Consider the following 72,089-nt stretch of genomic DNA (forward strand, 5'->3'; position numbering starts at 1 on the left):
TTCTAGTTCACTCTTGTTTGACTTGAGGGTTGAATTGTCATTTCAAGCCCTTTTTTTTTTTAGCCAAGAGCTTGATTTGGTGCACCAATACATAATGCAAAGCACTTTATCATGAGTGGCTCATCTAGCCTTTTTAAAGTCGTATGCTATTAGATTTGATGGTAAAAGCTTCTCTTCCTCTCGCTTCCTCCGATTCCACAACAATTAGCCACTCCACCGTGATATAAAATATTTTTCTAAAAATAAATACAAAAATAACATGATAAAATGTTCAAACTAACCCTCAAACTCTTCTTCTTTTGTAGTCAAAATTATGGGTCTATAATTCTTGTGTATTAAATGAAAATGGGTTGTACATTGAATGTATTTTGATTGTACATCAATTCAACATGCATTTCACATGGTTTTAATATAATGTGGAGGTCATGTGTGTATGGATTGTGGTCACTTGAGGTCATCTTGTCACTCCTAATTTCCAAGGATCATATCTTGTTGTCGCGATTGTAAGTCTTGAGTGAAAAGACCTTATACATTAAGTATATTTTGCTTGTAATTCAATTAGACATACATTTAATAGCACTCTTGTCCATTTGTCAAATGGTCTTCAAAGCAATTTTGTCTCATGCATCACCATCATAGCCTAGTTTGAAGGTTTGGCCCATGGTTAGTTTAACTTGTTTATCCATACAAGTTGATCCTGTTGGTTCCAAATTCTAAGAATAGTAACCACCTAGAAAGTGATTAGAGTTGTTTAATAATTGAGAAGAGATGGGATGAACCCTACATCCCTAAATGTACAACAAAGAGGATGGGCGGTTATTATGCCACATACATAAATGGATACGGAGGGAAAAAGACACCAAGATCATTGGAGACAATTTTTTACGTTGTCTATAGGAATGTGCACAGGTAGAAGGAAGGTTAAACGCAAATGTCAAAGAAGTCAGATTTGATTCGATCAAGTAGATGAAGTTCTTCTCCCCTTGTTGACCCATTGTAGCATTTACAAAGTCGTTTAAACCACAAAATAAGAGTAGTAAGAGCAAAGGTTACACTCTATTATGCAACAAAATGAGCGTTTGAATAAGGAAAATGATATCTTGTAGTTTCAACCAATATGCATTTTAGCTCATCTACTTCTTCTTTACTCATCTATCAAGGTATTTCATCTGATTAAGAGGATTCTGTTGGGATATTTATAGGTGAATGGAAATTAAGACATGTCGTTTCAATTAGACACAACTCTTCCTAATTGACACAACTTGTGTCTAAGGATATGTCAAGTATTTAAGACACATCTTTTCTAAGAGTCACCAGAAAACCTATAAATAGGGCCCCCCACATGACATTTCTCATTCATTCCATCATCAATTCTCTCCACTTCTTCTCCTTTTTTTCTAAGTGTTTGGTATTCAAGAGAGTTCAAGTCATCAAGTGATTCGTTATTTCTTGTGATTTGGAGTATTACTATCACTAGAAAGTGATCGTTGTATCCTGGGAAACGATTGTCAACAAACTGTAAACACCAATACAGGGCAAATTCATCTTAAGGACATATAGTCAAACTCTAACCTCAATCAATTGTTTGTAAGATTTAATATTTACTTACCTTCTCATTTATTTATTATACATAATTATTTGACCATACATTTGTGATAATTCAATAATAACAAATTCACCTCTTTCAGCCAAGGAGGAGAAGTTTGTGCATAATGGAACACTTAAATCCCATAGGGGAAAAATGACTTATGAATCTACAATTGGATAAATTAGAGCTATATTGGATGCCTTGAAAAGAAACTTTGCCACAATTGATCAATCGAATAATGTGTTGGGTATGTGTTTCGAATTCTCATTTAAAATATACTTCTTTTTACAAAACGAATACTATATAGAATGTTTCCAAACTTTATATGTGATTGTAATTAAAATATTTGTTGTAGAATAAAGATAGTTGGTGACATATCTATATAAATATTTTAAGTCATGAGAAAGAGTAGGAGACATCTTGTGGGACAAGAGAGCACACTAAGATGTAAATATGAGGAAGAAATAGCACCTTGTGGGGCAAAAGGATTCATGATTGAAGGTAATACAAAACATAAAAAAAAAAAATTTAAAAATAAAAAAACTAATAAAAATAGATATGATTGATCGAACCACATTAAAACCTCATGTAATTTGCTTTACTTTTATGTTCTTTTCTTAATATGTTTACATTAACACTTTCAATTTAATGCATAAAGCTTATGAGTAACCTCTTTTTTGAATATTCAATCCATAACAAATTTTTGACAACCTTATTTAAAATTTCATATATATATATATATATATATATATATATATATATATATATATATATATATATATATTATATATGTGCCTATAAAAGGCGAATTATCTTTTATGGTTTTTTTTCTTTTTCTTTTTCTATATTTGAGCCTTTTAGTAAAATAGACTATAAAAAGAAAAAAAAATGGGCTTTAAATTCTTCTCTCTAACTTCCACCTACATCTATACACACAAATAATGTGATCGGCACATTAATTGGAATGAGCAGGTGCTACAATTTCTATCATTACTCTAATGGAAAAGCAGAGCAATATATTAATTTATACTCAACAACCTTATTGTAAATCAATTTCAAGTGGCCATATTTAATATAAACCAATTTCCAAGTGGATGGACATTGTAAATTCTGACAATCTCTCTATTGAATATAGCCTCAATCCCTACTCAATTGGCAGTTGGGACACACGGGAGGAAGGAGAGTTGGCTCCACCCATTTATTGATCCCTTTAATCTCCTTCATACACATTATTATTGTTTAAAACCAAACCCTCACTCCATCTACTTCCCCCGACACTTCATTTTTTTTTAAAAACTATTATTATAAATGGTTTTCAATTATTTTCAAGAATATATTTTTTTTAAATATCAAATATAAAAAATAATTTTATTGGCTTATTCTGAATGAAGATGACAATATGGAAGTTTATAAAATGTTTTTTATAATTTGAATTATTTCTTAAAATACTGTACAAAAAAAATCATAAATTTATTATAACAGTAATTTATTTTTCAAAAAAAAAATTTTTCAATTGTTCTAAAAAAACCTAAGACCTATTTGACAATCATTTTTTAGAAGGTTTTTTATTTTTCAAAAAAAAAATTACTTTTACTAACCAAAAAATATTTTTTATTTATATTTTTATATAAATATATATAATGATGAAAAATAAAGTATAATATAAAAATTATTTTAAATATATTAGAAATAGATTAAAAATATTTTAAGTTTTCAAATATATTTTTATTTTACAAAACATCACATGTTAGTCAAAAACCATTTTTATAACCATTCTCGAAAATAGTTAGCAAACGGTTCCTTGACTTTTTACGAATCAAAGACAAGAGAATTGACTTTTCTACAAATTATAGACTTCATATAGACCAATTTCTTCTGGGTTTCTGCCAAGGGACTGTGGGTTCATAAAGGTGGTTGTACCACAACAGCCTGATTCTGATGTGGCCGCAACTGATTGGTTCAAAAATTTGGTACACCATCATATGAATTTCGGTGTTGATGATGATTGATGACCCTTTAATTCTTTCCCTACGTTGCTCCCAACTGCCTCCCTTCTTTCGGTTCAAAATTATAGCCTTCTATAATCACTTTGAGCACTTTTCCTTCTTTTTTTTTTTAAAAAAAAAATAAAAGTAAATATTTATGTTTTCAAAATTCCTATTTTAGAGAAAATAATATTTAAAAAAATGCCACGTGTAACATGATTTGAAAATTGAAATAATGACATGTCTCATGTTTTGTCTTTTTGACATGTAATGGTGTTACAAAAATAACAATAATTAATTAAAAAAATAGTTATATAAAGCAATATTATTTTATTTTCTTTGGTTAAGAGAAGTTGAAAGTGATTAAAAATGCTTCCCACCAAAATGAAGTGTTTAACCAATTTTTGAAAATATTTTTTAAAAATAATTTTTAGTTGTTTTTAAGTTTTTTAACTTTAATTTTTTAAATTATAATTAAATTAGGTAGTTTGATATGCTTTTTCTAAAAAATTGATAATAATTCCTATACAAAATGAACAACTCTTTTGAGACCTATCTTAAAAAGATAATGACTTTTAAAAAAGATAAAAATATTTGAAATATATAATTTTTTACTTTACTTGTTATTTAGTTTTTAATTATAATGATATTCATAATTTAAAAATTATTTTTAATTTTTATAAATTTTAAATACATAAAATTAATAAATTAAAATGAGTTGGGTCATAAATAAGTTATTTTCACATGATTAAATAAATAAGTTAAACAAGTTACACAACTTGAGTAGTCCAACCCGAACATGACCGATTTATTAAACATATTATATCAGTTAGAAAAAATATAATTATGTCTAACTTTAATTTGCTAAAATTTTACTGGTTTAATCCATTGAAATTCTTAGGTCAATGAGGATTCGTAGAACTTCGAATTGGAGATTAGCAAAATTACTATAAGTGCATTGTACAATCGAACTAATCCTTCATCAACACCTTTTATGAATACACTCTAACACTAGTTGACATACTTTACTAGTTTTTATCATTACCCTTACTTGATTCACTGTCTCTATATTGGATATTCACGTCTCTTTATATCCACCATTAATGATAGAAATAACCCTTTGGGTGGTCTTGTTAAGTGATTCTTCTAGTTTGATTGTCATAGTTGGTTCTCCCTCATAAGTTTTAGGTAGGAATCGGCTCAAATCTCCCCTACTTAAGTACATTTCAATAACATGCTTCAAACTCTAACATCTTTTATCAGGTGCCCATGTTGTTATGAAATGCAACAATAATTTGATTTAAAACATTGAAAAAGGTAATAGAGCAGTAAAGTAGTAAATAAAACCATGGGGCAAATGTATTTACGTGGTAAAACCCTCCTTATTATGAGGAAATTTTCAACCAGTAAGACTAAACAAAATTTCACTAAAAATAAAAAATAATTACAACATCTCTCTCAATTAGGAGAAATGTGAAGAGAGAAAAAATAAAAATAAAAAACTTATAAAAGAATGAAAGTTTTGAGATGGATAGAGTAAGGAGTGGAGACCTCCTTATATAGCTTAAGGAAGCTTCCTTCCTTTATCTACTAACTAATGTGAGATGACTTCTGTTAGGAATTTGAGGTTAATCCAACTTATGGTAATCACCTTAGAGGGGGGGTGAATAGGGTGATGATCTCTTTTTCACAAATTTAAACTATGCAAAAATAAGAGACAAATATATGCAAATATATAATAAACACAATTGCATATAATTTAAAAGAGTTAGGGAAGAGAGAGTGCAAACACGAGAGTTTATAGTGGTTCAGTACTTCCTTGCCTACGTCCACTCTCCTCAACCTCCTAACCGAGTGAGGGTTCCACTATCTTGAAGCTTGAACCAAGCTTCCAATCTCTTTACAATTGGATTATAGTTCCAATTCACCCTCTTGGACTTTTGGCTCCAAGCACCCTTTACACTTCTTCAAGAGATATCCCACTTTTGAACAACCTCTCAAGTGATACCTCACACTTGAGAAACTTCCTTTCAAAGGTTTACAAATAAAATGATCTCTCAAAAATCCTAACACAAGAACTTTAAGCTCAAATGATACAAGAGAAACTAGGATTGGATGGTGCACTAAAGATATGCAAGTTTTGGAATAATGGTGCACTAAAAAATAATCTTCCAAGGCTCAAATATAATCAAGAATGATTTGGGAAGGTTTAGCTTATGAAACAATGAAGTTTGGAGCCTTTTTATAGAAGAAAAAAGTCATACTAGCCGTTGGGGGTTCGATTGGTCGAGCTAGGGGTCGACCGATTGACTAGCCGTTAGGAAAAATGACCGTTGGGCTTCAACCGAACCTCGACCGGACCTCAACCGATTGAGGTTCAACCTTGACCAGGAAGAGGAAGCCACTAGGAGAGAGAGAAACTTTTTGGCTCCCTCAACCGGTCCTCGACCGAACGAACACAACCGGTCGACCGGTTGAACCGGTTGAGCCATTCTTTTGGCTCAACACTCAACCTTTTTCAACTTAAAACCTTTTAACACAAGTTTGAAAATCATTTAATACAAGGTTTTAGTTGAAAACATGAAATCATCCAATTTTTAAGATATTTAAAACAATATTACTCTTGGATGATTTTGGTGTATAAATAAATAATGAAATGCATGAAAGTCCTAGTGCACCAACAACCTTAAAAAGAGATCCTAAGAAGCTTTGGTCTTGAAAAACTCTTCTCTTTGAGGTGGTCTTCTTCTTCATGATTTCTCCTTGGCTTGATTTGTCTTTGGATTGCCACTTTGGAAGTTGTCTTGCTTAATCACACTTGAAATATGATCATTAGTTCCAAACCTTGTTTTGTTATCATCAAAATCAATATTAACCAAACCTTAGTTTCACAACTTCAAATATAATACATGCACTTTATAATAAGTACAATATCTAATTGGTCTCTTTTGGAATCATTGCCAATTGGTTGTGAGAATTAGCAATAAGTTAGGCAATTTGCACAAATTGCAAAAGAACTTAATTATAAAGAGTGTTCAAGTGAGTGAAGTTTGCGCCGAAACTCCTCTCCTTAGTTTGCGATCTATACCTACTACTCATTTCTCTGTCAATCTACATTTGCTTGTTTTGCTTAAGAGATATCATCATTCTCGGAGCACTTCATTTGTTTTTTTCTATCACTACAAGAACTTTAGGCATTTTTTTAACCATTTCTTTCTTTAGGCTCACATATTTGTTTGCTCTCTTAAAAGATTCTTCAATGCTACTAGGTTTCTTTTTGGTGGAGAGGCTTGTACAAGTTTGAGTGTAATGGAAACCCCCTTTTAAAGGCTATTTGAGCGTTTGAATCATCATAGTATTCTACGTGTATAAGAGCACAACTAAATCATTGCACATACTCTCTAAAAGTATCTCCCTCCATCCAATCATTAAAAAGAGAATTTTTGTCATATTGTTGTCTTAAAGAACACATGTACTATGAGATAAACATGGTACAAAGGTTGAAAAAAATTCTATATAAACCGATTGTGCAAGTTATGGAACTTGACAAAGGTTGGCCTTTGTAGGCTAGAGGGAAAAGCTTTGGTTAGGAGTGTGCCACTCTCCTACATCAAAGTCATGAGTTGTCATAAATGTATAAGGTGATCAACAAGGTCATAGATCATATCATCGGTCTAAAATATATGGGAAGGCAAATCCTAAAGAATATCAACATGAAGTACCCGTGATGCAAAGAAAGTCCCCACTAACCCTTGAACTATACGTTGACCATCAACTAAGTGGATTTTCCCTTATCCACTCGTGTCTTTACTTTGTTGAGGTGAGATTATAAGATTCTTATTTGGTTGAACATTCAATTTCATTTTGAATAGACTTGTCTTCCTCATTAGCAAGGAAGAAAATATTGGCGATATGACATTGAGATATTTCTCCATGGCGAAATTTCGGGAGAAATCCCCAAAAAACGGCGATATCTCGCGATATATTGGAGATAAATAACCGATTTTCCCGATATATCATATGATCAACGCGCTACAGTGCTTGGAAAAGGCCCTTCCTTTTGCTGTTGAGGGGATTCAAACCCCAAACCAAAAGGTTTGAGGTTCAACCCACTTACCATCCAAGCAAACTTACCCTTGTTATATAACATACACTAAACATATATATAGTTAAACTCATTATATAAAGAAAATATTAAAAGAATATTCTAAAAAACAAATTAATTATAATTATTTTATAATTAAATACAAAATTTTCTTTTAATTGATTACCAAAAATATAAAAATTATATAATTTTCTTCATAGTGTTTTTAATATCATTAATAATTAATTAAATATTAAAAAATTGTACATATATCATAATTTATTTTATATTGTTTAATACAATTGAATTAAATGAATCATAATTTTAATATTAATATATATATTAAAATTAGACATATTATAATCAAATATCATAATATTAGATGTAATTTAATAATGAATGTATACTTATAAAATTCATATTTTTATCGATGCATACGATATTATTATCAAATATGATAAATCATATTATAGATATATCAAATTATTTAATAAAATAACTTTAAAATATCATTATACTTCTAATTATATTTTTATGAAGTTTTTCTTATATTTTTATATATTTTGATCAATTTTAGGCTTATCAATATTTTTTTCCAAAATATCCACCGATATATCTAATATATCCGTAATATCGAAGTACTGATATATCCGTAATTACCAATATTTTCATCATTACTCATTAGAGGGCGTAAAATTCACATGTCAAAATCAGAGGTCGATTTTTAAAATGGTCCTAATGTGTCGAGTTACGAAGTATGCATGGTTTCATCAGTTGCACTCTATGTTCTTCATTGTCACAATCTAGGTCCTCATTTTGTTATGCTAAAGTCCGAAACTAGGTTTCAAGTTGGTTTTATTGTGGATGGAGGAACTGTTAAAGCTACGATTTTAAGGATTTCTTCCTTTTGTATTCATTGTTACGATAAATTATAAACTTAATATTCTTTTGGGTTTTCCACACAAAGCAAAGTATAGGAGTTTAAATGCACCTATCTCTTAACACTCCATATTTATATTCATCCAAGTGGTTATAAATATCCTTGATTTTTTTAAACAAATAGTAATCATAATCTTAAAGAATTTTACATGTGCCCTAATCCCACTCAATGATCGTTAATCTTTATTAGAACTACTATTGTTCCATTTTCTTCGAAGTTGTCGAATAGTAAGTTTTCATAAATTCACATTAATCATGGAGTGATAATTTTTTTTTAAAAAAAAAAACAACAAATAATAAAAAGTAAATAATAATGAAATTTCCTAAATGCCCCTGCCCACACAATTAAAAAAATTTATTTTATTAATACCACAAAATAAAATAAGGAGATAATGTAAATTGTCACACTCGGATGAGTCCAAAGAGTTTTGTCACGAGTCGGTGATCATCACTCAGTCTCCTTTTTTTCAATCTCCCTTTTAAAAATTTTTGTTCTTTTTTCTTCTATAGATTAAAATTTGAACCAAATTTTCACTTTTAGTTCTTGACATATGTATATTACTTGACATACATTGCTGGCCATACGTATATATTACTTGACATAAAAACCTTTGACTTGCTACTACAAACTGCCAATCATGAGTCTCCACGTCATGGAGAAAGGGGGTGTTTTAGTCAATGACCAGAGCCACAGAGAAAATATTAAAAACGTCAAAAAACGTGCACTCATCAAAACCTACCTTATCAGGCACGCCTTATGTAATCATACCTCTCGAGCGTGTGAGGCCCTGGCACGTGCTTCATGCTTAATGACATTGCCTCCTCCTCCCCTACCACACGCACTTATCGCGCGTGAAAGCACGGCACCTTCATGGGTCATGCCTCATGAGAGGGGGAGATTGGGAGTGGGCAGTTGGGAACTTGGCACTTGGCAGGTATTGGTCGAATTGAAGACTGCCGCTTTTCGTTACATGACTTTAATGCAGTTCTGTTTTGTACGGTTCCTTCATTTCCTAATAAACGCTTACCTGTTGTACTTTCTAGTCTAATTCCTTTTTTCTAAAAAAATATTACTATTTAATATATATATATATATATATATATATATATATATATATATATATACTTAAATAAAAAAATCAATTACAAAATTAAATTTTAATTTGAAAAAAATATTTTAAAAATAATATCATTTAATATAATATAATATTTTATATATACAAAATGTTTGTATATACTTGATAATAGCATGTAATATTTTCCTATTTATAAATTTTAAATATTTTAATCATAAATATTATTAATAAATAAATAAAAATTATTCTTTAATGATTCATTTCTATAAATTTCTCTTTTATTTTAAAAATAAAAAATAATAATAATAACTTTTATATAAGATATAAGAACTCGATAAATTTTGATACCTCAAATTTTAATTTTTTAAAAGTAATTTTTAAATACATATGACATCGGTCTATAAAGACTATGTTTGGCTTTTGAAAATTTTGAAGGAAAATATTGGGGAAATAAAATGAAAAAGAAAAATAGGAGAAGAAAATATCAAGGAAAATAAAAAATTGATTCAAGGTTAATAAATTAATTTTATATATTACTTCAAACTCATATTACATATTTTAACTCATTGATATAAAAATAAAATAATTTGAAAATGCATAAGTTTTTAATTTATTTAAATTATATTCGATTTCTGTTGTATTTTTCACAATACAATCAAACATGATAAAATAATTTTTCTTAGCATTTTTTTTTGCTTAATACTTTTTGGAAACCAAACATAACCCAAATTTTAACTGCAAACATTAATATACAATATGTATTTTACTTTAAAATAAATGTTGAAATATAATTTGCTTTTTATTCATTCAACGATTATAATACCAGCACAATATAATATATCTTAGATACGACATTATAAGTATCATATTCCATGAAAAATGATACTTTACAATATGTACATCCTATTTAATTGTTTATAGTTAATCCGACACAACAAACTCAACCTTGACACTTAAATACTTATATGTGCAAAAACAAAAATAAAAATCAATCAAATGCTTCCAATATTTTCTTAAAAAATCAAAAGTTAGGCTAAAAGGGGCATCGTATTTTTGTTGGAAGATAATATTCACCTCACTTTTTGGTATCACACTTTTTCCAATTATAAATATGGTGTGTGATAGAACAAAAAATGTTATCTTATTTAAGGTAGCATTTGAATCACCAAATGCTATCTCCTTATTGGTATCTCCCAAAAGGTAGTGGTAGAAAATTTAACATAAATAGGGTTTTCTATGAATTAAAATTTTCTTTTTTTTTGGTATTTTTAGTAATTAATATAAAATACAATAATAAAGAGAAAATAAAACCAATTTCTATTTTAGTGCATGTCAATTATTGTCTCATACACTATTAAAAATAATTGGGGTTTTGAATGAAATCATAATCAATTGATGCTATAAATAATCAAGCATATAAGATATGAACTTCATGGTCTACTCATTGGGAGGGATATGATAATCAACATATACATCATACACCTTTCAACATTCACATTCTATATACCAAATTTAATCACCATTATCTCTTACTCAACTTTTAACCAACTTGTATGATTGAGTGATGAAGTCTTCTATGTCTGGTTTGTATTAAATTTGAGGGAAAATATCGGGAAAAGAAAATGAAAAAGAAAAGTCGAAAAAAAAGTTAATAAATTTAAAGTTTTTACTTGAAGTTTCAATTATTTCATTAATCAGTATCTAGGCTGATTTTAAGAGTCATCGTGATCGTTTCAGTGGTTGATGACTAAACAAGTTATAAGAATCGTCATTTGATGATTTATTTCAAATTAAAGAATAACATTGTTGTATTCTAATAATTCATCTCTCAATATAATACTCTTTTAGTGCTTATACAATTCGTAATCCTCGTTAAAGAACCAATTGGTATATAATGAGGATTGGTCAAACCTTAAATATCACATGAGACATTTGGATGATCGATACTCAGATTTAAGAGTGATATCAATGTACTTTAATTTTAATAAATTGTTGTATATATTATTTCAAACTCTTTTTTTCTTATTTTATATAAAAAAATTAAATAATATACAAATACATAAAAATTTTGACTATTTTTTTTCTTCATATTTTTTGTGTATATTTATATTAAATATTTTCTTAAAATCAAACATAGCATATGCTCAAATTTTGTAAGTTGGAAGGCACCTCAAAACGTTAAAGTTATGTTGTTGATCTTCCTCCCCAGGCTTTTGAGTAATGAAAATGAATTTATTTTTAGAAAAAAAAAATGCTAAATTCTACTAATGAAAACGACTTCATTTTTTAAAATAAAATAAATTATTTCTACTTCTGGGCTCGATGACTGGCGAAGCTTGTTGTCCACATTTGAGGTTGCCATTTTCTTTGTTTGGCTGCATGGTCAAACTCATCAGCCAACATTTAGAACCTTATTTGACTTTTTAGCACTCCTACATTTCCCTTTTTTTTTTTTTTTTTTTTCTTTTTTTTTCTTTTGTGGTCAAATTCTATTTACCCTCACAGGAATCGGCAAGTGTCATCATGCTAATGCATCGAAATTCAGTTTAAATTAATGTTAATTTTTTTGGGGTCAAACTTCTTAATTTCTTTCTCCTAAGAAAAAAGACTAGCGGTATTAACGTTTCTAAATATTATAAATATAGATAAACAACTTAAAAAATTCATCGTAATGTTGAAAAAGAGAGATTTCGAGCTATTTTAAAAAATATTTTTAATATTTAAAAATTAAAAAATTTTAAATATTAAAAAATTTTAAAAAGTGTTTAATAAAACTTAATAATTATTATTTATTAACTTAAGTTAACTTTAATTTAAGTTAAATTATATTTAAGTTATTAATTTAAAATTTATTATTTAATTTTTATTTTAAGTATTAAAATTGTTTAATAAAATTAACTTAAAACTTATTTTAAATAATTAAATTGATATATTTATTTTCATAAATTATAATTAAAAAAAACAAAATTAGGTATCAATAGAAAATATGGAGGTAAAGTAAATAAGAATAAAAAATAAAATAAAATGAAAATATGGATTTAAGAATAAATTAATTATTTTGATTTATTACTTAAGTTATTTTATGAAACATACTTAATGACTTAAGTCATTTTAAATTAATTTATCAAATATTCACTAAAAATACTACTTACAATCATTATTAAATATACTCTTAAAAGCGTTTTCTAATGTTTTGAAATTACTTTTTTTTTCATCTAAAAATTAAATGTTTTTAGAATTTTAAAAATCACTTAAAATAGTACTTAAATAATAACTAAATAGTTGATTATTTTAAAATAATTTTCAAAATTTCGTATTAAATTTATTTTTAAAAACAATAAAAATAATAATATTAATAATATAATAAAATGTATTCAAACATCATCTTAAATGTTGTGTCTACCAAGGTAGACAAAAACTTACCTTATTAGGATAAGTAAATAGACTTTGTTCATGGAGTTTAAAATAAAAGAATCTTATTTAATTAAATATTTATTCATTTATTTGTTAAATTCCTTAATAATAAAATTTTATCGAAGATTGTGCATCATATCCCGCTGGCCCAAAAGGAATATTTCGGGTGGGTTTTTATTTTTTGGTTTTGGTAGATTAATATCTATGCTGAAAATTGAATGAATAATAATATGTTATATATTTTAATTTAATCTTATTATTTAATATTTGATTGAATATTATTTATTTATATTTTGATTCATTTTATATACGTTAATGTCATTTATTTGTATTTTGATGCTGTATGATTATATTTTTATCTAATAAATTAAATTTTGTTGTCTTCTTTCAAAGAAGGGATTTATAAGTTCAATTGATAAAACTTATAATTTAAATTTTTTAGGTAAGAAAAAGATGATGGAAAAATAAAAATTATGTTTAAGAAATATTTGAAATAGGGCAAAAGTGAAAAAAAATAAAAATTGAAAACTTCACCTTAGGTATTTGGGATGGTTAATATGGGAAAACCAAAATAATAAGAATAAATAAATAAATAAAAAGGGAGAGAAAGAATAAAGATAGATATGACAAAAATTGAAGAGGCAAAAGGGTGGATTAACATAGAAGAAGATAAGAGCCCCACAGCGGTGCGACCCGAAACCCGAAAACAAGGAAGGTCTCAGTGCCACGTGGTGATGGTGGGCCAAAGACCCACACCCACACCCAACCCACCCCACCCCACCCCACCCCTTACGCAGAAGCCACGAACTACTGAAACATTTCCACTCCATCTTCACCACTCATATATATACTTCTCTTTATGCCAACACCCCTTCCCATTTTGGTCTTTGTTTTTCTCCCCCATCCCCAACTCCTCTCGCTCTCCTTCTTCACCCCCGCCGCCACCACCGCTATCTTTCTCTCTTTCTACCTCTCCCTCTCAGCTTTCCTGTAGATGATGATGATGATGATGAAGGACGAGTGGATTCGAGCCGCGATGAGCGACGACATGGTAGTGGCAGAGCTGCTACTGCGTCTCAAGCAGTCCCACGCCTCACCGCCGCTCCTCACCCCCTTCAAGTGGGGCCTCCGCCTCCCGCGCTCCAGGTCCTCCTCTCGATGCGACGTCGTTTCTGTCAGAAAGGACCGTGAGCCAACCAGACGCAGCCCCACCACGCCCCTCTCCTGGAGCGGTGGCGCTTCCCCCAGCGCCGCTGCTGACGCCGACGCCTTCGAGGACTGCAGCCGCTCCTCCTCCATTCGCTTCGCCGCCGCCAGATCCAAGGTTCGTTTTGTCTTCTTCTTCTTCTTCTTTTCTTCTCTCCGGCGACGGTGTCAGATTTCTGACGACCTGATCTATCGCGTGTCAGTCTTTTTGTCCTTTGACCGAAATAACCCTAGCTCTTTAACTTAATTGCGTTTTGAGAATTCTTGGAGTTGAAGTTTTGAGGGCGTTGTTGTCCGTCGACGAGACATTCTTGCCTTCAAAAGGGCTTTTTTCCACTCCATGACCATTTTACCCCTTCAAGCTCATCCTATTTGCGATAATTTTCCGCTTTCATCCCCTTTTCCCATTTGACCAAAATACCCTCTGTCAGCAAGATGGCGTCGTTTCCGGCGGATCTCCGTCTCCGGCCCAGTCCACCGTATTGAATGGTTTTCTTACCAAAATGCCCCTCCGTAGTGGAGGAAATTACAGTCACGTGAGGTCAGACTTGTTCACGTTTTCTTCTCGCCTCTTTTCCGGTTACCTGTCATTCTTGTTGGCGTGTCACCAGGAAGAGCTTTTCATCAAATTGACCAAAACACCCTTCCGAGGTCCTCTTAAGTACCACTGGAGCCAAGAACTTTTGAAAGGACAATTTTGGCAGGTGGGAAAAAAATGCTCACTGGTCGTTCACACTTACCAAGGGTGAGAACCCCGGAAGCTTCCCATGGACGGTCTCTTTTTCCCCGGTTGGACGAAAATGCCATTCTTTTAGATTTAAAAACTGTCCCCTTATGCGTGGGTGTTTTCGTCATGTAAAAAAGTAGGGTGTGGTTGGGTGGGCCCAGGTAGAGGTCTGCGTTTTGTTCGGTGGAGTATTGTTAGTGGCGGGTGGGAGCAACTATCTGCTATGACGCGGGTCTACGAGGGCATCGTAACTTACTTGGATGTTCCAATTATTATACACCGTCAATTCCGTGAGTGTGGATCGGATGGTCAAGGATCTCCGTGTCGCGTGACTTTAATTTTTCTTTTTCCCTTTTGGGGCATGGATACATATTCAGGCTGGGCTGGGGTCACGTGACTTTCTGTAGACGTGAGTGCTAGTGGATATTTTATTTCGGTTTCCCTTTTATTTGAATTTTTTAAGTTTGGATTAAAAGAAAAAAAAAAGGGGAAAAAAGTGTAAATGACGTAAGAGTTGGTATTAGCGTGGCAATGTGAGTGTGTCCAGGAAAGGGTTTAAATTTTGGGTTGAGGTGGGAGGCGCTAATCACGCGCGACAGTGGCGACAATCATAGGCATCATAGCTCCATGTTGGGGGCGTGGCGTGATCTCAGCCCTTATTCTAATCACTCTTATGATTGGCAATCGGACGGCCGCGGACTGATGGGTGACGTGGGATGGAATGGATGGCCCCCCAGTTTGCTGTTTTTTTTATGGGTCCCAGCAGAGCCGGATGGGTTTGGTGGTGGCAGTCCTGTGTTTATCCACTGCGCCTGTGTCCACGCCTCTCGTCCCCTACTCTATCACTCTTTGCCACGTCACTCAGTTTTTTTTTTCTTTTTTGGGTTTTATAGAGTAAGGATTTGGAGGGGAGTGTGAAGTACGTGAGAAGTTATGAAGAAGGGCGGGGTGTTGGAAGTTATTTTTAAGATAGGTTTAGATTAAGACATTGGTGGTTGAGATTGATGGATGATGGGTGTTTATAAAAAAAAAAAAAAAAAAAGAGAGAAAGAAATCGATGGATGATGGATATTTGAAGATGGGTTGAAAATTCAAAAAGGCAGACAGGTGCCCTGGCCCGCTTTGGTCAAGGGATTTGAATTCACATGTAAAATTGTGAACTAATTTTTTTTTTTTTTCTCATTTGACCATAGATGTCTGTCAGTTGATCTTGAGATATCTAACCTTTGCGATGATGGCTTTTGGGGGGATTTTGAAAAAAATGTAGTATTTTTTTAAAAAAATTATTTCTTGAGAAGTGTTTGAAGTTGTTTTTAACAGCTTTGAATTTTATTTTTGATTTTATTTTTATATGAAGACGACTTCAATATGATGATGTAACCTTCTGAAATCGGTCTTTTTTGGCTCATGTATGCCTGCTTAATTCTTTTTCTGGGAAAATGCATGTTTAGCCCTTAGCCATTTTCACGGAAACTTTTTATGATGAATGTGGGATCATTTGATATTTGCAGGTTACGGCTTTGAGTGAGACCACCAACACCAACACCAAGAGGTCAAGAAGAAAGAAGGTGAACTTTTTAGCATTTTGTTATCGAAGTCCTGAGCCCAATTGCTGATTTGAGTGATTTCGCTTACTAAAATAAATGGGGTTTCAATCTTTTTTAATGATGATAATTTGTTCACCGTTTTCAGACATTTGCTGAACTTAAGGAAGAGGAAATTTTGCTCTTGAAGGAAAGGACATATTTGAAGAAGGTCTGACCCACCTTCAACCTTCTTACTACTAATATTCATGTGTGCGTGCATATACATAGATTTGTGGTTCATGCTACCTTTTTTTTATTAATCATGTTTTCATCTAACAGGAGCTGGCAACACTTCGTGTAACCTTTAAGGAACAGAGAGCCACAAATGAAAGCTTGAAGAGAATGAAGGTGATCTACTTGTTCTTTTCTTCATTATTCGATACATTTGTTCCTATTCCCTTGTTTGATCTGCACCCTACCTTTAAGTATTGAGTGTTGTTGAACACAGTTAGCCAAGCGCAACTGAGGAATTGAGGCCTTCTAGATTTTATACCACAATATGTGGAATTATATTAGTAGAAATAAAGATTTTATACCGACACTTACCAAGCAAAATTTTCCATTGGTTTATAGGAAGACATGGGGAATAAAATCTGCACTTGTTCATGATCCTGTTGTTTTCTTGTATAAAGCTTATCATTCTCCTAAAGAAAAAGAGGGAAGAGATCGCTCTAAAAGAGAATTTTCATGGTGTGATTAATGATTAATTTTGTTACTTATCATACGGATTGTGGAAATCTTCATTCTGAGCGAGCAGGGAGTCCAAATAGTATATTTTAGTTACAAGGGAAAAGATGATGATTATTTCTTTCCTGCAAAGGTGGTGGTACTTATATCTGCATAGCAGTATAATTTTTAGATATTTAGTTTTGGCATTTGTGTGAAGGAATGTTTGCTCAGTGCAATAAAGATTTTGTCTTCTTTGTGCGGTTGCCGGTTATTAACTAGGATAGGAAGAAGGGCTTGGGTAATCGAATAAATTCAATAATGGCAAAAGGGTAAAAATTGTGCCGTCTTTGTCATGTTTGTTTGATCTAATAGTTGATTGACTTTGGTTTTTCAGTTCCTTAGCTTGTTTTCTTGTTAACATAATAAACTTATTATAATTATTTATCATTCTACTGATGAATGGAAAAAGAAATCTGGAGTGGATCACAACACGGAAAATGATAAAATCCTATTTCACTGGTGCAGATTGATTTCCATTTGAACTTGGTGAAGGGTACTGGTGCAGCTGCCACCGATGAAGCAAAGGAAGCAATTCCCAGGGAAGAACCCCACAAGATGGAAGGTCCTAGTGAAGACCATGCCCCTTCAATTGTTCCAGTGCAGGCCTTATCTAACGATCTCCTGCAATCTGAATCTTGCCAAGTAGAGATGAATGATACACCCAGAGACAATGTTTTCATGCTACCTGACCTAAACATGATGGCAATGGAGGACGATATTGGCTCTGAGACCCTGTATGGAATGATCTGATAATTTGACCATTTCCTTGTAAAGCAAGTGGCTATGAGATAATCAATGGGCTTTGTTCAATTTGACAATGATCCCTGTTGCTAGACTGCATATGGCCAAGGAGCTGTTCTCAAATGTAAGTAGGAAAAAAAGTTCTTCTTCAAGCTGAGGTGCAGTCAACTGTATCCAGACTCAGCCCTCGCAAATTGCCCTGAATAGGCAAATAAGGTGAGTGGTTAAGAAGGATTTGAGAACAGCATAATAGAGAGATATTCTAGTGATCAGATATATAGAGATTCTTGTAGTTCTTCTGCAGGACTCTCTCTTCATTATCTCCGAAATTCATTTGGGGTAAATAACTCGGTTACTTCTTGTTTCGGAAATGTTGAGGCATAATTGTGTCATTATATTCTTTTGTAGGTAGACAGCTGATGGATTCACTCTCTTTTAAGAGTTGCTTCAAGCTAATTTCACAATTTTGTTCCCCATTATTGGTTCCACTTTCCCATTTCTAATTTTGGCTACTTTTTGTACACGGCTTAGACCCATTTTTTACTTGCTATCATCTTTTTAGGGCAATTTGTTTGGGCCCATGTTTTAGTGCCTGAGAAATTTCAAACCATACACCAGTCAGGCTGGTAGATTGGAAAGATTCAAAGCAGGACTTGACTTGGGCGAAGCCGGAGATTGTTGACTTGGGATGTAGGGCAAAAAGCAATATGAATTGAACACGCGTGTATGTAGCGGGGAGAAGAGAGCCTTGAACCCAAACTCTGACTGGATTTCAATGGGCCTAGAACCCAGAAAACATCAAAACAAACACAAATACTAGCCGGAGAAATTGAAAAATAATGCTTCTCTTATGAATGGAATGGCTTTAAGTTTGTGATCATTTGTATGCCAGATGTCATATTGAAATGTGAATTACTAACCAGGTCTTTTACGCTACCGACGAAATGATTGCAGTGGAATCTTCGCCTTGAAGTGCCTCGCATCGTGCCCTACATCCATGGACACCCTGTTCTTCATTTTTCAAAAGATATACAGTTGATTTTTTTTGGGAAAATGACAGGTTTACTTGGCAATAAATATTTACTGAATTATAATAATTTTGTAAATTATAAAAAATAAAAAAATTGTTCATCCTAACAAATAAATATTTACCCTAACAAGCCTTCAACTAGAATTTTCCATCAAAAGTATTATATAAATATGGACATGAGTTTTACGGTGAAAATTTTGTTTTTTAGTCGTAATTTATTTTTATTTTATTTAAAAATAAAATAAAATAAGAAATATAATTCCCATCTAGAAAAGGTAGGTCCGCAAAAAATAAAGTTCGGATCCGGGTTAGATTTAAGTATGGGAAAGATAGATCACATATAAGTTGCCATCAGGTTGGGAATGGATTGGTGATTAGAAATTAGACAAGACAGTTGATGGGTGGGTTTATGCTCCAGAGTCCAGGCCATGAAAGTCTGAAATGGGGTGCCATGCAAGGCAAAGGAGATGGGTCCGGCAAAGGAAGTGGATGTCAAGTGATATCTAAATTGAGAAACAAGGCAAAGTACATGGACATGGTCTATTTTTGTAATTTACCATTAAACATGTATGCGATGTATTTGCCTCTGGAAATATTCTCAACCACCATCATGACTTTCCAGTCAAGCTGGCCTTTTTGGGGGGGGGGAAAAAAAAAAAAAAGAGAAAGGGAAAAAAACACTGTCAGAGCACGTTTTTAAGCTTATGTTGAAACACCATGTAATTATTATATATATATATATATATATATTTTTTTTTTTCAAAAATCAAGTCGAAAATAAGATTTTTTTAAAAGAAAAAAAAAACCACATCTAAATATTACAATTCAAAATTTGCGTCTAGAAAAAGTGGCTCAGATACAAATAGTTTTTCCAGTTAAATTTGTTTTCATATTCGCTAATTATTATTATTATTATAATCTTGAAAACATCTTCTAAAAAAAATTCTTTTTAATCTTTATTATATATGTTTTATTGTTTTCTAAATTTTTAATTAAAAATTAAGAATGATTGTAGAATAAATAAATAATTTTTTTTATCTATTGTTGTTTATTTAACATTGATAGGGTATATTTGAAACTGTTTTGAGTTTTTAATTTAAAAATTAATTTGGAAAACAAATTGCTTTTAAAATGAGTTAAAGGTATTTTTAGGGTTTTTTTAGAGTATTCTAGGAAGAAAAAGTTTTAAGAACAATGTAAAACTATGTTTAAAAACAGCTCTCAAATGTTATTTTTATTTTTTTGGGAAGTTATTAAAAAAACATTATAAAATAAACCTTTAGAATGTGTGATTTAAAAATAATTTTTTATTTTTAAAAATAAAAAATTATTTTTTAAATTTGTTTAATATTCTTTTATTTTGTTCTCCGAAACAACTTTTAAAAACAAAGTGAATTAGAAAATAATTTTTAGAGAATAAGTAAAAATTATTTTCACCCATTTTTAAAAAATGGAAAACATGGGCGTTTGACCATGTCTTTTAAAAATTGTTTTAAAGTTAAAGAATAAAAAATAATTTTTAAAAACAAATTTCATAAAACACGATCAAATTAGGATTTAGGTTTTCAAACAGACTTTTATTTTACAAAAATTAAAGAATAATTTAAAAAAATGTTTTCAAAAAACTAATATTTAGAATTGTTTTCGAAAACAATTACCAAACAGCTAACTAGTTTTTGTAAATTAATTTTATAATTTTTTATTACTTGAGTTACTTATATAAGGTTGGAGATGATTTACTAAGATTATTAATTTAATGATAAAATAAAATGCTAATTTACTTTCTTACAAGTTACAACAAATGCATAAATAAAAATAATATTCAAAACATTATCCTACACAATTTTTAGCATTTTCAATCATATCTTTTATTCAAGTTTTTAAAATAATAACATTTAATATTTACTTTTTTTTGTTATTTTAAATTAATAATCAATTAATTGCACACAACTAAATCTGTAAGAAAATTACAATTTTTCGATGCTTTTCTTTTTCAAAAAATGATTTAAATTTAATTTCTTTAAAAATAATAAAATAACACGTGGCACTCGCATGGCAATGACAAGGCTTTTTTCAACATAATTTTCAAAACATGCCCATACAGTGCATCTCTCGTGTTTTTTCTTGTCCAAAACGGTCATTTTGACAATGGCATGCTTTCGGATTTAGCAAAATATATCACGGTATGAACCTAATTCCAGAGAATATGAATAGAAAGAAAATCAATGTTGAAGCTGCAGGAAAAGGGTCTGCTCTTGTCCCCACTTGGAACATAGGGTGCTTCGTCGATCCAGTGTGAAAAGAGAGCTTGGGTGTGGATCTTTATGCATAATTTCACGCGGTAAAGAAAGCCGAAAGCAGATTCGGGCTTTTTCGATGTGTTTAACACTCCCAACTTTTTCCCATTTGGGCGCGAGAATCAGACATATCTCTGTGATAAATGTTGACTCGCGTTTTAGGCAGTTTGGGCCGTGGCGCTGCTTTCAAAAATACAGTGCATATGAAGGTGGTTTGTGAGCAAAAATACAGAGGATGCACAAAAGACTTTTTCCCTTCATACATGAGAAACAACTTTCTCATCTTTTTCATAGATATCACCCAAAAGTTTCTGACCAATTTTCCATGTTTCTCATAAGAAATACATCTGAAAATTGGTCTAAAAAATCTCCTCATTTTCAAAAAAATCCATTTTTAATCCAAAATTAGTCAAATATGCTTTTGAATTTGAAAATGATTTTCAAACAAACCCTTGACATTTATGGTTATGAATGGAAAACCTTTTACATGGTAAAAGTCTAGACTCTACAAATGACAAACTTCAATCATGGGCAATTGGGAGAGGCTGGCTGCTCTTATTGAAGGATCAGTATTTGCGAACTCCAGATCTCATTATGAGAGAATCAATACTCATAACATGTCCAACAGCTAAGCAAAAGGTATTCATGCTCGAGAACTATATGTTCATCCACTGTAAAATTTCCATGGGGATTTCCCACAAACGGCTCAGGCATGAGATGCCTATTGTTTCAATTTTTCTTCGACAAGCTCAATACAACGATACAAGACTAATTCAACAGGATTGAGGGCACATACCATGTCAACCACAAGTTGGTCATAATCATTCTTGTTTTCAGCCTCAATGCCTGTTACCAAAGTTCGAAGAGGTAGAAGCCATTCGTTGTATGCCTTGTGTAAATTGTTCTTGGATAACACCCCTGTGCAATTGGTTTTCCCTATTTCATTTATCACCATAATCAGAACACAGGCAGCACCCAACAAACCTAACTTTAATTTTTGTAGTTCATTTTAGGGTAAAAAAATCCAAAGTTTCAGTATTCACATCAGTAAGATAGCATTTTTTTTCATCTATTACTAGTTAAAAAGAAGTAAATACTCTTCATTTTCTCTCTAAATGACCCGACCTTTGACTACTAAAATTAACACATGCATACATTCTTCACAAACTAATTTGATCATTAAGTAAAAAATTAACTCTAGAATAGTGTTTTTTAAACTGCAAACCAAATATTTTAAAACTTAAAACGCAGTCTGGTATAGCCTCTTGGGATGGTTTGGTTTGACCAATTGAACTGGTCTTGTCCACCCACCATTTTATGAGATTCAGAGCTGGATCAGGTTTTAAAACATTGGTAGCTACTTGTCACATGCTAAGGTATTTCCTAAGCAATCGTGTATTACTTAGACAACTCAAGATGCTTAAGTTACTAAGTCAACCTTCAAGCTAGAGATGAACAAGGAAGCAACACTCATAGAGTTTGAAAGAATAAAAACTTATATTAGATAAGAATGCTCAACAAGGCCTAAAAATGGAAAGCGACACTAAGAGAGTTTGGAATAATGAAAGCTTATACCAGACAAGAATGCTTTACAAGGCTTAGAAGCTCAAATGTTAGGTAGCTTGGCCAAATGAGGTCATCATCTACTTATAGGCACCATAGGAACTCTCTAGAACCCTTGATGGTTCTTTACAATTATATAAGCTTCTATATACGAGTTTGTACAAGTTGACAAGAACTCTCTATAATACAGCAACACAATTCCAATAAAGATGTGTAAATGCCTTTTAAGTCTCTTTAAAAACTTATTGTCCTTATATAAGCTTAAGCGGTATAATTTGGGCATCGAATAACATACAAATGCACAAACAGGATAATTCTCCTATGAGACCCAATCCACCCACTCAAATTGACGATAAATAGAAAGATTAAAGCTTGAGATAATAAAACTACACCAATAAACACTAGTGTTAGCCCAAGGGTTCTCCTAATCGCATTTTGATGATAATAAATCATGATTAAGTTGCTAATTTGTTTGAATTATAAAGAATTTTAGATGTTAGTTTGGAAATTCATCAAAGAACCCAATGGATGCAAGATCAAGACAATTGGAAGACCTTTAATCATAGGAAACATATGTAATATGAATGCATGAGTGCACTTAGGATTTTCATATCTTTTCATGTATCTTTAAAAACTCAATTTATGCATTAAAGTTACATTTACATCAAAACCAAGTTTTATCTAATGAGAACCTTAGGCAAATCATTTCAAAATTGGCATATTAGTTTACCTAAAGACCTTGTCTAAGAGTTAGAAGAGAAAAAAACATAAAAATATAGGTTTTTGGGCCAAAAATGGTTAACCGATCGAGACACCAGCTTATCGACTCAACTGGCTAGGGTACTGGTCGATCGATTATACCTTCCTAGTCGAGGTCCGGTCGAGAGATGCAAAAAATCTTCTCTCTTCCAATAACCTTGCATTCCCGATTAAGGGCTATGCCTTCCCAGTCAAGGTTTGGTCGAAGTTCGATCGAGAACTAACAGTCACCTACCACACATTTATTGCCCAACGACTAGTCAACCGGTCGACCCCCAGCTCGACCGGTCGAGGCTACTTTTTGGCATTTTTAGCTCCTGAGGTTAGAAACCTATAAATTGAGAGCTCCACTTTATTTATGAGTAAGATAACACCGGCATTTATTTGTCTACCTACTTGTTCTTGCCTTAAAGCTCTCATTCGTTCCTTGGTGCATTAAATCTCCATTTACACATTCCTTAGTGCACCTTTGTGATTCATCCTAACATTTGAGTTGTATTTGAACCCTAGTTGAGCTAGGTTGAGAGATTTAAGCTTATTATTTGAGTGTTAAAAGCTTCAAGTGAGCAAAGACTTGAAGGGATTGTGTAAGAGCCCATTGGAGTTGGAATCCAAGTGTAAAAGTGTTGGAAGTTTGATTGAAGCTTCAAGTATAGTGGAACCCTCACTCGGTTAGGAGTTTGAGAGTGGACGTAGGCAAGGGTTGCCGAACCACTATAAAATCTGAGCTTGCTTCTTCTCATCTTATCTTTTTATTTTTGTGCTTCCTTTGCTTGAATTTATTATGTTTGAAAAAAAAAAAATTTAAAACCCAATTCACCACCCCCTCTCCCCACCCCCCTTCCTTAGGTGTTTTCTCTATTAAGATTAACCTTTATTTTCTCAACTAGATTTATAGAACAAACAGGAATAAAAGATAGGAAGATTGAAAACTTAACCAATAAGTAATAGTGAACCAACCCCTATAATTATCTTCTATAAATCCTACTTAAAAAGCATTGCAGCCTTATCAAATGCCATTAAGAACTCAGCAAGCCTATAAAATTCTATTTGCCTTTTTCTTTCATTTCTTTTTGTCATGCAATACAAAGGTTATCCATTAGTTCAAATTCACTTGACTTTTTGATAATAGGATGAAATGAAATCAAGTGACAATAAGCTTACAAAGTTAGATCTCAAATATTCTAAAGCTATGCAACATGGAGGCAGCTATAGAGGACCCATGGCCCAATACAGACACGAGCCCAAGATGTACATAGCCAAATAGCAGGCATTATGATCTTACATTTTTCCTAAAACTCACAGGCAATATGACCTAATATAGATTGTGGTTTAAGGCTAGGAGACCCTCAATCCCCTTATCTTTTTGCTCTAGTTATGAAGGCTTTGAGCTGCATAATCTTTAAGGCAGTCAAGAAAGTTTTTGAGTGGCTTTACGATTGAAGGTAAAGAGGAAGCAAGGATGGAAGTCTCTTACCTATTGTTCGTAGATGATACCTTGTTTTTTCTAAGGCCAATGTCGAGTAGCAGAAATATTGAAAATGGGTCCCACTATTTTCTGAGCCTGTGTTAGTGTGAAAATTAACTTCCAAAAGAGCAAGATAATTCCGATTGGTGAAGTAGAAGATTTTGACATTTTGGCCTCTTTGTTTGGTTGTAAGGTTTAGAGCCACTCATCCATCTATCTTGGGTTGCCTTTGGGAGCATCTCATATGTCTTATGCAGTGTGGGATTCAATTGAGGAGACATTCAAAAGAAGATGAGCCCCTTGGAAGAAATAATACTCATCGAAAGGAGGAGAAGTGACCCCCTGATAAAGAGTACTCTCACAAGCCTTCCCATATATTTCATGTCCCTTTTTCTGATGCCTAGGAAAGTGAGCAGCAAGTTAGATAAATCATAAAGATTTCTTATGGGGGAGTCATTCTAAGGAGAGAAAATTGCACCTAGTGAATTGGAGAACAATTTGTAAAGATAAGGGGAATAGAGGATTGGGATTTAGAAAGTTGGATGTTCTTAATAAAGCCTTGTTAGGCTAATGATTGTGGAAATATGCCTCCTTCAATATAATAACATGAGGAAGCCAATCCACAGAAAATATGGAGAGGAGGGAGGAAGGAGGAAGGGGCAAGGTAATTAGAACAGGATGGGAGGAATTCAGCCTCAGAAGCCCAATTTTGGTTGGGAATAACCTCAAAATCACATTCTAGGGGTGAGTGTCCTGAAAGAGGTGTTCCCTAAGTTGTTCAAGATTGCGTCCAATAGGAATGCAATAGTAGCCAACTTGTGGATGGCAAGGGAGGAAGAAGGCACCTTATCCCTTCTTTTCAAAAGACATGTTCAAGATTGGGAGGTGGGAGTTGTGATACAATTTACGGAGCTCATCCACAAAGTGAGAGTGCAAGAAGCAAGAGAGAATGGTTTACTTTGGGGTGCAGAGAAGAAGGGGACTTTTCTGGTGAAATCTTTCTATAACTTCTTTTATGATGAGAATTAGGCATCATTCCCTACCAAAGAAATTTGGGGCACTTGTGCCCTTATGAGAACAAGTTTTTTTGCTTGGGAGGCTAAGTGGGGAAAGATCCTAACCATTGATGTCCTCATGAGAAGAAAATGGTCAATGACCAATAGATGCTAGCTAAGCACATCCTCATCCATTGTGACTCAACCAGAAAGTTGTGGGACATGTATTTAGCAATTTTTGAGTTGAAGTGGGTGTTTCCAGATCCTATGGATGTATAGCTGAGTGAATCAGTTTACTTTGGAGTGAGGAGAAGGGGACTTTTCAGTCTACAACTCCTTACATGATGAGAATTAGGTCCTGTCCCCTACCAAAGAAATTTGGGGCACTTGTGCCCCTATGAAAACAAGTTCTTTTCCTTGGGATGCTAAGTGGGGAAAGATCTTAACCATTGATGTCCTCAACCAGATGAAGATGGTGAATTACCAACAGATGCTAGCAAACCACATCCTCATCCATTGTGACTCAACCAGAAAGTTGTGGGACATGTTTTTAGCCATTTTTGAGTTGAAGTGGGTGTTTCCAGATTCTGTGAAAGAGATCTTTTTGGGTTGGAAGGTAAAGGGTATGGACAAAAGAAGGAGGAGGATGTGGAGTATGGCTTCTCTTTGCTTGTTCTGGTGTGCAGCGTGAAAGAAACCAAAGGATCTTCAATGGGAAGAGCTCTCTGACCAAAAGCTGAAAGAAATCTTTTCTATGTCTCTCAAGGAATTTTCTAGATCCTTGTTGGGGAAGGAATATGTTTCTTTGTTAGATTTCATTGATAACTCAAACTGTCGATAGTGGTTTTTGGTTGATTTTTCTTTAGCCTTTTTTCTATTTGGTTGTTTTTGAATGGCTCCATTCAATACATCTTTTTGGTTGCCTATCAAAAAGAAATATATGACCTTACATAGATTAGGATAGCACTTCCCAAGCTCATAAAAAATTTGATTGAAAACCCAAAATGGTGTTTTGCCAAAACTATTTTGACCAAAGGAGAGCTTTTCCCTAGGTTAAAGATTAGGACATTAGCTTATATGAACAAAATGTTCTGGAACCAAATTCAATGGTCCTATATCATTCACTTTCATCATAATAAACAGTTTTAGTACATGTGCTTTTCTCATAAACACAAAGGCTATACTACTTATCCGAACGTGGATGCAAGAAAAAGCTGCTAAAAAAAAGCACTAGAACACAAGCAGCAAAGCACATTAAGGGCAATAGTAACAAAAGCATTTTCTTTCTCAACTTCCAGAAATCAGTAAAGATGTTTTTACCTGTTGACTCTGTTATCAATACAAATCTGTAAAGGTTAAGAGCAGATAGAACCTGAAGAATATGAATGAAAAATGTTACCGAAATAAAAGATTTGATCAAGACACACACAGAAACTATAATTATTCATTATCACATGTTATTTTTAAAGCCAAAGATAAAAGAGAGAAAATACCAATACTGTGAGGTTGCATATAAAGTACAAATATTGTGGACATGGTCATGAATGCATGTTCTGAAATGGAGACAAGGCATCAGACACAACAACTCCCCAAAATCTAGACACAGGAACATGGCTAATCAACTATACATGTGCTCATGAATTGACTATATAAAACACATTCTTTTATTTATTTATTTTTAATTTCTTATGCATGTGGAAGAGCCTTAGAGAACAAATAAGTGAAGAAAGTAATTGGAGTAAATTAAATATGTCAAACATATTCTTTTATTTTGTTTTAATTTTTTATGTATGCAGAAGAACCTCAAACCATAAAATAGTCAAGAAGTATTTGTTTTTAAAATTTAGCTTCTATGACAAGAAGGAATATGTGCAAATGAATCCAGCAAGCATTAGCACTAGCGTTCACCAATGGCTGATAGGGAAAAGTGTCCAATAGATCAGTCTCAAACAGAGGCACTGAGTTCATTACAATCTTAGGTATTTCAAAACTTAATACCAATAAATAAATAAATAAAGATAAAAATAACAAAATACAAGCACAAACATGCAAAAATGAAGTAAATCCAGCAAGAAAGTTCAATGAATTATAAGAAATTACAAAGCAGATGAAAGAAATACCGCATCGCTATCCTCAGGAAGGGCTGGGGGTCCTCCCTTAGGAGGTCTCAAAATCAATTCCACCAATTCGAGAACATCTGCACTCCAAAACAATGATCTTTGGCAGGATTTTTCAGCTTGCAAGAATTCATCATGTCCTACAGAAATTCTTTGGCAATTTTCCATACGCATTTCCTCTCTAACACAATCTACAAGAATTGCAGTCTACAAAATTGCAACAACTACTTCAGATGATTGAATTGACTTTAAAATTAGACAAATAACAATATGGATAAATGACATAAACTGTCTTGAAACAGTTTACCATGGAAGAAGAATTGCTATTTGCAATCAACGCTTTTAAAATGTCAAACCGTGGAGAGGTTGGAATATCGGCAAGTACCTGGCATCATGAGGTAAACAGACATATACATCAATAACATAGGTAGGAAACTTATACATATATACATACATATGTGCACACAAACAAACTGTAAGTAATGTATCTCCCAGATGGCACAAAAAGTGAGAGGACGCAACTCAATTGCACAGAATACAAAAGCCCCTCAAACAAAGGAAGAAAAACCAAAATGCAAGATGGAAAACAAGAGAAGAACTCCACCTACAACTCAACTAATCAATAAACTTAAAAAGAATAAAAAGGCATTCCCTTGACCTCAAACTCAGCCTTTTTTGCTCTAACTCGAGCTCAAATATCTCCCTATCCATTTGGTTAACCTTGTTCAATAAAGAACCATCACAAAACCCCATAAAAAAGGCAGCCGTCTTAAACACCGCATCTACTGTCCTCATCATGCCTTGCATCATAATTAACCACCCATCTTCATTTCCACTAAACCACAACTAGTACCACCATCATCAATTATTTCATCACTATAATCATTGTTCCACCAAAAAATTCACTAGCACTAACATCAAGATCACTTCCAACCATCTCTACCAACAAACCACTAACAACCATAAGAACCATCAACTCCTTAAAACATGCATAAACACATCACCCACTCTCTCTTCCCCTCCCCTCTCCCCCTCTCCCTCCCTTCCATGCTCCCCCTAATTCTTGTCCGTTTCAACCCAAGACTGATGGCTTCATCATTTTCATTCAAACCCCATTCTCCCAAGAACTGTTCAAGCAAAATGCTAACCCACTCTAAAAGCCACTGCCACAACCCAAGTCAGAACAATACACTAAGCATCCAAAGATGGCAATGGTCATTGTCATCACATTGTAGTTCAAAACCACAAATAAAGTAAATCTCCAAAATCCCTTGTCAGATCACATCCTCCCTAAAAAAACAATAAGGCCTTGGAATAAGGTATCTTTCCGACAAGAATTCCTTTCTTCTCTCCATTGCGATTAATAAGAGTACTAGTGCTACTTTTATTGCTTCAGTCCCAAAGAGAAATCAAATTTCCACAATTGCTGATTTTAGGCCCATAAGTTTGACTAATAGTCTCTATCAGGTCACTGCCAAATTGCTGTCTTACCACCTTCATAAGGTTTCGCATGAGACTATCTATTGGTCTCAAGGCACTTTTGTAGAAGGCAGACAAATCCTAGACACCATTCCAATAGCAAACAAAGTGGTAGATGAAAGAAGACCCGCAAAAATCGTCTTCCAAATAGATTTTAGAAAGGTTTATGACCATGTGAAATGGGACTTTTTGGATCCTGCTCTGGAGAGGAAAGGTTTCAATCCAAAGTAGAGGTCATGGATTCATGGATGTCTATCTTCTATAAGTTTTGTCTTTCTAGTGAATGGGGTGCCAAAGGTTGGGTTAAAGCATCTAGAGGCTTAAGACAGGGAACCCTTTCTCCTTTTTTCTCTTCACTATTGCTATAGATATTTTGAGTAAGATATTTATAAGAGTTGAAGATAGAGGCTTTTTGGTAGGGAAGTATAAGAAAAGGGTGTCCCTTCTTCAATTTGCATATGATATTTTTTTTTCTCAAGTGCTAACCATGAGGAGTTACAAAACCTTAAGTAGATCATTATGGCTTTTGGTCGCATATCAGGCTTAAAGATTAATCTAGGAAAAAACTCATTGCCAAGTATTAATGTGAGTAAGGACTCTATTCAAGACTTAGCTACCAAGGATACTAGGCTGCCAAGAATCCTCTCAAGCTTCAATTTCTATATCTGTTCTGAGTCATAAGGGCAAGGAATATGCTTATCTTCTCTACTGTAAATTAGTCTTCAACTAGTCCTTCTTGGAATTTCAATTTTGTCAAAACCTTCTGATTTAGAGGTAGAGGAATTAACTAGCCTCCCCTCTTCCGTGGGTCATGCATACATATCTTCTTCCTTTATAAATGAAAGGGTTTGGTCATTGACATCCTTAAGACTTTGCAATGTCAACTATTTTTACAAAGTTCTCTCAGTTGCTCCTCCATCTTCTATCTTGACCTCTTTTGCTCCTACTAGTTCAATTTAGAACTCAAAAGCTCCACCAAAGGTTAAGGCCTTTGCTTAGTTTGTGGATAATAAGAGTGTTAATACCAACGACATGCTTCAATTGAGGAGGCTTTACAAAGCTCTCAGTCCCGATAATTGCATTATGTGTACAAAGAGTGGTGAACCAATCAATCATCCTTTCTTCATTTTACCATTGCAATAATTCTTTAGCAAAAAATGCTTTGTTTAGTTTATCCAATCTTGAACTGGTCCCTCCTAGAGGCATAGTAGAAATGACGGGAATCTCCTTTAAGGACTTTGGAAGCCTTCCAAAAGGGAAGATTCTTTGACAAGTGGTTGTTTTATCCTAACATGGTTTTATCTTGTTGATAAGGAATGCAAGGATTTTTTAGGACAGGCAAAAATCTATGGATGTCATTAGGATTTGATTTACTTTTACTCTTCCCTTTGGTTTCAGTCACCAAGCCTTGTGTAGATATCCCTTTGTTTCTTTTAATGATGGACTAGAAAAGTGTTTGTTTCTCAAACAAGTCGATGAAGAAACCGTTGATTGGTTGTTCTCCCCATCTAATAGTGATGCAGCACACAATCATTAGTTTCTATTTTTAGTTTCTTACATTATTAGTTTATATTTTAAGTTCATCATTAGTTTCCTACATCATTAGTTTCTATTCTAGGTTAGTTTCTATTTCCTACATTATTAGTTTCTATTTTAGGTTCATCATTAGTTTCCTATTTTAAGTTTCCTATTTCAGTTATTTCATTTATTTTTGCATTACAAACATTATTTAAAGGCTTATTGTAATTGTTAGAGAGGAGTTCAATATATTTTTCAGAATTATTCCCTAATTTTTAGATCCTGTTGTGATCTTTGTGTTTGTTCTTGAGTGTTTTTTTGTTTTGTTTCCAAACAAACCTTTCGTTGCACCAAATAGGTTCAGTTAAGTAAAACTTTGATGGATATTGTTTAGGTAATCTTGTTCAAATGGGTATCGGAGGCGTGATTGGAGATCACTCCAATATTGTGTTGAGAGTCTTCTCTAAGCAAAGTAGAGTGGGGTTGGCTATTGAGGCAGAGATATTGGCACTATTGGAGGGTTTGTTGTAGTCTATAGCTTTAGGCCTTTCCATCCTAACTATAGATGGTGATTCAGCTGCTATTATATCTTGAGTGATTAATAAAGAAAGAGGTTTATGGAAGTTTGACAATTGGATGAGCAAGATCATAGATGTGTCAATGAGCTAGGTTACTCCCTCGCCTGGGTTCCCCGTTGAGACAAGCAAGTCTAAGATCAATTAGCCAAACAAAAAGCTAAGCATTTGGCCTCCTCTATTGGAGACTTTCTCCTCCCTTGAGTGTGTTATGTTTCTATCCTTTGTACCTTGGTTTTTATTTGTAAGGTTGGGTTATTTCCTATGGGCTTGATACTTGGTTGCCTTAAAACCCTGTTTTGTACATCCTTGAAGGGTTGCTCATCCTTCTTGTATTTATCTTTTAGATAAATGAAATTGTTTGTTTTTGTTCAATAAACAATTTTGAGCATTCCTTCATGACCAGTAAAATGTCAATTGCAAAAACCATTGTTAATTCTAACTTCTTTTTGTAGGAATTGATTTCCTTCCCACTGAGGCTTTTGTGTTTACAAATTTCATGGTACTGCTGAAGATGCTAGACAAAAAGAGAATCATATCACCATTTACTAAGAATCATACCCCTTGAATTTTGAAAGAAATAGGAAAGTGTGCTATTACTAAGAATAGAAAAGCTTGTCATGGAAATACACTATTTTATCTATCTTATCCACCTTTGTCTAAACCCCATGACCGCCAATAAGAAATCCCGATTGACATGGTCATAAGCCTTCTCAACATCCATTTTGAGGAAAATCCCAAACAAGTTGCTCTTTAATCTTGAGTCAATGGCTTCACGAGCAATAAGAACTGCATCTAGAATTTGTCTGCTCTATATGAAAGCATGTTGAAAATATGAAACCACCTTTCTTACCACTTTCTTGAACCTATTGGCTAGCCCCCACCTAACAAGACTAATGGGTCTAAAGTCTCTTAAATTTTCTACCCCACCCTTTTTAGGGATCAACACCAAGAAAGGGGTGTTTAAGCATCTAGAACTTGTCTGCTTTGTATGAAAGCATGTTGAAAATCTGAAACCACCTTTCTTACCACTTTCTTGAACCTATTGGCTAGAACTTTGGCTAGCCCCCCCCCCCTTACAAGACTAATGGGTCTAAAGTCTCTTAAATTTTCTACCCCACCCTTTTTAGGGATCAACACCAAGAAAGGGTGTTTAAGCATCTTTGGAAAGTCCCATGAAAGAAAAACTCCCTAAAAAAACCCAAGATCTCAGGCTTGACAAAGTCCCAACAAAACTACCAAAAAGCCATGGTAAAACCATTTGGTCTTAGAGCCTTGTCCTTGCTAAGACTAAAGAAAGCATAAAAAACTTCCCTTTTTGAAAAAGGCTCCTCTAAGCTCGTAGAACTGTCACTCCCTAGCACTTCAAAACACAAGCCCCTGATGCTCAATCTTCAATCTCTTGTTTTAGAAAGAAGATCTCGAAAAGCTTAGCACACCCCGTCCTTAATCTTGTCAACCGCCATTGAAGTAGCACCATTAACTCTCACTTTAGTTAACAAATTTCTTCCACTACGAGCATTGGCCATTTTGTGGAAAAACTTAGTGTTCCTATCACCCTCCTTTAACCAAGTTTCCCTTGATTTTTTTCTCTAGGAGGTTTCTTCCATTAAAGCCCACTTTTTATAATCCTCCAAGGCCATCCTTCTAGCCTCTGCCTCCTTAACCAAGAGAGGCGAAACTCTCTCAAGCATCCCAAAAGCTAATTAAAGAAAAAGCCTCTGCCTTGTGAATAGAAATATTACCAAAAACATCTTTATTCCACACCTTAAGATCCTTTTTAAGGGCCTTTAGTTTCATTGCAAGGCAATGGTTGCTATGGCCAATGACAACACAACCTGTCCACTAAGATCTAATGAGATCTTTAAAGCCATCAGCCTTAATCCACATATTCTCAAACCTGAAGGGTGCTTTGCTTCTTTTTATCCCACCACCCTTAAGAACAACGGGACAATGGTTTGAGAGAGGCTTGGGAAGTACAAACTGAGAAAAACCAGAAAAGTGATCCTCCCACTTTTCCGAAACCGAAAAATGGTCAAGCCTCAAGGAAGACTGAGAATTCAGCCCACCATACCACGTAAACAGATCTCCATAAAGAGGAAACTTCCTCAAACAACACTCCTTGATAAAATACGAAAAATGTCGCATTTCAACAGAAAGTCTTAGAAGTTCCATCTCTCCGCAGGAAATCTGGCAAAATTAAAGTCCCCACCTAAACACCATGGGTCTTCCCATAGGCCTCTGATTGCTCCCAACTCTTCCCATAAATCCTCTTTCTCCCCACTCAAGCAAGCCCATACACCCTAGTAAACATCCAGACAAAGCCATCCTCACAATTTCTGAATTGGCAAGTGATGGAGAAACCTTCGCACTACATATCCAACAACTCAAAAACCCTATTGTCCCAAAAAAACAAAATACCACCAAATGCGGCTTGGGCTTCCACCGCTCCCCATTCCAAAACCCTACCAACCCCCAAACTTCTAACCGTTTGTACTGACATCTCTCGCACCTTTGTTTCTAAAAGACAAACCAGATCAGGCCTATACAACCTTAGCACAGACTTGTTCAATTTTCTTTTCTCATTATCATTGGTCCCTCTCACATTTCAAGAAAGAGTTTTTAACTTCATCAGTCCACCAGAATGAAGCCCAATTATTTTTTCCATCCCTCCTAGCCACTCTAGAAGAGCCTCATAAATAACTGAGCAGTTCAGTCCTTGTAACTCCCTCTCAAACCAAGAGGTGGAAGGTTTTTTTCTTCTTTCTCCCTTGGATTGGGGTCCTACCACCAATTTTTGCTTCCATTTTCCTCAACAGGGACCAAATTTCCTCTTTGAAACCCTCGACCACATACCTAAAAACCTATTGAAGTCTGCTAAGGTGTTAAACACTTTTTCAGATGGCAAAACATCTCTGTCCCAAGGACTGGAAGCCCCCCCTGCTCTGGATGTGTACCAACAAGAGCAACTGTAAGTCTATAACCAATAATAACCTCCCCTCCCCAAGGTCTCCCACAGAAGCATATTTATGCAGGGCAAGGTCAAACAAAACCAAAAGAAGAGTCCTTCAAAGACCACTCCCCATAACACACATAAACTGAATTTTGTATAATGACCATCTCCTACTATGATGCACATATTTGACTTGAATGCTTCCCATCCTCTCCCGATTGCTTTCCACAACCTAACCTTATGTCCTTCCTTCCATTCTTAGAGGCCCAACCTAAAAACCTGGACAACCCCCTCCCTTCTTCCTCCCTCCCCTTAATTTACTTTGAATAACTATCCTCCACAAGTTATCTCACTCTATTGCAAATCTTCAGAGCCATTACTCTAATAAAGCCTTACTAAACATAGAAAGGCTTCTAATCTCCAAACCTCCCCTTTAACTTTAGATTACCTTACCAAGTGTTTTTTTCTCTCCAGATTACCCCACACCCAAAAAAGTTAAAAACAATAATAATAATTAAAAAAAAAAAATACAGACAAAATGAAATCTTACTGTATTTTCTCTAACCTGATCCTTGTTAGTTGTTACCAAGGTACCAAGAACATAGACACAACATAAATGGTAAAACAGACTAGGAGCTTTTAATCAAAGAAAGCCTACCGTCTTGGATAAAAATTGTCTGTCCCACAGTCAAGCTTTCTCCTAAACCTTTCTTTAGTTTGTCCCAAATCACCATCCATCTAAAAGGAATAGCCAGGGGTAAGCCCAAGTATATGGAAGGCAATTTTTCCAATCAACAATTACAGTTCCACTAGGATTCCAAATCAGAACCACAACCACTAGCAATCAAACTGTTAAACTTAACAAAACCTACCATAGTAGAAGGCTTAAATTGGTCCCCAGATCTCCCAAGTCAATAAATGGTGGCCTGGTCAAAATTAATCAATAACTAGTGAATGAAAACTACTATAGTTCATGGTTTCTCTCATATTTTGAAAGTGACTCCATGATTATTAATAATAAGATTAGACAGAAACATTCAGGTCCTTGGAGGTCAGCTAACTCGATGCTGTTGATCAACATTTGCTCCTTAAGGAGTATAGTCCTTGAGGTTCAGATGACACCCAGATTGGCCAACCAGAAGTTAGATTTTTTATACAAGAGGGCAGCATCTAGATTACAGCTGTTCAGAGATCATCTGTACTCCGCATGTGAGTGGTTTGCTGTGAGACTATTTTTTATTTTCTGTTGCACCTTTTCCCTTTCTTTTGGAAGGTTTCCTCATCCTCCATTGTATTTCTTTGTCTTTTGGTTCTCTAATAATACACTGTATTTTTGTTAAAAGAAAGGTGATATTCACCAATCTTATGCCTCCAATACCAATTGTGATCTAGTCATATAGTTAAAAACAATTTTTGGTTGGCTCGTAGAAAAATGCCAGAGATATGAAGGCTCTCAATTCTGGAAATACAAAAACTATAGCAAGATTTGGCAATGCATGTATGGAGCAGAAACATGATAACATATTAAACTGCCCTATGACATTGTGCACCAACTAGATCGATCAAGAAATATCCCTTCTTATTATTATAAGATCATGATTGGATCCACATATGTTCTGTAAAAAGAATTGTTATGTCAGTGGAAGCTTTGATGCAAACATCGTTAATCAAGAACTCAAAGATAAAATAATCAACACAAACAGCACACAAGGTTTTAACTTGGTTCAGTCAACCATGCCTACGCCCATGGATGAGAGAGAATCATTTCACTATGAAATAGAGAATATTACAAAATACAGAATTAGAACATTACAAAGGATATAACCAGATACAACTATTGGGTTCCTGAAACATCTCATGTTTCCCCACTCTTCGTATCCATACCCTACCACAAGCCCTCTCACTCCACTAGGTACCTCCCGTTCTTCGTCGCATTTCTATCCACCTCGTATAGTTTTTACAGGCCCATCTCCATCTCATTACTTTTTCCCTTCATGACCTAGAATATTTATAGGGATATTTCCAACAACTTTCCTTATTGTATAAGGAAATCTAATATTACAATGATATATTAACTTGGGAAATATTTCATACAATATTCTTTACAAAAAAGAATCTTTACTAATTAGAAATTTGGAACAATTCCCAACAATCTCCACCTTGAACCAAATTTTGTGAAGTCAATCTTCAAACTCTCCATGACACAAACTTTTTTGTATCATATCACCACAAGAGAGCACTCGACTCCACCTTCATTGAAAATTCCTTTTGTTTTCATCTTGTGTGCTCTGTGTGATTTTTACTCTTCCAAAAATCTTCAACCCAAGCTCTGATACCAGTTTGTTATGTCGGTGGAAGTTTTGATGCAAACATCATTAATCAAGAACACAAAGATAAAATAATCAACACAAATGGTATATGAGATTTTAACGTAGTTCGGCCAACCATGCCTACATCCACGAATGAGAAATAATCTTTCCACTATGCAATAGAGAATTTTACAGAGAAGAGAACCAAATACAACTACGGGGTTCACGAAACATCTCATGTTTCCCCACTCCTTGTATCCATACCCTATCACGAGCCCCCTTGGTCCATTGAGTATCTCCCGTTCTTCCTCACATCTTTATTCATCTCGTATAGTCTTTACAAACTCATCTCCATCTCATAACTTTTTCTCCTCATGACCTAAAATATTTATAGGGATATTTCCAACAATTTTCCTTATTCTATAAGGAAATCTAATATTACAATAATATATCAACTTAGAAAATATTTTATACAATATTTTTTACAAAAAAGAATCTTTCCTAATTAGGAATTTGGGACAATTCCCAACAAGAACTAATTGCTACAAAATTGATGAAAGGGGCATAATAATTGGTAGATGATTGGTCACCAGCAGGTTTGTGGAACAGGAACATGTAGCAGTGCTTGTAGGGAACTTTCAACCCCCCTGAATTGTATAGTGCATTTCTGGATTCTTCTTATAAGATGTGGAGATTGTTATTGCTTCCCTTTGGAGTGGTATAGGCATATTTTTATGTTTTGATCAGTTTTTATATAAAAATCTTAATAGGTCTTCTAATCTTTCTTTGTATGCAATAAATCTGTTGTTTCTCATCACAAAAAAAATAAAGAAAGAAAGAAATAAAGAAAATAAAATAAAAAATAAGAAAGAAGGAGAAAGAGAAAAAAAAAAGAAGAAGAAGAAGAAGAAGATTCAACAAACAGCAACATAAAACACTCACCTTTTTGAAAGAATTAAAAGCATTCCTCCTTAGCACTGAATCTGATGTGTACATAATGACCATCTCAATAGCCTGAAAATTGTTTCTCTTAAATTTTGGAGAGCAAATAAATAAAATATGATATATATACCAAAATATAGCAAGAAACTACCTGCAAAGAAGCAAAAAGACCAGGCACATAAGATGAGCAGTCTGAAACTTCATCATTACATTTTTCAGATAGATTCCCATCCATAATCCAAAGCAAGAAGTTGATGGTATGTTTCTTTAACTCCCATGGCAGATTGGCAGAGGAAAATATGTGCTTTAACATGCCCACTGCCTGCCATCTTTTAGTCTGGTTACTTTGAAGAGCATCCTTAAGGACAGTCAAATCCTCCTCAGCTGATTGAGCGACCGTGTTTGACATATGGCCACAAATCACTGCATCAGTTCAACAACAGAGAAATGGAGCAAGTCATTGCAACAGAGAAAATCTGTATGGCCATGGAAGGAAAAATTTGCAACAGAGAAAATCTGTATAGCCAGAGCAAAACCTGCAAGAGATGCTCCATGCTTGACATAGGGAAAACAACTTAGATAATCATCACCATCCTCTGTGCATTCTGGAAAATGAATAAAAAAATAGGAAGTAATCCTTTCAACTTGTCAACCTTACTTGTGACAAAGGATGATTAAGAATTTTTTCAATTGTGTGAATTTACCTTTAAGAACAATATCAATAATTGTGTCAACATCACATCCAATTAGTAAACCAAGATAGGATAAGCCACAATATGGAAGGAAGTGGGATAGTTGTAACACCAAGGTAAGACAGCTTGAAACTTTCTCCCTCATACAGAGAAGAGACTGCATGTCAAGGGAAAATATGGAACAAAATGAGCAGAAAAATGCAGAATCGCCAAAAAAAGAACAAAGAACAGTAAAAAAGATCAAAAGCTGGAAATAATTCATATAAATAGTCTGAATGGAACTGAGGTAGCAATAGAATTGGAAAACAAAACAATATAACAGGAACAGCAATTGAACATTGAGAAGTGTCAACCATGATTTGCAAGACAAACAAGCCAAGTAGAGCACGGAGTTTTTCATTTAGCCTGCCCGCCTGTTCATAAGAATACAAAGTTAGATTAAAGGGATTTGGTAAAGGCTCAAAAGTAGCCTAATAAAGCAAAAACAATATTTTGTTAAAGTGTCACGGACCAACTTTCCACAAACTGTTTGTATAGAATTGGCAATGCTGATGGCTCTGGCAAACAAATCCTCAGAATTTGTGTCTTCATCATCTAACTTTGAAGTCATGGCCTTCAAAACACTAAGGATAACAGGGACTGCTTCTTTTACTTGCTCAAAATGACGTCTTGGAATGGAAAGAAATACTGAAAACCAAGAAAAAACATATAACAGCGACATATCAGCACTCCACAGGTGAGTATGTAGCTTTAGCCTCTTTTATACATTCAAATTAAGTATCTAACAAACACCATAACTGTATGAAAATCTAAGTTCACATGTCCAAAAATTGGAGTTTGAGAAATAACTCCTTTTATGGTAAAAAAAAAAGCTTGTGGCATGTGCTGGGAAAAAAAAATGAACAGAAAGGAAGAAAGCAAGAAATAAGAAAGATGTTATTGTTCTGCTCTTTGTTATAAGGAACTATCCATTTCTGTACTTGAAGATGTTGCTTTGCTATCTCTCTTCCATTTGCCTTGCTGTTTGCTTTCTTGTACTAGACTGTCCTTTATAAACTTTGTAGATACAAGCTCTTTGAATTTGTAGCTTTTCAGCCTTGAGTCGCCATTGTACAACTCTCGGGTGCACCGCCCATGGCCTTGTTTCTATCTAATGAATTTTTACACTACACACACACACATCTCATAGTGCCACAATCATATTAATGGGTAGCCAGGGCCAAAAGGACCTACAAATGAAGAGCAATCTCCACATACTGTAGATTATGCATCATGCAAAATTCACTGGTCAGCATGACTAAAACTAAGATCAAGCACCCAATAACCTATAGATCCATTCTCAACAAGCAAGTACTAGTACACTATAGTCTTTTAGAAAAAGTGCCTTTCTGAGTTTGCTTTCCTTTTTCTCCCAACATCAGTAGCTGAAATAAAATCAAATATCGGTAATATTTATGGTGGAGATTCTTCTCCAGCAAACCTCAAAGGTCTTCATATTCATCCTTGATTCCAACACCATATACAATAATCTCTACATTATTTGATTGAATTATCATAAAATCGAAAGTTGATGAAATAGCTTCCTATCTCTTTTGACCCTGGTGAATGTTGTTTCCATAGATTTCTTTTAAATAAATACTTGTACTTAGGAAGTTCTCATAGATCAAGCCTTTTTCCTTGGATATTCTAGTCAAATTAAAACATCCAAAATGATACAAGGTGACAAGAATATAGGATGATCACCCCTTAAATTTGCATGATAGGCATAATTTGTGAATCAATTAACCATCTTGAGCTAGTGGTTTATTAGAGGGCTTCAGTGGGCAATACTAGAACTAGAGTATCTCTTTTACAATTTGCATCTAACACCATTTTTTTTTTCTAGAGCCTCTACAAAAGACCTGCAAAACCTCAAGCTAATCCATTTGTTTTATAGGCAAATTTCAAGGCTTAGGATTAATTTAGACAAGAGCACTATCTCTGGTATCAATACAAGTCAGGATTAGGTCTCTATATTGGCTTCAATGCTTGATTGTAAAGTTTTAGATTGGACTTTATCTTATTTAGGTCTTCCTTTAGGAGGGAATCTATTGGCAAACGGCTTTTGGGATCCAATGGTTGATCAAATCTCAAGGAGACTGGATGGGTGGAAAAAAGTTTTTTTGTTATTAGGGAAAGAATAACTCTAATTCAGTCTTACTTGTCACACATTCCTAACTATTTTTTTATCTCTTTTCAAGATTCCAACATCAGTAGCTTCAAAGATTGAGAAATTGCAAAGGGATTTTCTTTGGTCAAAGGCTAGAGAGGATAAAAAAGATCATCTAATCAATTGGGACATAGTGTGTAGGCTAAAGGAGTTTGGAGGTATGAGGTTTGGGAAGACTACTCTAAGGAATCATGCTCTATTGAGGAAGTGGCTATGGAGGTTCCCTAAGGAAAGTTCCACCCTTTGGCATCAGATTATTTCAAGTATTTATAAGACATATTCTAATCGATGAGACGCCAACATTTTGGTCAGACAACCATTGTACTTAGCAAGCCATTACACAGGTTTTCCAAGATCTTTCTCCATACACCCCGTTTTGTGGTAGACGACAGGGAGTGAATTCGTTTTTTGAAAGATTTGTGGTAGGAAAATCAACTTACAAAATCTCACTATTTATCCTTAGTAACTTTTTTTCTCCCTCTCTTTCTTAGAACCTGAACTTCATTGCAACCTCGTTATTTGGAAATTGAGAACCATCTCTTTATTTATGGCAAGGTGGCTATAGACAGCTAATGGCAATCACTCCTTTTCAAACACCAAACCATTCCACCCCCTCAAAAAAACCCTCTTCAAACCTCCATTTTTCTTTCAAAGCAAATCCTTATAGAAATGTTGCTACACATTTATGGCACAATTACATCGTGACCCTACCATTAGTTCTAAATCTACCTCTTAAAACTAATCAAAAGATGTCAAAACCCAAGCAAATTGGCTCTCAACATTTTTCCTTTTTTTTTTTTTTGATAAGTAAAGCAATTATACTGAAAGCGCCAAGAAAAGTGCCTAAAGTATACACGATGTATACAACGCCAAAAAAAAAAGGGATAAATAAGAAACAACACCCTCAATTCACTTACAACCCAACCAATCTATGAAGTAAAAAATGGGCAAAGAACTAGACCCTAAATGTATAATAACCCACTCCAAAAACATATACATAAAAGAGCGTAAAATAGCGTGGTCTATTAGTTCAAAGTCTTGAAAGGCTCTTCGGTTTCTCTCCTTCCACAAGATTCAAAATAAGCACAAAGGAGAAAGGCATTGCCAACAAAGCCACCCCGCCAACTAATGAGGGAATCCTTGATTGAGAAAGGCATTGCCCACTGTACATCAAAAATAGCAAAAATAAGGTGCCACAACATGATTGCCTTAGAACAGTGAAGGAGAATATGGTTTGTTGGCTCCTCTTCACCCTTATACAAATGACATCTGTTTGGAAGACTTCAACCCCTCCTTTTTAGTTGATGCTTGAGTTAGAATTTTTCCCCAAACTGCATCCCAGGCAAAGAATCTGACTCTCATCAGCACCCAAAGATTCCATACCATGCTTGGGGGGAAACCTTTAGAGTAATAACCTGCTAAAGAGAAGTAGAAAGATTTGACTAAAAAAATGTCTCCCTTTGACAACTGTCAAACCATAGCATCCTCTACTCCTCCACTAATCACTTACCCTTGCAACCTTCTAAGCAACCCTTCCACCTCACTTAATTCCCAATCATTTATCTGTCTTGTGAACACTGGATTTCAACAACCCGCTTCCCCAACTTGCTTCCACATCTGATCTACCCAAGCTTCTTTATTAGTGGCTATTGAAAACAACTCTGGAGAAGTCATAGCTAAGGGTTCCTCCCCACACCACATATCTTTCCAAAACCTCACCTTCTTACCATTTCCCACCCTAAAACCAATCTTGTTATTGAACCCCTTCCACCCATACCGAAGTTCTAGAACACCAACCCCCTCTTCCTCCCTATACTTCCCTATAACCACCTATTTCCAAAAAGAATCATTCTTAAAAGCAAATCTCCAATACCACCTCCCAAGAAGGGCCTTATTTAGAAAAAATAACTTTCTAACACCTAGACCCCTTCCTTTTTATCCAAGCCAACAATTGACCAACTTACAAGATGAGGCCTTCTTTAGAGCTCTCGTCCTTCCCAAAGGAGGTCCCTTTGGATCTTCTCAAATCTAAGACTCGCCTTATAAGGGATCACAAATAAAAACATGAAATATATTGGCAGGTTAGATAAAATGCTCTTTAATAAAGTCAATCTCCCTCATTTTGACAAGTATTGTCTCTTCCACAAAACAAGTCTTTTCTGAAAGCTTTCTTCCAATACATCCCAAGCTTGAACGGAATTGAAAGAAGCTCCTAAAGGGAAACTATTCTCCACAAAAGCATGTTAGGTGTTTGAAACTATTCTCCCAACCACTCTTTTTAACCTATTAACCAAAACTTTAGCTAGAAGTTTATAAAGGCTCCCCATCGAACTAATAGGGCAAAAGCCCCTCAAATTCTCTGCACCCCCTTTCTTAGGAATGAACACAATAAAAGTGGCATTAAGGCTTCTCTCAAAAAGACCTAAATGATGAAAATCAGCAAAGAAACCCATCACTTCAATCTTTACAATGTCCTAACAAAATTGCCAAAAGGTCAAAGGAGAACTTATCTGGACCCAAAGCCTTATCCCCACACAAACTGGAAAGGGCTACAAGAACCTCTTCTTCTGAAAAAGGATTCTCCAAGGCCCTGGCTTTTTCACTGTCCAGAACCAAAAAAGGCAGTCTATTGATGTTTGGCCTCTAATCATCAGTTTTTGACAAAACTCTTTGGAAAGCATTAACCACCTCCTCCTTTACCTCATCTTCCTTTTCAACCTTCTTCCATTCACTTTGATAGTAGCCAAAAAATTCCTTCTTCTCTGGGCATTAGCCATCTTGTGAAAAAACCAAAAGTTTTTATCACCTTCTTTCAACCGCAATTGTCTTGATTTCTACCTCCATGAAGTCTATTCCATCCTTGCCCACTTACTGATATCCTCCACAGCCCTTCTTCTAGCCTCTAACTCTTCAAGGAAAGACCCATCTCTTTCTTTGGCATCCCAATAAATAATTTGAGAGAGGACAACCTCTTTGTTTGAGGAAACATTCCCAATCACCTCTTTGTTCCATGTTTTAAGATCCTGCTTCAACACTTTTAGCTTGCGGAGTAAGATGTGGCCAAATGAGCCACTAAAAGTGTAGCCTGTCCACCATCTCCTAACCAAATCTTTGAACCCTTCCACTCTCAGCCACATGTTCTCAAACCGAAATGGAGTTTTACCACTTCTAATCCCACTTCTATCCAAAAGAATAGGAGCATAATCGGAAGTGGGTTTGGGCAACAACTTTGAATCCCACTCTTTTGAGACCAAGAAAAGATCTAGCCTAAACGAGGATCTATTATTTGGGCCACCATACCAAGTATAGCACCCCCCTGCTAGAGATAAATCCCTCATATAGAACTCTTCAATGATCTCCGAGAAACACCTCATTGCTAAGGAGATTCTTTAGCAATTTCTCTTTTCTCTAGGAAATCTAACCACATTAAAATCCCCACCAATGCACCATGGATCACTCTACAACCCCTTGATGTCCCTAAGTTCTACCCACAACTCCTCCCTATCAGCACTACCAACCAACCCATACACACCAAAAAAAGCCAAATGAAATTGTCATCACAATTCTTAAACTGACAAGAGAGAGAATGCATGCCCATTTCCATGTCCAGAAGCTCCAAAACTCTGCTACCCCAAAAAACTAAAATTCTCTCAGATTAACCTCTTGAATCCACACTTTCCCAATTCAAGAATCTGCCTACACCCAGCTTTCTCACTAACAATTCCAACATATGTTGAACCTCAGTCTCCCACAAACAAACCAGGTCCACCTTCTAAGATCTGATAAGACCTCTCACCATTTTCTACTTATCCATATCATTTAAACCCCTTACATTCCAAGAAAGGATTCTAATATTCATTAACAAAGCCAGCAAAATTCCCCGAAGCACTCCTACTCCTTTTTCCTGTCCCTGTAGTTGAATCATAATTGATAGAACATTGAAGCTTGCGTAATTCTCTCTCAAATCTAAACTTCGAGGCTAAAACTTTCTTTTTTCCAAGATGAGAGCTTTTACCCTTCTTCTTAGACTCCAATCTCTGCATAAGAACCAAAATTTCGCTCTCAAAACCTTCATCTGGCATTCCCACAAGCCTACTAAGGCCAATAGTTTACCAAATGAGCCCTCAGAAGGGACCTCCTCAACCAGACCGTCAATTTCGACGCTACAAGTAATCCTTTCGCTAAACTCCACCTTCTCTATTGGTGGTCCATCTATCTGAATAACACTCAAAGGCCCAGGCTCCATTACAACTCCTCCCCCAAAGGGGCCCTGCTCTTTTCCTCCTACCGAACCCCCTAATCGAAGAAATTGAGTATAAAGAAAAAATAATAACATTTGTAGTGTGTGAGACCATATTCTAATTTTTTTTACTCATTTTCAATACAGTAGGAAATGGTCACACTTCCATACACTCCACAAGAACTATGCCATGAATGGCTAGTGTGTGAGAAAGTAATGTATATGACAACATGTGCATAAATTTAAAAAAAAAAAAAAAATGGATCAAATGCAATCAAAAAACTGGAAAAAGAATTTGTCTATAATCGATTAAAAGTATATACTTCTGAACAAGAATAATCATATAATAGTAGACGTTTTTCTCTTGTAAGGAAACTTATCCATTAGTTATTGGTGGTGTTTACCTTTTGATAGCCCACTTAGAAAAGGAGCATAATAACTAGGTGCCTTGGACATCCCACTTGGAACATCTAATGCCTGATCCAATTATTGGAAATGTCAGTGAAGCATTAGAACAAGGAAACAGAAGACTAAGAACAAACAAAGTGGTAAAATAAGCAAAAGACACCATCCTGCAACTGTCATAAACCATCAGGATTTTATAAGTGTCACAATTAGCACGCAACAATGATGAAACATGGCATTAGAAATAACAATCCAGGGAATTGTCATCTTCTATCAATACAACCAAAATTCACTTCTTAATGACTACTTGAATAAATAGCCATTTGTAATGGGCAAATAAGCAATATATTAATAGATGCCAAAAAAAGGGGGGATGCAACCCAGGCACATAGGAAATATACGTGGAGCACCAAAAAACAAAATGTGCAAAAGGCAAAAGCCACAAGATAAGCCCTAACCCCCACCCAAGTTATCAATAAAACTAGCATTAATAAGTTTTCACCCTCTCAAGGCCCCTCAATCACCAAAACAAAAACTTTAAAAATAATTTCTTCAAAACCAACTCAAACCACTCCAACCCCTTAAAATACCATCACCTGCACTCTTTCCAAATGAAACAGAATAGGCACAAAGGTGCCATCCCCCCAAACCTGCTTCTACCCTTGCCAACGAAGGGCCATTCCAAATAAGCATGTTATCCTAATAGAGCAAGCAGAGACCAAAGCACTCTAAGCAAGGCAAAACATAAATAATAGAAATTAAGAATACCCCCACAATGGAAGATAATATTAGATGATTTCAGATTTTATTTGCATTTGCAATATCAATTCACCACAATTCAACCTGTTATCATAAGTTAGTAGATTTTTAGAATTTTACCCAAGCTGCTCTGAAAACAAGGAAACCAACCTTAGGGGGAGCAGAAATACCTCATACCTCCCTAACTTGAAACATGCAGAAGGCTCCTAAATGCCACGACTTGCAAACAGCCTTTACTAAGAGACACCCTAACTTAGAGATTCTCCAAACCAGCCCATCTTTTCTCTCAACACAGACCACAAAATAATAACATCAACTCCAGGTACCAATCAAGGAATCTTTTCAGGAATCATGGGATCCAGTGGCCCCTACCAACTCCAGTGACACCCACCACCCTGTCTAGCGATAATCAGACACTTGACCATTTTTGTTGGCAGTAATACTGAAAAAGGTCCAGCAAAAAGTCTTCAAAACAGTGTCTGGAAACCAGCATTTTTGGAATCAATGCCCATTGAAAAAAAAAGGGTTTGGTGAGGGAAAACATCCCAACCTTTTCTGATAGCTTTCCCAAGGCATGTCCTATAGGACTTCTTCCCATCCCTTCAGCACAAACCACCCTTTTCCTTCCCATAACTTGGAAAAAATTTCCTCAATAACCTATCCCTTTCCAGGGAAAATCTCCATAAAGACTTACCAAACAAAGCCTTATTGAGTATCAACAGACTTCCAGCACCCAACCATCCATTTTTTAGAGCACATATTAGACCAATTAAACAACTGCATTTTCCTCTCCAAAAACCCACTACCCCAAAGGAATCTGGTTGAATCATTTCAAGCCCAAGCTAACTGCCTGAGAAACATAAGGAGATTAAAAAAAAGGAAGAAAAGAAATTGGTGAATTGGAAAAGACGCTTTTATAAGGCAAGCCTTCTTTTAAAACACTTCTCAAACACTCAAATTATGCATTTTTCACACATAGTCAATCGTCATGAATGATATTTTCTTGGAGATCTCTACAAGTTTAACAGGCACTTTTATGCTAACGTATTCACTGTGTCCATTTCAAAATTGTGATTGGCCCTGAGTAGATTTGTCCTGAAGATGGAGTTCACTCTTTTAATTGAGGGTACTTCATAGAAAGTTTTGGCTCTTATCATCTCCAATTAGCAGGCCATATATTGTTGTTGTTATATGGAAAGGTTGCTCATGACCTGTTGAGACATAATTAGATGTTTGCTCTACCATTTTGACCTTTGAGGTTGTATTAAAGTACAAATATTAAAGCAGAAACAGGCTTTACTAGTCATAAATTCTTTAAAAATTTGTTCTTTCAGGGGCTAAATATATATTATGACTCATTTAAACTCTTGTATGCAACAAAATGAGTAATGATCATATAGACTTCACCAAACATACCTCGCAGAAAATCGGAATCAAATCCCGAGGGCTACAAGTCGCTACAAACTGATTGACAATACTCTCAACAATCTCCAGACATTTGCCAGAGACGCATGCAAACTTAGCAACCGCCTTAGGCAACTCAAAAGAAAGAGCATCCACAACCGCCTTCAGATGAACACAGTAGAATTCACAAACTCAGCAACAAACCAAAACGATACTCGACACAAGACAGACTCAAATAAAACAAACCTGGTCCAACAAGGGCTGGCATATATACAGGTGAATCTCCGAGAGAACTTCGAGCGCATTGTTTCTCGATTCTTCATTGCTCGTATCAGATAAAGCAGCATCAGAAATCGAATCAAGGTAGTTCACGAGCTCCGACACTGAGCTTCCAGATTTATGGAGATCTCCAGTTTCGATTGACTGCCAAACAAAAGAGGGAAAAAAGAGAGACAAAATAAGATTGTTGACGTTGCCCTTGATTTGGTTACCGACTGAAATTTTTTAACTTGGTGAACTTGTTACATTTTCTTGGGAACCAAACGGGAATCGTAGAAAAATGAGGGAGGATTACTCTGGAACATGAGGTTAGAATTTGTTGAAGTCGAAGCACAAGAGGATTCGCAGATGAAGATTCTTCTAGTATCTTTACAGACGACATGGTCACTGATTTGCGTTGCCGCTCTGAACTTAAAATGTGTTTGGCACTCTAATGAGTATGATCGGGTCTGAGTACTCCTGGAGCCTTCTTTTTAATTTTGAATCCGTAAAGAAAATAATTGAAAACTAAAATAAGATTAGAAATGAAAAGAGTTTGCGCCATAAATGGGAAAATGTGAGGTTATGGGGGAATAGGCATTACTTAAAATTTGATGTGCGAATAAAATATCTTAAATTAATAACTTTTAGTTATATTTCAAATTAATTAATATGGTTCAATTGTATCGTTTTGATTAGCCATTAAAATCGATACATACTCAATCATATAAAACACGAGATATACATGAAAAATTACTCGTAAAAATTATTTCAACTTTCATACAAAAACCATCTGTCGGACCATGGTAACGATGATCTATTAAATGTGAAAAAATTATATACAATTTTACTTGATTAGAATGCTTCCACCCTATATGTTTTATACTAATTTAGCATTTGCATACATTTTTCACATTCATAATTCAACAAGCACTAATGCTCCTTAGTGGACCATCTCAAAAACCCATATTGAAGTTTGACAACTCAAATCTTTAATTTTTACTTTTCCTATAAGCTTTCAAGCTTCTTCAAACATGTTCTTTTAATTTTAGAATTTTATGACATCTTTTTATTTTCAGGGTTTTCTTTTGCACTAAAAAATTAGTTTTCAAAACCTTGATATACTAAGACCCAGGCTTTTTATCCATATCAAGTTATGAAAAACACAATTTTGAAAATTATAAATTTTGTAATGAATTTTTAAAAAAGTATGGACAAAAATACTTAAGGCTATTCGAGTAACTCTATTTGCCTTGCTAGATGGTTGATAGTCTTAACTCATTTTTCTATTCTGCATGCCTTTTACTATTTGATGACTTCCAAGTCCTCATAATTATCATTACAAAGCTCAATTATGATTAAATAATGTATTTACTAATATTACTATTTTATTTTAATTCCCGTAATTCTCATAATAAAACTCAATTACGTATAAATCGTGTATTTTCTTATATTATTATTTTGTTTTGATTTCAAACCTGAAACATTTTTATCTAAGTTTCAAATTTTGTGTTTTCTACATCAACATGTCAATATATAAGACTCACGATACTAAAACAATCTCGAACAAGTAATCTTGAAATAAAATTGTCAACCTAAGTAAATTATAATCTCCCCTTTTAGCAAATTTAGGATAAAACAATGTGATCATAATAAGATCCCCAAAACTCTCAAATTGAGATCTTAAAATTTCACTCAACCTAGTCCTCACCAAAATGAGTAATACTATCTTCTTAATCTTCTTTATTCTCTACATAAACTCATCACCTAAAACACACTCAAACAACACATTGCATATAAAACACATGACATGTAAAATAATAATAATAATAATAATACTAAATACTTATCTCCCATAAACATTGAGCAACAAATTTATATCTCCCTTGCAAATAGAATAAAGCATTATCTCTCAAAAAATACTCATAAATCTCCATCATGTCTCCTCATATGATCATAAATGAATGAAAATTTGTGTATGTTTCTCCCTATTTTTGTCACAAGAGACGATAAAGGAATGAAGAAAAAATACTTAACCATCTAGCAAATCACATATAAAAATTTAACTAAGAATCCAATAAGAAAAGACAATGAACAAGAGAGAGAGTGTGTTCATGTTAGTTCTATAACCAAACAAAAAAATCAACACATCGTAGTTTAGAAGTTGAAATATGTAATAAATACATTACTATGGTTGTATAAATATAAAAAAAAAATACATCAATATAAAAAAACAGAGAGTCCTAGTCTATGGTCTAAAAAAACAAGCGATGGAATTGATTTATAATTAGAACTAAGTGAGATGTCACTTTTAAGCCTCTGAGTGTATAGACAACCATCCATGTGCACTAATATAGAATCCAACATAGTTGCACTAGTGGTAGCCTCCTCTCTTAAATCAACAATAGATGTGATGATTTTTGGAACATATCTCTAATAAATGGCTTTACAGCTAGAGAGGTTAAGGTAGTTGGAGTTGTAAAAGCCGAAGATAAATAGGTTAAAGGAGTTAGAGCAACTTGTTAACCTTTACAGTGACAAGTAAGTTGCTTTGAAAACCTCTACTAGTACGAATCACAGGAATACCATGAGGCTTGATCAATAAGGACCTAATGGTTAATGACCACGATTCTTTGTTGTCCAAAATATAAAACATAAATTACGTAACAACTTTGACCAAGAAAAATTAGAGAAAAAGTCACAACAACTTTTGTAATATTTGGGCATTGTCCTCAATTACTGGCCTATCGAAGTTGTCTAACTATGTGTAAATGATTGTTTTTTGCCTAATTTTTTTAATTAAAAATGTGTAAAATTAATTTGAATAAAATTGAATTTACTTAAATAAACCTAATTAAATTGTAAGATAATTATTGAGTTCTAATTCAAATGATTCAAGATTAAGGATTCCACAATCCAACTTAAGTTATAGGGCCTTAAGAAAAACAAGGATATCAATTTTAGTTAGTCTTAGGGTATTCAAAAAGTAAGATCAAACGAGATCAACACGAGTTTCAAAACTTAGGGTTACATTTGTATCATAACTTTTAATATTCTATTTCATTACTGAAATACCAAATATGAAATCTGAAATGGATATGAAATATGAGTTTAGGTATGAGATTTAGGACTTTACCACTCTATGTAAATTTGTCTTAGGATAGACAATGATAGCAAAACCTCAAATAACTAGGGATCAAGAATTATCAAGAATCCCTAGTATTAAGGAATTAGCTATTGTACCCTTCCCTGATTCAAACTAACATTAGAGAATATCTTTATTTTCATTTTATTCATTCAATTTTTAGTTTGATTTTACCAATTGTTTTTCACTGGCTCTAACCTCAGGTTTTCATGTTTTACACCCCTAATATGGCTTTTTAACCTTTCATAGTGGTGATTTCATTCATACAATTCATAAAAGAAAAATAAATAACCATTATTGAATAAAAGAAATTAAAAACAATTGTTTATATTCATAAAATAAAGAAAAATCAAGAATCTTCAATATCATGTTCTCCATCCAATAAAATCCAAGAACTAATATATATATATATATATATATATATATATATATATATATATATATATATATATGTAATTGCATATTTATAGACCAAATATTAAGTTGGCACATGACAAGATCCTAAAGAGCATGTAAAAACTTCTTTCCAAATCAAGGCTCTTAGTCAAAATTGTAAAATTTGAATCATGGGAGCCTTTAATGAAAAGTTATTAATTTTGCATGAGGATGCTCCATTTCTCATGGTCATACGATATTTATTCTTATTGATCTCTCAACATTGCTCTTTGGCGTATGCTGCATATTCATGTGAAAATTCTCATGTTCATGCCAAAGTGATTTCTATAGGTTTCTAAGTTGTTGCAAAATTTAGTTATTTGATCCATTTCACATGTTCATGCGAAACTAACACTCATTTGATTTTTCTTTGCTCGGTTCTCTTCAATCATCCATATCTACCTTGTTTTAACTCTGATTTGTACACCATTTGAAGCACGAGACTTTTGACTTCTCGAGTTTCAAAATAATATATAGTATGCCCAAAAATAACCTCAAAAAATACTCAAAATTTCACCTCAAAGTCATAGTATATATTGTTGCCATATTTTGTGTTTCAATTAGAATGTTTGAACTTCAAACTATATCCTTAAACCTTATTTCTCTTGTTTGCTTACTCTCCAACTCTTTCAATAACATTTATTTCTTGTCTCTCATACTATGAATTGCTTAATTTTCATTTGTCAAAACTTTCCTTGTGTTTCATGCTCTTGAAACTCATTATGAGAATATTTAGTCTATTTTCTATTATGACTGAAAATGATTTTTTCATCTTGCATCATTTTCATCCTTTAAACCTGATATTTAACTCAAAATATATTATAGATCTATGACTAGGGTCTTAGCAATAGTTCAAGTTAAGTTGGGTGAATTGAGTTTTTACATTTGTATAATTCATTTCTATATGTGCCATTAGAGCACAATTTGCGGCTTAAATCAGTCAATAACCAAAAGTTCGTGCTAAAACTCTAAACTAACCTCCATAAGTAAAACAATAGGTGACATGGGAACAAGATGAATAGTATCAATCTCACACCTTGTAAAAACTATATGAATAAAATACGGTGTAAAGCCTTTTCATATAGGTTTGATGTAAGACCGGATATAGGGTGTGAGTAGTGAACATGCCAAGAACCTAAGTTGTTTAGTAAAGTTAGCAATTGAAACATAAACTAAGAAAGACCTTTGCCTTCTATAAAAACCATGTTCATTTTCCCAACACTCTAATAGTAATAAAACAGGTGCATATAGAACTAAAAATGGGGATCTAATAGGATGTAATCTCAAGCCAATGGTATGATAGATAAATTCTAAAATATCCTTGAATGTCACTCCATACATCTTGACACAACATTTTAGCATTTAGAGGCTCTCAATGTTTTTTGCAAAAAGTCATCGAGATCAGAGTATCTTGGGAAGCAACAAGATCAATAAGACGTTTTAGTTTGATGCACTACTTAAGAAACTTTGTACAAAAGCAAATCATGTGCTCTAAAGAGTATAAACACCTATTTGAGAATTATCTTATGTGAGCGAATCATGAATAAGAGTAAATAGGCCTAACTATTTCTCAAGAGATAAAGAGTAAGAAACGCCTCTCTTGCATGTACTCTTTTGAGGCATTAAGAAAATGATGATTAGAAATGAAATTGAAAAGGAAAAAACCCAAATTGAACTTGGAAAATTGAAGAGTAGAAAAATGTCAAATGATCTTACAAAGTTAATATAAAAAAAATAATCAAATAAGATCTCACTTGAAAATAACCTAGATCATGTAGGAAATAACACTTACGAGAGAAAATCTTGAAAAAATAACAAAAAATGACACAAAAACGAGGTTTTAAATTGATTCCATGTAAGGCACTTGCATGTCCCATGAGAGACCTCCATATTGCTTGGAGTAAAACCCACATTCCTTGGATAGGCAAGGACGACATAAGTATGATTAGGGGTCATTCCATGCACAATATATTATGAACTAATCATGTGGAGCGTATTATGATGACACCACTTATGACATGCACTATGGAGTTTTATGATCCATACATGGAGTGTTACCAATGTATTACATGATATCTTATCACACTGCCTCTCCATAAGGATCGAAGGAAGTTCCATAGTGTAGCAACAACAATTTAGTTGTTCGTAATATTTTTTTATTCATAAATGGTTTCTTAAATTATAGCTAGTAAGAATTCATCTTCAAATGTTTGATTTTTTTTTTTTTTCATATATCATTTCTATGTTTGAGATTGCTAGTTGATTTGCTACAGTTACTTCAAGTGATTTATGAGACATTCATTACATTGCCACTAATATTTTGTGCATTATTGGAAATGAATGTCACATATGTTCAGTCCATTAGCCATCTACATTATTAGACCCATCCATAAGACCACTTGTGTTGGCCACTATTATTAGGATGCAACCTATTAGAGGCCAAGGGAGAGGTGGTAAATGAGTTGGTCCATGACCTCGATCGTCTATGCATCCATCTAAGACCATGCATCCACATTAGCTACCCATTTGCACCTAAGGTTTCCATGCTTCCCCTTTCACCCTTATTATCACCTTTACCTTTTCCTTTTAACATTGCCACTTTGTAAACCACCTTACCATCACCTAGACGTTCTCATACAAGGCATGTCATGGCATAGGCCACCTCACCATTTACCACATTGTCATCACTTCTATTTCCTCTTATAGAGGCTATTATGTTTGATGTCATTGTACTAGAGACCGCCAAACCATCCACTAACCTACCATCACCTTACCTTCTTTCCTAGGGACTACTACACCACATGTCACTTCACCATCATCAACTATATCTCATTTCCTAGAGGTCATCATATCAAATATTATTGCATTGAAAACTGTTACACTATACGTCATTCTACCATCTCCTATATCTCATTTCCTATTAGCCACCATATTATATATCATTGTATCAAAGATTTCCCTACCATCTACCACTTTATCATCACTTACACCTCATTTCATAAAGACTACCATGTATCATCTCCTTGTTTATGTCACGTAGTTAGATATACACCCACCTAGGTGACATTGTGATCCATGCAAACGTTGAGTCTTATCTATATTAGCTGTATCTCACTCTACACACATGAAGGCATTTTAGATTACACAAATAGATTCAATAAACATGTCTTTGTATTGTAGGCATTCACATAGAAAAAGAAAGGCCGAACATGTAATGTGTTACTTGTTGAAGATTGTTTTTTTCATTTTTTATGTTTATTTTCACTTGTATTACGTTGTTTACTTTTTTATTATGAATAAATTATTATACCTTTAAATGAAAATATGATACATTTTAAACTTCGATTGAATTAATGTACATTGGATATTATATATCACTTGCATTATAGTATATAAAAAATCATTAATTAATAAATAACTTATAGCGCCATTTTTCTAACAAAATCAAACCAATATATTTTTATATAAATTTAAAATATAAAAATGTTGGAAAATAATTAATTTTTTTTTTATAAAAAGACAAAGGGTAAAAAAATCACACTTAAAGAACGTTATATATTATTCAATTTCATATTTTAATTTTTTTTAAAATAATCACATAAGTTTATTAATTTCATATTATATACATAATTTTAAGTCAATTTCAAAACCATAATTGGTAATTGCAGTTTTAAAGTTTAAAATTATAGTTATTGACTCACTAATTATTGTTTTAAACTTAAATTTTAAGTTATAATTGATGATTAAAGGGTTAAGCATTTGATAATAAAAATTAAAATTATAGTTACCAATTATAATTTTGTGATATGGATGCTATCATAGCGAAAATCGAGAATTGTTGTACTATTTAATTTACTGACTTTTTGATCAAAGTAACCTGTTTTTTTTTTTTTTTTAAATTCAATTTAAGCTTGTGTTAAAAATATTTATTAAAGTAGTATGTATATACAACATTAAATTATACTTTATTATTTTATTTTATTTTTTATATTTTAAAACCATAATTAATAATTGAGGTTTTAGCTTTAAATTTAAAACTATGGTTGTCTTAGGTGATTTTAAATAGTTTTTTACACTTACAAAAAAAGAAAGTTACCCGTGAGTAGATGGTTACAAAGACTAAATTAATAAATATTTTGAGGGGATATATTTATTTTCATTAATTTTTTTTATTGAAAAACAATATTTTGACGTTTAAGGTCTAACTTACTTTTTGGATTTTGTTTTTATAAATGGATTGTTTTCGGTCACAACTCTTCCTTTGTGGTGGTTTTTTTGGTATGTGTGAATGAAAACACATTCCTTTTCTATAACAGTTTATTTTTTTATTTTTGAATTTTGTCTAAGAATGCAAAAGATTCCCATCAGTCCATCACTGGACATGCATCTACCAGTAGCCAAACAGACCAATCCGTCCAAGCAATACCAGATCCATCCCTGCCTCTTGGAGATCTGATGTTCTCTGCCTAACTCTCTTCCACCCTCTGATCCCTCTCTCCAAACGACGTTGAAATGGAGCCGGATGTCAGCATCGAGACCAGCTCCATGATCCGCGTGGCTGTCATCCCCGTTGGGCCCGTTCCTCCTAACCACCTTCGGGACTACTCCGCCATGCTCCTCCGTCACTGCACCATTTCACTCTCCACCATCAGTTCCTTCTACACAGAGCACCAGAAGAGCCCCTTCTCCAATCAGCCTTGGGACTCCGGCAGCCTTCGCTTCAAGTTCATGCTTGGCGGCTCACCGTCCAGTCCCTGGGAGGATTTCCAGTCCAATCGCAAAATTCTCGCTGTCATCGGCCTCTGTCACTGCCCCTCCTCTCCCGATCTTGACGCCGTTGTTGATCAGTTCGCCGCCGCCTGCAAGGGTTACCCCTCCGCGCTGGTCCAGCGCTGCTTCGGGTTTTGCCCCGGTGACTCTCAGGTGCGTTTGGTTGCTGAGAAAATGGAGGAAAAGATCGGAAGAAAATTTTGAATTCTTACCTTTTTTTTTAGAAAATAAAAATAAAATAAAATTATTGTTTAGTCATTTATTTTATTTTTATGTTGTGGTTTCTAGGAGACGACAAGTTCAACTCGATTAAGTCTTCTGGTAGTATTAGGGCCATTAGGGCGAGTCGCCCAAGTTGGAAGAGGGAAAAAGACAAATTTCTCATTTCCAAGCAGTTGGATTCTTGCATTTTCTTTTCTAATGAACCAGATTTGGAATTGAGTGCTGTTATTAGGCAATTGAATTAGTTCAAATGAGTTCTATGTTTTGTTTATTACGAGAATAGAAAGATTAGGGGAATTGAATCCATTCAAATGAGTCGTTGTTATTTGATTAATTAAGAAGAAAGAAAATGCCTGAGAAGAGAGAAAAGAAGAGATGATGCTCAAGAATAGAGGTTTTTTTTTTTTCGATCCAAAATTGGAAACAGAAAATAATGCATTTGGCAGTGCGATATCGAAAACATGTTTTTGACAAGGTCTTTTTGTTCTTTCCCATTTTGGTTAATGTTTTCTTTATTTTAGTTTCAAGTTTTTCAAGTAGACATTTGGCTTAAGAAAGACAAAACAGCAGAAAATGGCCTATACTGAAGGTTTTTGCCATCAACATTTTTTGGAAACCAAAACCATATTTCAGAATTCTATTTAGAGACCCAAATGAATGGAGTTTTCACATTTTTTTCAGGAACCAAAGGGAGGGACATCATCTGTTGGTCTGAATTATAGTCAGAGCAAGTACTGTCATAAGATGACTAAATGGGCTCAGAGGAGTTTGGCTAATTGAAAAAGGATTAGTATAGAACTCTAGTTTAGGGGTTCAGATTTCTCTTCATATTATTTAATGTGACATTTTCCTTAAATCTTCTGGACTGCTTGCATCAATGTAGAAGCTGATTCTAGTGAAAATGTTGATAGTAAAGATAAATGATAAACTGATCTTGTATACTGGAGTCATAATGGAAGTTTCTCCTAAGATTTTTCAGATTCAATGGTAAACAAAGCTTTAGGAATAAGGTGCAATTGTGGGTTCACTTGCTATATTCGGATGTGTTATGTAGGAAGTTGGCATATTTCTATTATTAACATGTGGCTTTTCCACATGCTGTGGGAGAATGGGAGAACAATCAGTTGATCATATATTTTCCACTCTGACATGTTGTCATATTTAATCTCTAATGGCATTTTTAGGACAGGCTTACAGTTGACTATACTTTTTGTAGTGAAATATGAGCTACCAAATGAAAAATCCTTAAGCTTTGTCCTGTTTATTGATGAAAATACTTATAAGGAATATGTTTACACTAGTTGGCATGGTTCTGTTTGTGTAAACTGTTCATGAACTTTTTGTCTCTCCCTAAGTTGACATTCTCTATCATGCCATAAGCTAAATGCTTTATTTGTTTTTCTATTACAGCTAGAGGATGGCAGTAAGAGAGAGGGTAATTTAATACTGTTTCCTCCTTCTGATCGGCAAACTCAGGAGTTCCACATGAACACAATGGTTCAAGATATCGCTGCTTCATTGTTGATGGAATTTGAAAAATGGGTTCTTCAGGCAGAGTCTGCTGGAACGATTCTGAAGACACCTTTAGATTCTCAAGCCAGTCTCAGCTCAGAGGAGGTTTATGTTTTAGGTGTCCTAAGAATTTGAATCTGTATATATGTGTTTCTTCACATCTATTCAAGCTTCAATGCATCCTAAGATGATATGCATTGGACAATGCAACTTAATCATTTCGATTTGACTGAAATGTAGGTAATCAAGGCTAAAAAACGAAGGCTTGGCCGTGCACAGAAGACTATAGGTGACTATTGTTTATTGGCTGGATCACCTGTTGATGCCAATGCCCATTATTCTACTGCATTAGAGCTTGCTCGGATGACAGGGGATTATTTCTGGTATGCTGGAGCCCTGGAGGGTAGTGTTTGTGCTCTACTGGTTGGTATACTTTCTAAATTAAGATCTTTTTGCGTCACCAGTAGGTATAATTTCTGAATGTAGATAATTGTACATCAATTTGAAAGCAATAGTTTGCAAAAAGCTAGTGTTCTGTTCTACAAGCAGAGTGTTGGCTTTTACCTATCTATCCGATTGACAATTTCTACAATTTAGATTGGGGAATAATGGTGTGTCTTTTATGATTTAGGTTGAGGAATCAACTCATATATATGGTGAAAAAGTTGGATGTCCATTATGATGACAAAATGTGATTAATAGTAAATACATGATACTCCTTTGCCTATCAAAAAAGAAAAAAAGTCTGATGAACCCTCCGATGACGAGTTGCAGAGCAATAGAGGGAGAACGACGAGGATTTTGTTTTTTAATTTCCTAAGACCAAAACGACGTTGTTTGGTCTATTTTTTTAAGAGAACAGAGGCCAAAACGAGAAGAAGAACAATCCAAAACGACATCGTTTTTAGCTTTTTTTTTTTTTTTTTTTAAATCAGGCTCCAAAATGACGTTGTTTTGGTTTGTTTCTTTTAAAAGAATAAGGTCCAAAACGACGTTGTTTTGGCCCTTGTTCTTTTAGAAGAATAGACCAAACAACGTCGTTTTGGTCTTAGGAAATTAAAAAACAAAATCCTTGTCATTCTCCCTTTATTGCTCTGCAACTCGTCATCGGAGGGTGAGAAGATGACTAGAAAAAGAAGAAGAATAAGACGGTAGAGGATAGAGGTGCACTTGTTGGGTGCATCGCACTTGGCTGGAGGTGAGCACCTTGCGTGACTAATCAGTGCCTCCATGAAGGGGCGACGCCTGGAGCCTATGTGCGCCTTTCACGACCATGACATATATATATATATCTAAGAATATTATTTCCCTCCATAAATTTGAGGAGTTTAATACCATACTCCCTGTTATCACTATGGGAGTAAGTTATTTGATTTTTTTTTCTTTGTTTGGTAATTGTGAGTACAAACTTATATCATTTTATGCTTGCATTTCAACCAGTGCAAAAAAGCTAAGGGGAAAAACCAAATGAATGAGATCCATTAAGTACAATCATCCTGAAAAAAAGCTAGTTTAATTCCCTACTGTTTGTTGATGCCAAGGTTTTGATGAAGTTATTTATAGAAAAAGAGGGATCTAAATTGTGACGATATGCCCTCTTGTGTGGATATTGTCTGTTTTGAGTCTACTAGTCTTCATAGTTTTAAAATGAGTCTACATATTTTAGATGAGTCACATTTAAAGTGTTAGGAACTTTCTTCCTTGAAGTAAATATGAGACATCACATTCATGCTCCTATGTTAGCATGACATCATCGTTGTTCCATGCTTGTGAGGTGTCAAACTTTGAACATTTCATGCTGAAAATCAATTCTACTATTTTTCGTAACTTGTTATTCTTTGCTTTAGACCCACTAGCCCTCATGGCTTTACAATGTGTTTATATATTTTAGAGCAGTCAATCCTTGTAAGTGCCAAAACTTCTTCCTCTTAGGCAATGCAGGATTGTGTATGAAATGCCATATTTCACATCACTTGGAGGAGGGAAGTTTTGGATTCTTAAAAGTGACTTATCTAGGATTTTAAATTATATAAATGCATTTTAAAGTCGTGAGGGCTAATGAGCCCATAGTGGACAATATTTGTATAAAGAAGAAGGTCACAAATGGTATTAGAGTCCATCCTGAGATGGAAGTTGTTCAAAGTTTGACTTGTGATTGATGGGATGAATGGGACATCATGCTTGTATGGGCAGGTGAATGTGAGATCCCATATCACCTAAAAAGAAAAGTTCTTAAGACTTATGAAGAGTGACTCTAGAATGTGTAGATGTGTTTTAAAGCTGTAACAACTAGTGGGTTCAAAACAGACAATATTTGCACAACGACGGATCATGAAATGATTAATTAATTGCATACTAGAAATAAATTTCATATATAAATTAATTGATAAAATTGTAAAACAAGAAAAAAGTAATAGAAGCGAAATCATATATTAAACATAAGTCTCTAATATTAATTAATTCAAAATATATTTCTTATTAATATGTTATTGGTACATTTAGAAACTTAAACCCTTAAATTATTCAAAGTATCTTTACTATGCGTTGTTTGCAGGATTTGAAATTTAGACCTTTAAATCAATTAGAACATTTTTTCATTAATAAGTTGCTTGCAAGACTTGAAACCCAATCTTTTAGTTAAAACATGGCTCCATCATAAACCTTTGTGTTCTTATTAGTAGGCAATGAAGGACAATGGAAACCCTTTATTTAAGTGTGTGTCCGCATGCGGAAAAGAAATTGGGATAAGAAGGAATTAGATGAGGAGAGAATGAGAAATTAAATGAGAAATTATGAGAGAATAAGGAGAAAGAGAAAAGAGGCAAAATTTCTGAATATTTCACAAAATTAGTTATGATCCCTTGCTATTACAATCAATTGTATTTATAAGCCATTGAAAATACTTACCCTAAAGGAAATATAGTTTTAATCGTAACTGAAATACTACACTAAAGTGATAAGAATTGAAACTAAATTAAAAAGCTAAGTTTATTATGAATAGAAATCAAAATTGGAACTAAATTAAAGAGCTAATTTGAATAAGCATAGAAACCCTAATTTCAAGATGAACAGGAATCCTAACATGAAATGAGTGGTCTTGATCACCATTAGTGGGTAAATCCTATCTTTTACATGGATTGACTTTAATATCACCTATCATAACCTAACCATATGGGAATAGAAATAGGGGTAAATAACTTGTTCATCCTCGTATGGACCTTAACTGTTAGCGGTGCAACTTGGGCAGCTTAGTTTGATCCAACCTTGTCTTCAAGTGGGCTTTGAGCAATCGCTTTTGTGATTTGATTATGGTTAGGGTAGGGTTTGTTTAACGGAATTAAATTTGTCTTGGGTTTAGTTTGATACCTTAGGCAACCTAAGCATAATCTAGCCTAAACCCTAGTTTTGATAACCTAGCCTATAAAAAAAAACCTAGGCATAACCTAAACCTTAGTTTATATATATAGATAGACATATTGCATTATATATTTATTATATTTTTATATGATTATAAAAAATATATAAGAGTTGAAATACAACACAACCCTAATCCATATCACCTTCTCATTTAGAGGGTGAAATCTCCCCCTCCAACTTTGTATCAAACCACAACCCTTCTTATTGACATCAATAGTGTTGTCAATGTCGGTTGCCCTCCAAATCATCTTCCATGCATCCTTTTACACACATGTTCTTCCTCATACCTTCTTCCATAGTGGTTGGTCTTCCACGCATCGTCTTAGTTGTTTATATCTACAATATCCGTCTTCTTCCCATTGTCCAACCTTTAGTTCTTCTTTATTTGAAAAGCAACTTCGGAATGGTGGATGTAGTTGAATTTTTTTGGGTCACAATGCCATGGATGATACTTATATGCAAACTTGTATCAATATCAAGAGTGATTGGTTGTTTTGAAGTGGTTGATGGAGTTGAATATATGTTGAGTTATAATGGCATGGATGCCATTTTATGTGTTCTTTTTTCTAATTTTATTTGTATGTATGTGAGCTTGAAAATTGATATGAAGATTAGAATTGTGATGAAAATTCAAGTTTAGAAATGGTTGATGGAGTTGAATTCTTTTAATTGTAATGACATGCATTCATTTCATTTTTTTGGGTTTTGGAGTACCTACCCACACTTTATGCATTGAGCAGTTGTTAACTAAACAAAGGGCTCTTCATTCAGGCCTAACCCGATCAACTCAAGCTTAGCTGGAATTCAACCCAAGTTCAATAATTTGAGCTTGGGTTGGGTTGGGTTGAGCTTTGAGTTGGTGTGTTGGGCTTGGGTTGGCTCTCAACCTATCCCAACCCTTAGGGTTGCAACTTTACTAATAATGAGCCAAATCAAGATAGGATTTTCATCTCTTATCTTGTGCCCATATCCTATAACCAAATATGTCCTAGACTTCTAAGGATATAAGACAATGCATGTGTTTTTATTCTAGAATTGTTTTAAGGAATTAGTTGAGGTAGGTTTCAACATTTATGGAGTTGTGAATAATTGTCTATTGTTGTACCGATGAATGATGCAAATATACTTTTTTTCAATAAGCAAATAGAAAATACATATTTTTTTTTTTGAACAAAAACGAAGAAGATTATATTAATAAAAGAACAAATACAAGAGAGAAAAAAGAGACAATAGAAAAAGAAAAAAACCAAGGGAAGGATGAGAGGTCCTTCCTACACAAATACCAAGGAAAAACTCCCAACAATAGAACTCTAAAAACAAAGAGAAACCCTATCAATCTTCAAACTCTTGAAACGCAAACCCCAATCCAATTGAGTTGTAGAATGCTTAGAGGAACTCCTCTAAAAGCTTCAGTACAAGAAGCCCATAGAGAAGAATAAAACCGGATCAAATCCCAAACCATCTCTTCCGTTCTCCCTTTATCCTCAAAGATCCTATTGTTTCTTTCTTGCCACACCATCTAAATCAAAGTAAGGCAAACAATTTGCCAAAGTGTCTTGCCTCTTAATGAGTTCCCCAAACCTTTAAAAGAAATAACCAACATGTCCTCAAGGCTCTTTGGAGGGACCCAAATCAAACCTACTAGATTGAACAACCTGTGCCAAAGTCCAATGGTAATGGGACAACGAAGAAAAAGGTGGTCAATCGACTCTCCATTTCCTTTGCAAAGAATGCACCATTGAGGACAGAGAGCTTTGTAGGGTCTTCTCAATTGCAACTTGTCATTAGTGTTTACCTTCCCATGTGTTACTAACCAAGCGAGGGCCTTAATTTTGAAGGGACTTTTGAGCTCCATAAAAACTTGGCCGGAAGGAACATTAAAGGATTTGAAACTTTTGACATTTCACAGAAAAAAGATTTCACTGAAAACGAGTCTGACAAAGATAAAGACCACGCTCTTGAGTCTGATGAAGAAGGGGGAAAAAAGCACAGAATTAAGGGAGGACATTAATCTCTGAAGGAGATCAATTTCTGAATCCGTTAGATTGCGGCGAAAGTTAAAATTCCAAGACAGTGGTAAGGAATTGCCAAGGACATTTGCGACAGTGAGGTTTTTCACAGAAATAACTCTGTAAAGATCAACAAATTGAGAGCACAAAGTTTGGTTTCCCCACCAAAGATCTTCCCAAAACCGAATTCTCTCCCCATTGCCCACCACTAGGCGGACAAAAGGGGAGAACTCCTGGAAAACTTGAGTAATAGCCTTCCAAGGACATCTGTGAGACCATCTAACCATCGTGTTGGCGTCCCATATATACTCGCAATAACCTTATGCCAAAGACCGCTCCTTTCTCTAGGGAACCTCCAGAGCCATTTCCCTAAGAGGGCAATATTTCTCATAGAAGGCTTCCCAAAGCCCAAACCTCCCATCTCCTTTGGTCTACTAACAACCTCCCATCTGATTAGGTGATCTTTCTTCCCTTCCCCGGCCCCAGACCAAAGAAAATCCCTTTGCATCTTCTCAATCTTTGAAGCTATAGATATTGGGATTTTAAAGAGGGAGAGGAAGTAGCTAGGGATGTGAGACAGACAAGACTGAATTAAAGTAATCCTCCCTCCCAAAGACAAATAGGCCTTTTTCCACCCATCCAGCTTCTTCGAAATTCTCTCAACCACTGGATCCCAAAAGCCTATTGTCTTTGGGTTCCCTCCCAAAGGAAGGCCTAAATAAGACAAAGGCCACTCTGACACTTTGCAATCCAAAACCAAAGCCAAACTAGACAACAGCTCCTGCCTAGTGTTAATACCTGAAATGGTGTTTTTTTCTAAGTTGATTTTTAAACCAGATACTTGCCCAAAAACCAAAAGGATAATCTTGAGGTTTTAAAGAAGGTCCAAAGAGGCTTTAGAGAAAAATATGGTATCATCAGCAAACTGTAACAAGAACACTCTAGTCCTATCCCTCCCCACAAGGAAACCCTCAGTTATCCCAGTTTTCTCAGCTCTAATCATCAACCTACTTAGAACATCTGCTACTAGAGTAAAAAGGAAAGGAGAAAGAGGGTCTCCCTGTCTCAAACCTCTAGAGGCCTTAACCCAACCCTTTGCATTCCCATTAACTAGGATTGTAAAACTAGATGAAGACAAACAGCCCCTCATCCAAGATCTCCGTTTCTGGCTGAACCCCTTCCTTTGAAGCACATGATCTAAAAAGCCCCAATCCACATGATCATAAGCCTTCTCAAAATCAATTTTGAAGACTACCCCTTCCTCCCCTGACCTTCTTTTCTCATCCACCACTTTTTTTTTGATAGGAAACGACAACGGAATATATTGATCATCCATCACTTCATTGGCTATCAATACAACATCCAAAATTTGTCTCCCTTCCACAAAGGCTCCTTGAGAGCCAAAGATTGTTTCATGTAGAACTTTGCGTAAACGCCCTGATAAGACCTTAGCAATTATCTTATTTAAACTTGTAACCAAACTAATAGGTCTATAATCTGAGATTTTAAAAGTTTGGCTTTTCTTAGGCACCATAGCAATGAATGTCGCATTTGTACTTTGATTTATTACCCCCTTAGTGTGGAACTTAAAAAACACCCTCATAAGATCCTCTTTTATCACATCCCAACACTCTTGATAAACTGCTATAGTAAAGCCATCAGGGCCAGGGGCCTTTTCCTTATTCAATTGGAAAACTGCCATTCGAACCTCCTCTTCAGAAAACGGTCTATCCAACCAAATTGCACTCTCTTCAGAAATAGGGGCCCAATCAATCCCTTCAATCTTCCAAGAGTCACCTTCGAGTTTGGAATAGAGATTCCCAAATAAATTTACAATCTCCTCAGAAATAATCTCAATGTTATTTAAAGTCTCCCCCCTCTCAGAAATCAAGGACTTAATGAACTTCCTGCTTCTTCTTCCAATGGCCACTCTGTGAAAAAACTTAGAGTTGCAATCCCCTTCTTTAATCCACTTAACCCTAGATTTTTGTCTCCATTGCACTTCTTCCTTCAATAACAAATCCTCTAGCTCCTTCCTTCTTAAGGTCCTTTCCGAAACCAGATCAAGATTTAAATTCCCTTTTTGTTCAATTTGATCAATTCTGCCCAAGTCCGTAAGAATGTGCTTTTTCCTCTCTCTTAAATCTCCAAAGGCCACTATATTCCACTCTTTCAACTTTGATTTAATAAACTTTAGTTTCCTCATAAACTTGTGACCTTCCCAACCTTCAACCGTACACTCTTGCCACCAATCTCTAAACTTCTCTTTAAACTCAGGATGGAGCAACCACATATTCTCAAACCTAAAAGGAGTCGGTCCCCATTTTAAAGGATTAGTTTCCAAACAAATTGGGCTATGATCAGAGGTCCATCTAGGAAGGGCCTCTGGAATACTTTGAGAGAAAAAAGAATCCCACTCAGAAGAGAACAAAGACCTATCCAACCTCTTGCAAATAGGATCGACTTGCATGTTTGACCATGTAAAAGCCGCATTCCTAAGAGGGGGATCCAACAAACCACTTTCCCTTATAAACTCGTCAAAACACCTCATGTATAGAAAATACATTAAGCAACACTTAACAAAAAAGAGGACACAACCTATGTACACAAGTGGTATATAATAGGCACCAAGAATAGACAAAAACCAAAAACTTCTAGGCAAGACAACCACCGTAAAAATTTACCTATCCACAACTAAGGCTTCTAAAAAATCCAACACCATGCAAGTCTCTGATTCCCACTTGGGATAAGGGCACTGCAATATAATGAAAATCTCTTTTGATTTCCTCGTTGAAAATCCTACTATTACGCTATGTCCACATGCACTAAAATAAGCAGTGAGGAGCCATATGCCAAACCCTTAATCTTCCAAGCCCAAAGGAGATCTTTCATAGAAGATGGAACAATCCACCACATCCCAAAAATTGTTCATAGTAAATTCCATAATTTTATGGTGATATCTCACTTGACTAAAAGGTTACATTTTTTTACCATCACGTATTCTCTCCTTGAGAGAGTATATAAGGTTAGGATATTTCCTCACACTACCTCCTTGGCAAAAAAACTAGTCCTCAAAAGAGGTGTGAGAACCCTAAAATTTTATGGTAGTGAATCTCATTATTGTAGGACATGAGGAATTGTAGTATGACTTTGGTTAGAAGTGTCCCTTCGTATCTTCTTTCCACCAAAAGCTGTCTAGCTGTCTATCCCTATTGCTTGCACCTCCACAAAATGATTTAGCTCCGTAAAAAGAGTTATCATCCCATCTTTTAATCCTGAACTTGCCTTTTGAACTACGTCAGCAATTGACATCCACACCTCCCATAAATCTGCCACAATTGCATTCTTAGCAGAGGTAAACTTCAACGGCAAGGGGAAAGCCTCTTTCAAAGGACTCCGACCCACTGAAAGTTGGTTCTCACACCTTTTCTTACTAAATGTTGTTCTAACATTGAACTTCTCCCAACCTCTTTTAATGTTTTTCCATAAACCCGCCCTAGAAGCCTTTCCTTTCTAGAATTCACCACCCCCCATCCATCCTACTAAACTTGCTTTAGATTATCTTCCTCTATAGAGTATCATCTTCATGAACACATCTCTATAGCCATTTGCCCAATAAGTCATTGTTTAGAACCTTTAACCTTCTAATTCCCAAGTCTCCAAACTTGCTATCTTTGTAAATTGTCATCTAGTTCACTAAATGCATTTTCCTTCCCTCTGAATTACTTTCTCATAAAAAGTCTCTTATGTTTTTTCTTTAGTGATTTGCACTTTCCTTGTCATTGCAAATAGGGACATAAAATAAATAGTAAGACTCGAGAGGTTTCTCTTTATAAGAGTTGACTTGCCTCCCTTGACCAAGTGTCTAATATATTTTTGAATCTCTCCTTAATTGAGTCTCACACTACATTGGACTTATGAAGTGCTCTCAAAGACGACCCAGGATATGAAGCAGGGAGCCTTACAACTAAATAAAGAAGCTAATTTGTCCACCCCTCCACCCCACTAGTTGGAATTAGATGCTAGCTCAAAGTTAAGTGAAACCAATCTCTAGAATCTAAACAGATAGATATTATTTTTAAAGAATGGAAGTGAGTCATCTACAAGCAATAAACAAGAGACTCTCATCCATTCCCTCCCTCTCTCATCTACCTTAAAACCACTGATAAAACCCCCCTTCTCTACTTTAGATATTGGGCAACTAAGAGCTTTCATAATCAACACAAACAAATAGGGGAGAGGGGATCACTCCACTATAAACCTCTAAAACTTTGAAAAAACTAAGTAATGGTACCATTTACAAGGAATGACATTCTCAAGGTAGAAACGCAAAAGTGTGTCCACCTCCTCCATCTTAACTTGAAACCCATTTTTTCCATAATAAATAGGACGAATTTCCAATTAACATGATCATAGCCATTTTTAATATCCACTTTTCAAACTAAACCTTTCTTCAAGGGTGTGTTTGGGATGTTTTAAAAAATAATTCTCAAAAAAAAAATAAAAATTCTGAGAACAATTCATAAAAACAGTTTCTAATGTTCAGTATAGTATTTGAAGGGAGAATCAATTGATCATATTCTTCTTCATTGCTCAAAAGCAAGGATTTTACGGAACCTATTGTTTTCCTTATTTAGTTGGCATGACTCATTTGTAGGGAAAGGTTTGGAAAACTGCTCGCCTTTACATTTTTTTTTGAACAATTTGACAAGAGTAATAAATAAGATTTTGAAGATAAGGAATAGAATGATCAAAAGTTAAACTTCCAATTTGTTAAAAGTCTGAATGCAACTTTCCTTGTTTTGGTCCCAAAAAAAGGGGGAGTAGAAGACTTAAGGGACTTCAGGCCTATTAGTTTGGTGGGAGGGTTGTATAAGTGGCTGGCTAAAGTGCTAGCCAATAGGCTAAAGCTGGTGGTGGGTAAGGTGGTCTCTAAGGCTCAAAATGCCTTTGTGGAAGGAAGACAAATCCTGGATGTTGTTCTTGTTGCTAATGAAGCCATGCATTCGGTATTGAAGAGCAATGAAGGTGTGGTGATGTGTAAGTTGGATATAGAAAAGGCGTATGATCATGTGGATTGGTCCTTCTTGTTTTCAGTTATGGGTATGATGGGTTTCGGGGAGAAATGGCTTTGGTGGATGCAACGGTGTATTTCCACAACTAGCTTTTTTGTTTTGGTTAATGGGTCTCTTTTAGGTTTCTTCCAAAGTTCTAAGGGTTTAAGACAGGAGGTCCCCCTCTCTCCGTACCTATTTGTGATTGCTATGGAGGCTCTTAGTTGCCTCCTAAGGAGTGCCGTAAATGAGGGTTTTTTGTTAGCCTGCAAGGCGAGGGGTAGAGGTGGTGAGGGGGTTCAGGTGTCTCACTTACTATTCGCTGATGATACTTTAGTTTTCTGTGGCGCTTCCAAGGATTAGATGATTTAAGTTGGGTTCTAATGTGGTTTGAGGCCATTTCTTGGTTGATAATTAATTTAGACAAAACTGAGCTAATCTCGGTGGGTGGTGTGGAAAATGCGGAGGCTTTGGCTGCAAAACTTGGGTGTAAGGTTGGAAGTCTTCCATCCACTTACTTGGGATTGCCATTAGGTGCACCTCATAGATCCGTGGCTGTTTGGGATGGAGTGGAGGAGAGATTGCGAAAGAAATTGGCTAGGTGGAAGAGCCAATACATCTCCAAAGGAGGGAGGATCACCTTGATTCAGAGCACTTTGGCGAGTATGCCCATTTACTTCATGTTTGTGTTTTCTTTGCCCAAAAAGGTCAGATTGAGGATAGAGCAAATTTAGAGGGATTTTTTGTGGGGAGGCGGGGCCCTTGGGCGGAAACCTCATCTTTTTGGGTGGGGTTTGGATTGCCTAGATAAAAACAAAGGGGGGTTGGGGGTAAAATGCCTTTCTACCCTCAATAAGGCATTTTTGTGTAAATGGAACTGGAGATTTGCTAATGAGAGAGGGGCTTTTTGGAATCAAGTGATTAGGGGAAAGTTTGGGGAGGAGCAAGGGGGTTGGTGTTCCAAGGAAGTGAGGGGTGGTTATGGTGTGGGGTTGTGGAAAACAATTAGGAGGGAGTGGATTGTTGTAAGCAGTAGGCTCTCTTTTTTAGTGGGGAATGGACAAAGGGTGAAATTTTGGAAAGATAGATGGTGTGGGGATTCACCTCTTTGTGTTTCTTTTCCCACTTTATTTGCTTTAGTTGTCTTCAAGGATGCTTGGGTCAAAGATGTGTGGTGTTCCACTGAGGGAGGGGGGAGTTGGAGGCTTGGAGCCCGCACTTCTCTAGACCGTTTAATGGTTGGGAGATGGATGATATGCACAAGTGTTTTTTGGGCCTTGGGTAGAGAGTTCAGTAGGAAGTGGAAGATAGGGTGCTTTGGAGAGAGACTAAATGTGAGAAGTTTTTTGTTAAGTCTCTCTACAAAGCATTAGTTTCAGGCCCTCCAGTGTCTTTCCCTTCGGCGTCATTTGGAAAGTTTGGGTGCAACCTAGAGTGAGTTTTTTTTGGGTGGGAAGCTTCGTGGGGAAAAGCTCTTACTTTGGACCAACTTCAGAAGAGAGGATGGCCTCTAGCGAACAGATGCTACCTTAGCCAAAGGCACGAAGAATCAATAGATCACATTCTTCTCCATTGCACCAAGGCTAGGACTCTTTGGGCGTTGCTTTTCTTTTTTTGGGGTGCAGTGGGTGCTGCCAGCCACAGTTAAGGTGACGCTTTTGGGCTAGGACGGGTCTTTTGTGGGGAAAAAAAAAAGATAAAGGAAGTTTGGAGAGTAGGCCCACTATGTCTTTTTTGGTTGGTTTGGAAGGCAAGGAACAAAATTGTGTTTGAGGAAGATGTGTTGTCAATTCAAAGACTTAAGAGTTCGTTTGTATATTTTCTTTGGTAGGGAGACGATATTATTCATAAAAGATGGTCCTTTGACTTTAGTTGATTTTATTGGTTGGGTGGGAACCCGTTGAGGGTGGGGTTCGGGTTGCACCTCCGTTCTTGGCAACCAGCTAGGGAGCGGGGGGTGTTTCTTCTTTGTATTCTTTAAGTCGTTGTTTTGGTGGCTTTTTCAATACAGTATTTCTCCTTTACTTATAAAAGAAAAAAAAAAAAAAAAAAGTTAAAAACTTTCGTTCCTTAGTAATCTTTCAGCTTGGGTTAGCAACTTAGCATGTACATAAGTGAAGATTCAATGCTTTTGATTTTGTAGAGTGGGTAGGATCTTGTTGAGTGTCATATGTATTTTTGTGTACTATCATTTGAGGCCTTTCTTTAGGTGCTCCTTGTATTTGTCCTACGTGCTTTGGTATTCTTTTTTCTATTACTACTTTATAAATACCTATCTTTACCTATATACAAAAAAAAAAAAAAAAGCTTAGTCTTATACCTTTTAATCAAATTTTGTATTTTTGTGAAGTATTTCTCATCCTTCTCTTGTACTAATTGTCATATTTAATACATATTTTGTTTGTGATAAAAAAAAAAATGTTTTTAGGAACAAAATTCTGTTTGGTTACTCAAATATGAAAAACAATTTTCTTTGCTTATTCTCCATGAAGATACCATACACTTTTGTACAATACAAGTGTTTTCAAAGTATTATCTATTTTTTCAGTTGTTTAGAGCACTCTACAAAAAAAATTGAAAACAACTAAAATTTGCTTTAAAAAACAACTTGTTTTTTGAACAAATTCTTAGAAAATTGTTTTTTATCATAAGTTTGCCAAATGTATTTTAAATTGTTTTTAGTTCTAAAAAAATCAAAAACTGTTTTAAAAACAGATGTGAAAGAGGGCCCAAGCATTTTTTTTTCCTTGAATTAATAACCTTATTGGCAATTAAGGCTACATTTAGAATTTGCTGGCCCTCCACAAAAACATTTTGAAAATCTTACACCATGATTCCAATCCACTTTTTTCAGCCTATTTGCCAAAACTTTTTCCTAGGAGTGTATACAAGCTTCTTAGTAGGCTAATTAGCCTAAAATACTAAATTTCATCCACCCCACTTTTCTTTGGAATAAGAAACATAAAAGAGGCATTGAATTCTAAATGTCATCCTACCCCACTCTTTGGAATAAGAAACATAAAAGAGGCACTAAGATTATGCTTAATAGACTCCTCTGAATGAAATTCCTCAAAGAATTGCATCACCTCCTTTCCCATTATAATAGGCTTACAAAATTTTTAGAAAGCCATCGTGAAGCCACTAGGACTAGTCTTTTTATCTACCCTCATCTCTATTAAAGCCTTCACTACCTCCTCTGAGAAGGGCCCCGCCAAGATATCATTGTTCGAGCTGTTCATGCACTTAAATAGTTCCCCTACGACATCAGGTCTCCTATATTGAGGTTTCTCAAACTAAGATTGAAAGTAGGATGATATTCCACTTTTCAACTCTAACTCCTCATCAGCCCAAACCCCATTTACTTTAAACTTATGAAATTGCCATGCCGATGGGCATTAGCCATGTGGTGGGAAGAATTTTGTGTTATTATTCCTCTCTTTTGCCATAGAGTCTTTGATTTTTGTCTCCATGCAGCTTC

At 34.7% G+C, this 72,089-nt stretch overlaps 3 protein-coding genes across 6 annotated transcripts in view; 2 read left to right on the top strand and 1 right to left on the bottom strand.

Annotated features, from left to right (window-relative positions):
• Window positions 1-13,966: 13,966 nt before the first annotated feature.
• On the top strand, window positions 13,967-18,642 carry LOC117913058. Of its 2 annotated transcripts, XR_004651077.1 has the most exons (6): window positions 13,967-14,410; window positions 16,531-16,587; window positions 16,712-16,774; window positions 16,885-16,953; window positions 17,800-18,291; window positions 18,484-18,642. XR_004651077.1 is itself a non-coding variant. In XM_034827944.1 (5 exons), exons 1-5 carry the CDS (start codon window positions 14,081-14,083, stop codon window positions 18,082-18,084), a joined length of 804 nt encoding a protein of 267 aa, XP_034683835.1. In that variant the 5' UTR covers window positions 13,967-14,080; the 3' UTR covers window positions 18,085-18,642. The 2 variants fall into 2 exon arrangements, 1 of the variants encoding a protein (XP_034683835.1); XM_034827944.1 differs by having other exon boundaries at window positions 17,800-18,642.
• Window positions 18,643-21,836: 3,194 nt separating this feature from the next.
• LOC117912014 (aberrant root formation protein 4) lies at window positions 21,837-48,557 on the bottom strand. Of its 2 annotated transcripts, XM_034826425.1 has the most exons (14): window positions 48,364-48,556; window positions 48,036-48,212; window positions 47,802-47,951; window positions 45,626-45,698; window positions 39,284-39,459; window positions 39,126-39,185; window positions 38,785-38,929; window positions 38,617-38,685; window positions 38,232-38,503; window positions 38,081-38,152; window positions 28,612-28,689; window positions 28,308-28,511; window positions 27,508-27,559; window positions 21,837-22,338 (listed from the first exon to the last, which is right to left on the bottom strand). In XM_034826425.1, the coding sequence occupies exons 1-14, from the start codon at window positions 48,448-48,450 to the stop codon at window positions 22,124-22,126; spliced, it is 1,830 nt and encodes a 609-aa protein (XP_034682316.1). In that variant the 5' UTR covers window positions 48,451-48,556; the 3' UTR covers window positions 21,837-22,123. The 2 variants fall into 2 exon arrangements, with proteins under 2 accessions (XP_034682316.1, XP_034682317.1); XM_034826426.1 differs by lacking the exons at window positions 21,837-22,338; window positions 27,508-27,559 and adding an exon at window positions 27,636-27,740 and having other exon boundaries at window positions 48,364-48,557.
• A 7,407-nt stretch (window positions 48,558-55,964) lies between these two features.
• The window catches only part of LOC117913563 (trafficking protein particle complex II-specific subunit 120 homolog), a 33,486-nt gene continuing 17,361 nt past the window's right edge, over window positions 55,965-72,089 (top strand). Inside the window, exons 1-3 of one of the 2 annotated variants that reach the window (XM_034828560.1) lie at window positions 55,965-56,550; window positions 58,030-58,236; window positions 58,372-58,554. In XM_034828560.1, coding sequence (XP_034684451.1) covers window positions 56,140-56,550; window positions 58,030-58,236; window positions 58,372-58,554 — 801 coding nt within the window. In that variant the 5' untranslated portion in view covers window positions 55,965-56,139. The remainder of the gene's footprint in view (window positions 56,551-58,029; window positions 58,237-58,371; window positions 58,555-72,089) is intronic. The other variant, XM_034828561.1, reaches the window with a different exon arrangement.

Source organism: Vitis riparia, chromosome 4 (assembly GCF_004353265.1).
Source record: "Vitis riparia cultivar Riparia Gloire de Montpellier isolate 1030 chromosome 4, EGFV_Vit.rip_1.0, whole genome shotgun sequence".
Taxonomy (NCBI): domain Eukaryota; kingdom Viridiplantae; phylum Streptophyta; class Magnoliopsida; order Vitales; family Vitaceae; genus Vitis; species Vitis riparia.

Bases quoted from the DNA above. Each gene is read 5' to 3' on its own strand.
- LOC117913058 (XM_034827944.1), top strand. From the start codon at position 14,081: ATGATGATGATGATGATGAAGGACGAGTGGATTCGAGCCGCGATGAGC. The intron at 14,411-16,530 runs GTTCGTTTTGTC...TGATATTTGCAG, and splicing joins TCGCCGCCGCCAGATCCAAG to GTTACGGCTTTGAGTGAGAC. The intron at 16,954-17,799 runs GTGATCTACTTG...TCACTGGTGCAG, and splicing joins AAAGCTTGAAGAGAATGAAG to ATTGATTTCCATTTGAACTT.
- LOC117912014 (XM_034826425.1), bottom strand. From the start codon at position 48,450: ATGTCGTCTGTAAAGATACTAGAAGAATCTTCATCTGCGAATCCTCTT. The intron at 47,952-48,035 runs GTTTGTTTTATT...GTTCATCTGAAG, and splicing joins GCCAGCCCTTGTTGGACCAG to GCGGTTGTGGATGCTCTTTC. The intron at 28,690-38,080 runs GTGAGTGTTTTA...TCATGATGCCAG, and splicing joins CTTTTAATTCTTTCAAAAAG to GTACTTGCCGATATTCCAAC.